The following is a 70,730-nucleotide window of genomic DNA, read 5'->3' as shown; positions in this document are numbered from 1 at the left end:
AATTGAATCTTCTTTTTTTCCTCCTGCTAACCATTTATTTGTTTAGTAAAGAGTCGAGTTTGAATTAGATTGTAACAGTAACCAGAATGAAGGGCAAATGTCTGACTGAGCTCCACATTCTGTCCTGGCAGGCCTCCATTGTGGGTTAATTTACTGTTGCTGACGTGTAGAACACATTTTTTTCTGAACGCAGCTTTTTCCCTGTTTGGACTAATTTGAGTTTGTATTTTTTTTGCATGGACAAAGACAGTGAATGAGACAATAGTCTATCGATTTTGTTTTTGCGTCTAACCAGACTAAACAAGATATAGACTTGTCTAACTGTGGACTATTGGAAATAAATGTTGTGTCTGTTGCTTTCCTACACTTTATGGATGATCTTCCCTTCTTTTATTTAAGTGAGTCATCGTTTATGAGGATGGGGGGAGGGGGGGGGGGGGTGATGGCTGACAGGAAACGGCTCTCTCCTGTCTGAGCTTGGATGTGGCTCATCTAAAATTAAGAAATTAGATCCTCCTTTGTTTTTTTTCTGGGATCAGTGGCCTCTCAGAACCTGATTTATGTCCACTGAACTGGAACCGGTGTAATTGGCTGTCGTCTGCTCCAGGTTTACAGCATTTGACATGAAGCTGATATCACTGCCTGAGCACTGGATGTCACGTTTACCTGTCATTGGATGCTTTCCAAAGAAGGACCCAAACTAACCTCCCTTTTAAAATTCATCAAAAATAAATGGAGGGTCTTGGTAAACCTGGGTTAAAACCAGATGATTTCAAATAGATTTTGAGATACAGAAACAAACTTTGACTCCATCTGATGGACTTGAAGAGGAATGCTTTGATGCATCCTTTAAATATTTTCTAGACTCTAGTTCAGGGATTTCACTTTTTTTTTCCAGCCACAGGGATACTGATGAAGAGGATGGATGTTTTTGAGGATGATCTGAACCTCTGACACCATCATGAACCCTTCCTCTGCCGACTCGTCGCGGCAGCCAGACAATAGCAGCCGGAAGCAACAGCGGTCCTCGTCTCCGGCCGGACTCAAAGACGGTGGATCTAAAACTGCACAGAAGAGCAGCAGCTCGTCAAAACCCATCACCTCAAAGCAAGCAGGAGGAGGAGGAGGAGGGAGAAGCAGCCGAGGTCATTCTCCCGTCTCCACGGGCAGGGAGCGGCAGGCCGGCGGCGCTTCTTCCGTCAAAGGCGCGGCTGCTGTCCATGCTGCTGGTGCTGAAAGCCCGACGCTTAGCAGGTCTTCAGAAAGAGGCGGCCAGACACCAGAGGACCCCTCCCGCCTCGATGCTTCCTCACCCTCAAGAGGAGATCCGAACCGCGTCGTCTCCGACCAGCCGTGCGCATCCAAATCCCCCAAACTGAGGAGCAAAACTCCGAAAGGTGGGGAGGCCGGCACGGCGACGAGCGGCAGCAAGAAGAGCTCCAAAACCACGGTGGGCTGTGGACCCGGTTTCTGGAAGGAGGGATGCTTGCAGTCCGAGTTGATACAGTTTCACTTAAATAAGAGCTTGGGAAAGAAAGGGACAAAGATGCAGACGAAATCAGCATCACCGCCGGCCTCAGAGCCGGAGCTTTCCCCCGAGCCCGAGTGTTCAAAACCAGCTCCACAGCCAGACCAGGGATTGCAAGACGAGCTAGAGAAGCTGGAGGATGAAAACGAGGACCTTAAGGTAAATGTTTAATGCATTTTAAAGCATATATTTGTTTGCACAATGTGTCACTTGCGCAATGGGAGCACCTGTTGTCTGTCTATAGGCTGCATGTTTACTGCACGCTTTAAAATGATGTTAAAAAAAGGCTCTGATCAGTTTTTCTTTGTGGGCCCCGGTTGGAGTTATGGTGAAGCTAATTTTTTCCACTGTATTTAAGATTGAGATCGAGGAGATGCGTGCAGAAATGGATGAGATGAGGGACACCTTTTATGAAGAGGACGCCTGCCAGCTTCAGGACATGCGCAGAGAGCTGGAGAGAGCCAACAAGAATTGCCGGATCCTTCAGTATAGACTGAAGAAGGCTGAGAGGAAGAGACTCCGGTTTGCAGAGAGTGGCCAGGTGGATGGGGAGCTGCTCAGAAGTTTGGAGCAAGACCTTAAGGTGAGTCAATGACCATCTAAGAAAACATATAGCATTTCATCTCTCTGTATAATAGCTTCTCTCTTTCCTCATGTATTGGTAAATTAGGTGGCAAAGGATGTGTCTGTGCGTTTGCACCATGAGCTGGAAAATGTGGAGGAGAAGAGGATGAAGACAGAGGATGAGAATGAGAGGCTGAGGCAGCAGCTTATCGAGGTGGAAGTCACCAAGCAGGCCCTGCAGAATGAACTGGAGAAAGCCAAAGAGGTGAGGGAAAAGATGGGAGAATGGTTGTTTCATCCCATGTGTGCTTTGAAATTCTAATAGTTCTTATTTAAATTATAGCTGGAACTAAAATTAAAGTTCAGGTAAAAATCTAATAAAATAACAGTTGAGTAGATTACAGCCTGAGCAAAGGGGAACAGAACATTATAGAATAAAAGGCTGTCATTATAAAGATGGAATAAATATAATCTATCAGGGCTGTCAGGGTTGTAAATTGCTGTTGAAAATTTAATTAGGCTAAAAATAATCTTCCAAAGTCGTACATAAACCCAGTTAATCCCATCAGTGACCACCACTGCCCAGATGTATAATACCCCTTTTTAAGATGTGGGAGATACCCATTCATGCCAACAATGACGATATGAGTCACAAATGGCAACTTTTTAATGTTAATGTTAAATGTTTAGTGTTATTTGTTTCTAAAAGTATCTTAAATCATACTGAGGTCATTTGATTTGAAGTTAAATTTTTGACCTGATATGTTCCTGAGGGGGACTTAAAGCGTCATGTTATTCCATGACTAAACATTCAGGGTTCTATAAATCTGGATGACGTCACTGGCTAGTGACTTCAGTAAGAGAAAAAGTGCGCTGATGATGATGATGATGATGTAACCACGGTTTCCCTGCAGCTCTCACTAAAGAGAAAAGGAAGTAAGGATGGGCCAAAAGCAGAGAGGAGGGCTCCACAGACCCCAGCCGAGGTGAGTCAGCATCATTAGATTATAAAGTTATCAACTTCAATTAAGACGTTTAATATTGATGTTGTTTCTGGTGCAATTACCAACTAGGTATCAGCAACTCATTTGTTGTATAGTAAGCTTGAGTAACCTAAAGGGAAAAAATAACTTTACAATATGCACTGACGCAATAAATGTCTTTCTGGAAGTCTTGATATTTAAGCATGCTACAAAACTGGTTTGAATTTATGGAGGAACTATATTGCTTGTGTATTTTCCTCCATGTTGACTTTGTGTAAATACACGTACAAATCAGTCGCCTGAAAGTAATCTGCAAATACACAAAATTTTGTCTCTCGCCTTAGGAAGAAAATGAGGATTTGAAATGCCAGCTGGCCTTCATCAAGGAGGAGGCCATCTTGATGAGAAAAAAAATGGCAAAGATAGATAAGGAAAAGGACCGACTGGAGCAGGAGCTGCATAAGTATCGATCCTTCTACGGAGACGTGGACAGCCCGCTGCCTAAAGGTGAGGCTGGGGGGCCTCCGACCACCCGAGAATCAGAGCTGAAGCTCCGCCTACGCCTGGTGGAGGAGGAGGCCAACATCTTGGGGAGAAAGATAGTGGAGCTGGAGGTGGAGAACAGGGGGCTGAAGGCTGAACTGGATGACATGAGGGAGGACAGGTACTTTCATACATCAGATTCCTGATGGTTAAGCAGTAGATAATGATGGGTGAAATTTCATGATAGTTTTTAAGGAATAAGAAAGTAGATTTTTTTTTTACGATTGGCTTCAACTTCAGTGTATAGTGCATTTATCAGTTCCTGAAAATGGAATGAGAAACTTTAAGCTGTAACCTAAAACTTGCAAAAATGTTCCCCCTCCTAGCATGGCTGCATCAGGAGTGGATAGCTCTGGCAGTGGAGGTCAGCAGTGCAGAGAGCAGGGCGAGGCTCTGTTAGAGCTCAGACAGCAGCTTCAGCTGGTGGAGGACGAGGCCGAACTTCTACGCAGGAATTTAGCAGATGTGGAAGATGAGAACAAAAAGGTATGCAGTTAAGACTGCCTTGTTATTGAAGGACAACGTAGCTACATAATCTAGCTATGATAAATATTGATTGTACATAAATTCTATGTGGGACTGGCATTTAATTAGTTAACCCTCTATTTGGACCCTTGTTTCAATCATTATTACAACATACCTCAAATTATACAGTATATTATTTAAGATATGGAAAGACATTTCATAGCAGCTAGCATATGTAGCTATATTCACAAATGCCTTTTCGGGGTAGCCTGCATGTATGTATGAACTATCGTCATGTTGTCGACTACTGACGTCATATCATTGCATTTGCCATCTTATGTGTTTACAAAAATGCCTCAACCAGGCTCCTCTGTCAGTCAGTGGGTCAAACTTGATTAAATCTGATTAAATCTACGTCATAGTGGCTAAATTACTGTAAATGGCTTGACCATGAACAGGTCATCTGGAAATCTGTCAGAGCAGGTAAAACATGAGCTTGCATGTTTGCCTGGTTCCTATAGGCAACTAGTTAACACAATGCTGCTCAAATTCAGTGATGTCAGCTTTCATTGTGTGTGTTCTCGGTCCTCGTGTGTCTGGTGCTATTTTTAGAACCATCAATGACTTTAAGGCCTTTGAAAGGAAAATGTCTGAACTATTCATACCTGCTGCAATACATGCACAAGGAATAATATTCAGTTTCATCTTTAGGTGACAGGTGAACTTAATAAACTGAAGTACAAGGCCGGGTCCCATGAACCTGGATCCAGACATGGAGGAGGTTTGTGGATTTTTTTTAGTTGTTGTTGGAAGAGGAAAAAACATCTGCAGTTATCTGTTATTGTGCCTAATAAATCTGTGTCTGATGAAAGATGGGTTTCATAAAGGCTCCAGGTATTGCACATTAAAGTCTCATTTGCTGTTCCACTTTTAACTGTTGCCTTGTCTCAACCCCAGGAGGAGGTGACCCCGCTAAAGTGGAGGGCCTGCAGGAGGAGCTGAAAGTGGCACGTCTGCAGATCAATGAACTGAGTGGCAAAGTAATGCAGCTCCAGTACGAGAACCGAGTGCTGCTCTCCAACATGCAGCGCTACGACCTCGCCTCTCACCTGGGCATTCGCGGCAGCCCAAGGGACAGCGATGCAGACAGTGACGGAGGACGAGACGATGACACTCCTTCAGCCTCAGCCTCCTCGCCTCGCCTCCTACCGCCTCATCGCAAGCGTGAGGGCCCCATTGGAGGGGAGAGCGACTCAGACGAAGTGAGGAACATCCGCTGCCTCACCCCGACGCGTTCCCATTACTCACCTGTGGACAGTCGTTTTTTATCCAGAAGCCTGAAGGACCGACAACAGATGATAGACATCCGCATCGAGGCGGAAAGGCTGGGTCGGACCATCGACAGGCTCATCGCTGACACCAGCACTATCATCGCCGAGGCCCGTGTGTATGTCACCAACGGGGAGCTGTATGCAAGGCTGGATGAAGATGAGGAAGGTGGCAGGTAATAAAAACATGAAAGTGATAAGGAATCTCAATATTGCTTAAATTAACCCATTTTATAATGACATTACTCTGATATTTAAAGTCCAAATACCTCATTTTCAAAGGATCAGAGAGCATGAGCTGTTGTATCGTATCAACGCTCAGATGAAGGCTTTCAGGAAGGAGCTGCAGGGCTTCATAGACCGACTGGACGTCCCCCGGCAGGAGGATAAACAGGCAGAGGAGCCACTGTCTGTAAGCAAATGCAAACCACTAAATAGGAATGAATTTAATGACTGTCATTTTCTTGTTCTCTAACATGCACCTTTCTTCTTGCTTGTCAATCTTCCCTACACTTCCCCCATTTCGTCATTCATCCATCAAGATGTTCCAGCCCATTATTTTGCTGATCCTCATTCTTGTTCTTTTTTCTTCACTTTCTTATGCCACCATTTTTAAATTGGTATTCCTTTTCACCTTGTTCTTTGTTCTGTAAAGCGCTCACTCAGTACCACATTATGTACATTTTCATTTTTTTTATTTTTGTTTCTTGTTCATTCATTTCAATTCTTTTACGTTGAACATGTCACAAAAGGTCACTGAAGGTACAGGACATTATCATTTTCCATGTATGATCCAAACCACACATCTACTCAGATGCATTCAACATTACTGGAGGCTAAACATCTTGCAGCGACGGTGGAGTCTTAGGTGAGTGTGTCATTACATTTTATTGACTTTGACGATTAGTTTGCACCATTTTCCCTCGATTGGGGACATTTGCAATTCAAGCATTGTGACTTCTAACTGAACTGTGGTCTTATGAGCAGAAATAACTAGAAACTCCTGTGTGGGTGTGCAGGGCCTTTAATTCGATTTTATGATGTTTGGAGAACTTTGTTGTTGCAACTGTAGTAGTCAAGAAAATATTTAATGCTGTTTACAGGCAAACTGTGTTCTCCAATGTGTAAAGATATCCCTGTTTTATCTTAATAGCTTACTGTCTGGTTTGTGTGCAATATTTTGTTCAGTTTATGTCGTTTTAATGGGTTTGGAAAGCCAAAAGATCAAAAGATGTTCTTTACACACAACACTGACTTAATCCGTTCGATAGCAGCTTTCAAGATGTATGGGCAGTTGGCCTACATTAAATACTTCAGTCAATGTTAGGACAATGGGGCACCCTGAGCCTATACACACCAAAAATGCAGATTTACAGTAACAACATTGGCTTAAAGTTACTCACACACCATCATCTGCGATTGAAAAAAAATACACCTCTTTTCTGCCAAGTTCCTCTTAGGCAACTCTGCTGCCTGAGTCATAACTTCTGTCAACATAATCAAATGTGCACGAGTAATCTGATAGTAGCATTGATATTTCATCCATATTCTGACTTTGCTTATGTGACATTAGAGCTGTGTAAAAGTGCCCTTGGTGGGTCTGTAAAAAACAGCCAAAAATGTGCTGATGGGGGGAGGGGGGGAAAGGGGGGGGGTCTGTTTAAAACTAGCAGACCTGACCACCAAGACGGGCACAGAACCGATCCACTTCTTTCATCCCACCGGTGGGATGTTTTACGTCACACATTAGGGCCAGCTGTGGAGAGAGAGAGAGAGAGAGAGAGAGAGAGGAAAATAGAGAGAAAGGAGGATTTTCTTCTCGGTGATGAATGCATCATTTCAGCTGGAGCCACTCTTCGGTTCTTTTTATAACGTAGACTCCTACATTCCTGTCCAGAGTTCACTTTAGTTGCTTCTTTGGCTAAAATGTAGCTCTAGTGGCTGCTGTTAAAGGATATATGATCTAATGCAGCGTCCATAGGACATCAGAGGAAGAGGTAAGGGTCTACTCTACTACCTTACTTTAATGTTACTCTGCCTACTTAGCCTACACAGAGACAATATCAAAACTAAAACATAGTGACTAATGTCTTTAATCAAGATGATTAAAATCCCACCCCTCGTTTTCCCTCTCTCCCACGCTAAGAAAGCAAATAGACATTGCAGAAGAGTTGGAGTAACGTAGCCTACTCCTGCTGCCTGATGAGAGAAGGTACGTAAACTAAATGGCATTTTAATAGACACAACAAGACACCTACCGCATATTTTAAAAGTGTAACTGGCATTAAGGGAAACATTACTACTCGCAAGTTTGAGTAAAGCATCGTTTTGCCTCTTAAATCACTGACGCGGCGTAAATGTTTGTTGCCATGGATACTGCGCAAAGTTGGTAGGTACAGCCTGAATCCTGCGACGTAATTAGAGCAGACGGGTGTTGATTAACGGATGTTTGCCTACTCCTGCCAGACGCCGTTCAAGCTCTCTGGCCTCGGGAAAACAAACTCTTGGTTACAGGGGGGGTAAAAATACTCCCCCATGCTCTTACATCAATGAGCTCCTGGATATTTTTGGTAGAGTCTCCCATTCGCGTCGGAGCGGGTTACTGGGTATCTGTTTTTGCCAGCTCTGGATTGTCGCCTACAACGAGCCAGTGCAAAGAGAGAGAGAGAAGACACACAGCGTCCTGAGATTATGATACAAACATGTGAAGGAAAAACAGTGCAGTGGAGAGGTTTTTGGAGCACAAAGGGGGTGCTGTCAGGACTGTGAATGACCTTGTCTCTGTGAGGATATGGAGGGGACAAAAGCGTCCAGTCCCGACGCCTTTGAAGCGGTGGCTGCTTTGTGGCCGACAGTGGACTTGGCCGGGTTTGGATAATTGACGCATTCAGAGCCCTACAAAGTGTGCAGAACTGTATCAAAGTTTTTTCAGCGTAGCCTATGCTTTAAATGGAGACTTTCAAAGTAGTTTGGTAACCAGCCTACTTTTCATTTTTCTGTCTCAAGTTGTGTTTTGTTTGTTTTATTTTAATGCGTTGGAGGAATGTGGAGTACGTTTATGAACGGCTCGGGGCTGCATGGCGGGGGCAGCAGCAGTAGTAGTGGTGGTGGTGGTGGTGGTGGTGGTGGTGGGGGCTACGTCCCGTCTCAGGGATGGGAGTTCGTGCCGTGCACCAGGATGGATAGGACAGATAGAGGCAGCAGGGGCAAAAGCCGCAACCCCCTGAGGAGAATCTCCTCTCCGCCCACCGTCTTCAGTCAGGTCTTGGAGCCCCAGTTCACCGCCGCTTCACCGGGCGTCGGAGGAGAAGGTGGAGCGGGGGGGTCACAGCTCGAGTTTCTAACAGGACAAATGTGGCCTGGTGCTGAACCCACGCAACAGCAACAAACACAACACACAACACGGCTTAAAAAGAAACTGGAGGATTTGAAAAAGCGGCATGTGCAAGACAAGGAAGAATGGATGCGGGAGAAGGAGTCATTGTTGAGAGAAGTAGCTGACATACAAGTAATTGTAAATACATAGAGTTAAGGTTAATTGTGTGCGTGTGTGTGTGCGTGTGCGTGTGCGTGTGTGTGTGTGTGTGTGTGTGTGTGTGTGTGTGTGTGTGTGTGTGTGTGTGTGTGTGTGTGTGTGTGTGTGTGTGTGTGTGTGTGTTGTGTGTCTGATGCCCCAAAATATGCACTTACAGGTGTTATTGTCAGTAATTTGGTTGAATTTTCTGGTGTCAACCTAGGGCTCAATACAAAAAAAGTGATATAACTATAAAGCAATTTAAACATGAGTTTGTTATCAAGTGTCAATTTCCTACTTACTTGAAAAACCTCACATAGGCTACATATTGAATGTGTTACACTGTTATCTGCCAGACTATAGGGAATACATATTTGGTTGACAAGATTCCTGCGGGCTGTGCTCCTTTGCAGGGAGGGGAGAACAGGAGAATTCTGCTGGACCTGAAGACGGTTTTGGATGAGGTGCAGGCGGAGGTGAAGAGAGAGGAGGAGAAGAGGAGCGATCTGCAGCTACAGTACACCAGAGACAGATGTGCCTGGGAGCTGGAGAAGGCTGAGCTCAAATGCAGGATTGCACAGGTAACAGAGAAATGATGATGATGATTAGATGTGGGCTTGTGTGTGCAGCCAGGTATTTGTATCTTACACAGAGAAACACAACAGTAGTAGAAAGGTTTCATGCTGTCCTTAAAGGAAACTACTTTGTCATTTCTATCTCATGTTCAATTTTTCATGTCTTTGCATGTCCGGCCTCAGGTTTGGTGTAAATTAGGCTTGTCACTTTAACCACCCACAGGGCATAGTGATAAGTCACCCTGGCATTCACCCAAGCTAAGCCTCAGCTTAGAGAAAAGATTTGCACTGAGGAGACGAATGTAGTTATCCCCGCTCAGCCAGACACAGACACCCACCTTGGCTTAAACAGCAAACTCTAAGTACATGCAATATTAACCTACTGTTTACTTGGACAGTTCAGTTTGTTGAAATTGGCAGAAGTACTAAAGAGTTAAGCTTGCACATCAGTGTCATGCTGGGTCAGGCATTGCACGGATCACTTGAAAGATCTTGCATGGATGTTCTTTAAAGCAATTTATCATTTTTTTACTGCTACATTCAGAAGATAGATTTATTTGGTTAAACAGAAAACCTAAGCAGAATTGCTTTTGGAACTGTAACTTTAGCTCAGAGTTTCATATCTCAGATTTTCTTTATTTTTCTTATGATGTTGTGACGCCACCATCTCAGCCAGTTGAGTCTCATATGATTCCTATCAAAGACTTAAAACTGATTAGTCACGCTTTAAACCATCACACAGCTTTCTTTTGTTTGGGCTCTGGAGCTACAAGACAAAAACAAATGGTATTTTTAAGTAGAGCAAAGAAGCCCAGGAATTCCATTATGTGGTGCTGCAAATTAACAAGGTGGTGCTGTGACACTGCAGAGCTGCCGGAAAAGACCGCCGATGACACCATGACATGGGAATGCAACATAGTAACACGCTTTTACCACATCACACACACGGATAGTTTAACATGTGAGTAGATGGCAAAGCTCTTCTCCAGGTCCTGCTGGCTCTGTGCCTTCTCATAGTGTGGATGACTGAGCATGATAAAAACAGACATTTACTGTCCTGTTTTGTGTTTGTGAGGCCAAGTGTGGCAGTTGAAGAGGCTTATACTACTGCTGGAGATTATACCATGATGTGCACACACACACACACACACACACACACACACACACACACACACACACACACACACACACACACACACACACACACACACACACACACACACACACACACACACACACACACACACACACACACACACACACACACACACACACACACACACTGATGTTTATGTCAAGATGCTCCTATGAGGCTTTTGTCTTAGTATCTGTTGAGTCTGAGACGGTTTCCACTCATCTGAATCAGACATATCTGATTGATTTCGGAGAGGACAAATGTCTCTATATATATATTTTTTTTATAACAGTTTCAAAGTCATGTGGAACACTATAAATGTACATCATTTTAAACAGAACATGCACACACTCACAGTCAGACATTTCTAAATCAATCACAAAGACTAACCGACCAAAGGGAATGTGAGTTGGATTTAAGCCATGCTAGGCGGGGTTAGCTACGCTCTAAGAGTTGTTTTGTCCTGATACCACATCCTGCCACATTTGATAGTTTCGGGACATGTTTACTGAGTGCTAATCTGGGCTTTATCATCAGGTTCAAAATAAGTTAAGTACATTTTCTAGAATGTTTTGCGGCTAAGTTATGAAATAACAAATTATCTCCAACATGCACAACATGTTTTGACAAGACGTTCTCAAATAGGATTTGGGTAGATGTGTTACAGGTCTATAAAGACATTTAGGTTAAACACAGATGCATTGGATATTTGGCTGATATCTTAGACAAGGTTGTTAAAATCATAACTTTTACATTCCAGTCCAGTTCTAGTTCTTTATATAATCACTGTATCTAGTTTGCTCCTTAAACTTACATTAACAAATCAGATTAAGGCAACAATTCAACCAGCTGGACCACTGAAACGATAGACAAGCATACTCATAGATCAATGCAGAAAGGCCAGTGGAGCAAAGTGGATGTAACCTAATTTCATTTCAAAGTTAAATGTGAACAATTTCAGCATGGGTGAGAAGCTCCTCTGTTATTTTCCACCTGTAGGTTACAATGTACCAATGCAGAGGAGATGCCAGTTATAGCTCAGACAGAGCACAGGGTGTAAAAGAGGTATTGTGAGGGCAGTCTGAAGTCTGACACTGAACACAGATGAAGTAGTATGTGTTGTGTGTCTAATAGCTATTTGATGTAATCACGTAAGTCAGTTATAGTCAATAGGGGGGCTCAGCTGAACTACTTCTTGCAGTTTTCTGGGACATACTTGTTAATATTCCACTGCTCGCTCTGTGTGTTCATTATTGCACTTTGTAGGAAGACTGAAAGTAGCAGCACCATTTGAAGGCCAGAAAGAATACTGTAGAGGATTACCGGAGCAGCCAAGCGTATTATACAAACCTGAAGTCTGGGAGTGGAATAAGTGGAGGGTATTTAAGGACCTGGGTCAAGTTAATTGGAATTTTGAGGTAATTTTAAGTAAAGCACAAAGTGAAATAGCATTGAAGGTGAAGATGGCATTCTATGTTCTCAACCAAGAGGATCAACATGTTCACTGACTCGATTGCTACATAATTGCTTTAAAGATTAAGTTTCATGCATATTTTACGTTTACATGTGTGTCTAATGTTTAGCTAATTAACTTCCCTTTGGTAGATATTTGACAGGGCTAAACTGTTTGTAGCTTCAAACCGCAGGTTCTCCACCAATCATTATATTGTCATACACTTTCTATACCAGAGATTATGGGTTATAATCACTAGTGAGATAAATTAGCATCATATCAGTTGTAGCCTATCAACAATTGCATGCTTGTTCTATTCCTAAGATTTTAATTACACAGCTCTCTTCACAGTGAGCTATGGCTGTGAATGTAACTACTGTATGTTGTTTCCACATCCTTTTTGGGCACTCCTACCACCAAATACCAAGCAGGCATCATGAGGTCCCAGGAAGAGGTCTAAGGCCGGATATTTCTAGGCATATTTCTCCGCATGCCACTGATTTATGAAAGCTTCTGGCAGCTAGGAGACATCTCACTCTGCCTGAGCAGCCAACTCCCCTCCCCCTTTACCTCGTATCCCCACCTCCCCAAGGAATGTGACATTGTACAAGGCTCTGTGTCCGCTATTTATAGTGGGTCACTGTGGTAACACCGTTACCTATATACAGTGACAGGCAGGGTGTCAAGGATGGCAGAATATCACTACTTGAGACTGATCTGAAATTTTGTGTGTGTATGCATACACAAGTGTTTAATCCCTGTGCTAGCTTAAACAGTGTTGACCAATGTTCCTGTTTGCATGTAAAGTTCCTCCAGAACTTTCCTTATAGAATAAACTTTTCATCTACTGTCTCACAGAAAAAGATTTCCAGTCCTTTATTTTGACACTTTTTCATGCACTCTCACTGCTTGTTTACATTTGGATGTTTAAATAGACTGTGGACAGCACCCATCATCATCTGTCTGTAATTGCGGAGAACTCTGAGAAGAGCCACAGGCAGACAAAAAGAGTCAACTTTTTTTTTTTTTCTTCTTCCAAACCATCACTTCATGACCCCAGGCCACAAGCAGAAATAGACCCGTGACCGGGGCTCGTAAGAAGGCTTTGGTTGCTGCCTGTGACTGAACACTGAAATAACACACTCAGGCATGCTCATATGCATTCTGTCCCTCTTACTAACACACATACATACACCAGACAGAAACACACACACACTCTCTCTGAAGTACAAATATATATGCTCATGCACAGGCATTGTCTTGGGCTCTTTTCAGTTCCAAAGCCAAAACATGTTCTCCTTAATAGCAAAAGAAGGAAATACATACACACATATTAGCCCCAGAATGTACAGACCTATGTTCCAAAAATAAACCCTAAATTATTCTTAAAAAAGAAAGCCTCCAAATCATAGAATAACATGTAGGATATTTCAGATTGACTTTGGGTTATCTAATCTGTGAAGTACAAATCAGACAGAGGCATTGAACCTCGGACTGGCTTTTTCAGAAGTGGGGCATCATTTTCAAATGTTATTGAATTATTCTCAATTTAAGCACATCATGTTTTGACTAGAAGTTCTTGGCCCCAACACACCAAAATTCCATGGGTATTTCCCAGGGTTTTTTTTCATGTGAAAAGGGCATTGAGTTGGGGCACTCAGTAATTCTCATTAGAACTGTCCAGAATGTCCAATAAAAGCTGATGAAGTTGGCTCTTTCCAAAGTCAGTGTTGAAAAGAATCAGAGGTTCTGTGTTATTTGTGCTGAGAGATACCCTTTGTAACTCTTACACCAGTGTATCATTTGACTACAGCTGCATGCGTCCTCTGCAGACCCATTCTTCTGTGTGTGAATCTGCCATATCCTGTTCTGTATCCTGTGTTAATGAGGTACAATAGGAAACATCATGAACCCTGATCCCATGAATCCCATGAATGATCTTAACAGGATATTTTCATCTTTCAACCTACTATGTTTTCTCCCTCTTCCGTCCATATAAACCCACTCACACTTGTCCCCACGGTGCCTTATTCTCCCACTTCCTCCTCCTTTTCTTCCTGCCACTCCTTCATTCTCTCAATTCCACGTTAAACAATTTCTCCCACTCCAGATTTGCTTGTCATGTCATCTGGCTCTCCAACTGCAATTTATCCAATTTATCACTGCTGACTGCTTTTTTCACTTTCTGTCCCACTCCTTCCCATCCAATCCTCCTCTATGCTCTCTCCACTCCCTGTCTGTTTCTCTCTCTTCAGTTGGAGGCTAGAGAGGGTGCAGGTTTGGTCATTGGAGGGGTCCGTCCAGCAGCAGGTCCTGGCTCTGTGGCGTCTCAGAGCGCTCGAGAACAGCACAGTGAGACCTCAACGTCCCGCCTGGAGAGGGAAGAGCAGAGGCGTCTCCTGGCGGACACACACTCGACCGCCATGGACCTGCGCTGTCGTCTGGAGCACAATGAAAGGGACTGGTCCAGAGAGAAAGCAGAGCTGCTGGAGAGGTTCAACGTGGAGAGGAGGGAGTGGGAGAGCCAGCTGAAGGATATGCAGGGGAAAATTGAGGAGGTGAGTGTTCTAAATGTGTGTATCTTAATGAGAAAATTACCCAATTTGAAAGGTTTAGTAACTTGTTTTTTTAAGACTGAATTTAGATAAACTAAAGAAGAAACTACACACAAACCCTCAAAAGGTATTTTTCTGACAAATCTCTATAGTTTTGTCTATGATATAAGAAGTGGTTCTGCGGTGATGAGAGATATTTAAAGAAATGTACATCCCCCAATAAATGGCCGAAAACTAATTTCACAAAATTTTAAAATGACCCTTAATTATGTTTTTTTTTGTTTTTTTAACTTGTAAAGCTCCTCTAAAGAATAGTTCAAATATAAAGAATCAGATTGACATTATTAATGATGGCTCTTTATGAGCTTTAAAAGCAAACAACAGCATCAGCATGAAGATTGACTTTCTCTATATTGTAGTTTTAAAGGAAAGAAACTGCTGCCGTGGGGTAGGTGTCAGATGATTTACAGCGTGCTGAAGAAGTAGCCTTTTGCTGACAGTCAACAAACAGAAAAATGAACCACTTTGTCCACAGGAGGCAATAAAATTGACAAAGGCAAAGTTTCTCCCAGGATCCCCCCCCCCTCCCACACACTTTATCATGAACCCAAAAATCAATCAATTAAAAGTTGTAACTTTTTCAGCTAGATGGGTTTGAGTGTTGGAGTTCCGAGAGATTGTGGATAAGAAAGTATTACAATAAGACAGAGAAGGACGTAATTCAGAGCAAAGATATAGACTCTGGGGACAGGAACACAGTAAAGAATACAATATTTTATCAATAGCATAGGACATGAGTGTTTTTAATGAAACAGTTGGACAGAGTGTTAAGGCTGGGGAACAATTTGCTAAGACAAGAACACATGGCCCCTTGAGACCAGAAAAAAAAAGAAGAAAACAGTGGAAGAATAAAGCAGGCTGAAAGTCAGCACTCCCATTTAGACATTGCGTGATGGGTGGGGAGACCAGTCAACATGTAATGATTCCTATTTTAGGAACGCGTGTTCAGAGGCCAGAGGTTCACTCATTTTATTTGAAAGAATTATTTGAGTGTTTTCAGTCTTCTGTGGTTTTAATATTGTTAAAAGATGCTGTCTTTCTGAAATCTCATTATTCCATGTAAGATAGTGCAGGAGTGTAAATGCAGTTTATTATTGTAATTATAATCATATAATTAGCCCAGACATGTTGTTGGTTAAATACGATCTCATTTGGAGAATCCAGTGAAAGATGAGTCATTCAGTCATTGAGTCACAAAAGTCTAGACTATAGGCACATGGTTTGTACCTCCTTACATCCAATACTGTGACTCAAGTGTACCATTTGGATGGCTCTAATGGAATATTAAAGGTTCAATAAGTGCCAGTATTTTAGCAGCAACTTATCTGCACATGCTTAAACCTGCTAAATGGCAGGTACTTAAACAGACAGATTCTGGTACATAGGACATCAAACTATTTAATTCACACAGAAATTTCAGGCTTGGCTTTTGCAGATTCCTTTTTTGTCAGAACATTTGATTCAGTAATTTCTGCTGGGATGCAAAAGGATGTTCATTAAATGTAAAAAATGCTTCTGTCCTACCTTTTATGTAATAGCACCTTCAATTCTTGCAGATCTAATGTTGGTATTTTGTAAGAAAACATTGAAAGACTAAAGCAGCAAAAATATTGATGAATGATGGCACATTAATAATTTTTTCCCTTTTCTAGCTGTACTGTGAAGTGAGGGCAAAGCGAGAAGGGACTGGACTAATCAGCGGGAGGCAAGATCACGATGATGTTTTACACCGACTCAGCATACGCTCAACCAGCACAGGCTCCAGTCTACTCAGTGACAACTCGCGCTCGGAGCTGCTTAGCAGCAGCAGTCAGTCAGAAAGAATGGGACATTCATCTTTAACTGGTTTAGGTAACAACAGAAACATCCATGGCAATGGTTGTGCTGGCACAGGGAGTCACGACCCAACCTGCTTCCAGGCAGACCGCCTCTGTGAATTTAACACTGGTGGTCAGTTCACTCCGAGTGGCATGTCACATCCTGAGCTGCCTGATTTGAGATCCAGAGGCACTTGGCAAAAGGACCCAGTCAGTGAAAGCAAGGACGCTGTGGATACAACTGAGCTGGAAGCTATTTTTAATGATTCACCTGGATGTGGAGTGCCAAAGAAAAATGTGTCTAAAGAAGCTGAAGACAAAGTTCATGCAAGTCCTGAAGACAGTACACTGTGGACAGAGCAGAGTTATGGCAGCGACAAGAAGAAGAATACCACAGCTCTCAATGCTGTGAGTATTTCATACTTTTTTGTATTTGATAAAATTCTTTATATACAGCCCACATATATTGTTGGTGGAAAGAATGTTGTCTTTGCTGATCGTCAGTGCTCCTGTAATATTTCCTGTGTACCCGTATTTTTCATTCTACTGTGTCTTAGAGTAGATAATCCTCTTTATTTGCCTCACTTTTATTTTGAAAGAACTTCAGCAATACACAGAGTCCAACTCGTCTTATTTTGTCTGTTTCTTCTTCTGTGCGTCTCAGGCTCTGAAGGAGATAGCCCGTGTGAGCGAGGAGCTTTGTAGCTACCAGGATGAGATCAGAAAGAAGAGCGGGGATAAGAGGTACATAAATCCCTTAGCTGTGTTCACCTTCTGGCGCCAAAATGGGACAGTGATAATCACTCCATCTGTTTCCAAGCACTTACTGTGTATGATACTCTTAGCCATGTTTGTTAATGCTGTGAGTCAATAAGAAATCCTTTTTTTTTCTGTTAAAAAACAAACTCAAATATTGAATTATTTTTACATGTTCATTATACATTGACTGATTAAAGTAAATCGAGTTAAAGTGTTTTATTTTTAAAATATTTCAGGAATCGGTCTGGGTCCCTGTGCCTACCTGAGGAGAGAGAGAAGCAGTTTGGTTGTGATAATGCCAGTCTGCAAATAGATGAAGCTCCCTGTGACTTCAGCCAGATTTATGACGACCTTCGAGCATTGGAAAGGGAAAATTGGATCGCCTTGACACCAGATAACACCTGCCAGGCCAATGGAGGGTCGAGCAAATCGTGGAGAGAGACTACCCCTGATCCAGACAGCTACAGAGAAATACAGACAAGCACCGGAGAACTCTCTGATATTGATAATGCAGCACCACCCATCCCTCCCCGCGTCTCCTCCAGGAATCTGAGTACCCCCATCCACTTTGACACAGAACTACACATCCCAGAATCCCCAGTGACAACAGTGAAAAGGTGCCACAGCCCCTGTGTTCTAGTGGACAGAAAGTGTCACAGCCCGTCTATTGTGAGGAAGTTTGAGGCAATGCTGCAGGAAAATGAAGGAAAGGTTTTAATAGACGGCATGGTGGCATCCTGCTCTGTACCTGTTAATTCTAACTGTAACATGGGCTGCTGCCACAACCGCTGGTCCTGTGATGCAAGCAAGTTCACCAGTAGCAAATTGTCTGCAAATGGGACTGTGCAGAAAAGCTTCTCTGAAGTCAGCATATTGGCTGCAGGGAAACGCTCAGATTACAGCCCTGGTGTCGGGAACTTAAAAGAGCTACAAACTCCTCTGATTGTTAAAGATTTACCTGTAGATCTGCTCTTATCCTCTCTTGAAATATCCCCTGCCTGCCTCAACCAGCATGTCTCCAAAAGAAACATAATGCTGGAACAAAAAACTGCTGAGTTTAACAGAACTTTGTTTCAGGCAGAGATGGGTCGTGCCGCAGAGGAACAAGACGGCTTCACAGTAACAGATGTCTGCTCTGCGGGATGCACACCAGTCTTTTCAGCAACTAGTGCGTCATGTGAGGCGTTACCTCCCAGGGATACAACATTTCAGCAAAAGTCTAATGATGTAGCTACAAGCGTCATCAGTTTGCATCCTGAAGCCAAATTAGACTCCAAGATCGAGACTCCAGAAGTTCAACTCAGACAAAAGAAGTGTAGTCTTGGGAGTCAAGTGGTCAAAGTGAAGCAAGATATCCCCATTGACTTTTCATCTCAACAGCTACAGCTAGGACTCAGGGAGGCTGTCACAATAACCCCTGAGAGTCCTCCTCTCCATTCTGAAGTCAAGCACAAAGTTCAAACTGCAAGCAGTCCTTCCAGGAAAATACAACAGAGAGCCACAGAGGCTCTCTTTTCAGAGCCTGTCTTGCCTGCAGACACCCAGCCAGGTCAGGATGTGGATGGTTCCAGCTCTAAGAAAGAGAATCCCTGTGGAGCAAAGCCTCGTGCAGCCAGAGTCTCGCTCCAGCAATCTGCTGAGAACAAACAAAGACAGATGACAGAGCCAGGGCACCAGGCACAGCCAAAGCATGTGTCTGCTCCTGTTTACCAGTCTGACTCCTCCAGACCCGGGGCTCGATTGATGAATGACCATCCCTGGAAGCCCCTCACTCTGGCTGCGTACCCACGGCCAGAGGGATCCAGGTCCAACTACGGAGCAGTGGAAAGGATTCTGAAGAATTATGAGAGTGCAGCCAAGGAAAAACAAAACCAGAGCCAGCAGGACCTGAAGTCTTCAAGTCCTAACGTCAGTGTCAGGCAGAAGGAGAAAGTCACAGAACTGGACATGCTGGACATGGACCCTCTGCCCTTACTGGCCACCCTGAGACATACACATACTTCACACACCTCACAGACGCACACCACACATGCACAGCTCAGCAGCCACACTACCATTGGTGTGAAAGAGATACATCTAACTGTCCAGGTGGGTAGAGTCTGATGTCACTGTATTCACATTTCCATACATCAGCACCTGCCTTATCACAGATGATAACAGTTAAAAGCAATCTGTTGGTAAGCTGTCTATATTTTGTTTTGAATAAAATGAATAAGTTAACTGTATTTTAGGGCGATTACTCCAGTGGACATACTGATTTTCTTGCTGTTAATTCCATTTTGAAACACTAAGCGATTGCCCTTGAGTGAGGACAGCTCTAGTGGGAATGTTGTTTATTTCTGGTATGTGCTAAGAGACAGTAGCGGGCCAGAGCCTCCATTATAATCTGGGCATCTGGGCCATTCCACTGCTTAAAGGCTCCTAAGAAAGCGAAGTGGTGGTGTGGCATATCAAGTTTAAACTTGGCAGTAGGTCTAACACCCTCATCATAATATCTTTCATCTTCGCGTCCTTCCATGGAGTGTATGTCTTTTTTTTTATTGCAATTACAGAAGTATCTGCAAGGATCCAGCTGACTTATTGCCCTTGGCAGACCATGGAAATTAGAAATCTGGAGTGATTACGCTGCTTTAAAGTCATGCAAATGTTAAAGAAATTGTGGAAGCAATTATCAAACCAATTTTATTTGACCTAAAAAAAAAGAGAACAATCAAAGCACCACTTTAATTTCTGCTCAACCAGAGAGAACTGTCCGAAATAAAGTCCTGGACATTCTAAAGTTTTAGCCAAAGGGTAACACAACTGCAGAATATTTAAAGTATTTAAGTCCAGATGCTTTTCCCCCCCTGATCAAATGGAATGGGATCTACTTGTGTGACCTTTCCACATGAGCATCCTGAATTTATTAGCATTCCTGTTGTCTCCCCTAGGGTCAAGAAGACTTCAGATGGAACACGTGACAAAATGTAAAGTATCTGAGTGTGTGACTTTGAATGTTGATAGAACGGTGTGATTATCCTAAACGTTAATCCATTTGTTTCTCCACAGGAGGACAAAGAACCTTCAGTATCCTCTAACTCCATTCAGAAGAACTTCTCAAGGCCGGCCCGTCCTGCCAACAGACGTCTCCCCTCCCGATGGGCCAACTGCTCGCCCACCTCCTCTGGCTCCTCTTCTCCCTCTACCATCCCTGTTGTGCCTCCATCCTTCCCCATACACAAACACACTTCTTCATTTGCCTACTCAAACTCCTTTCACATAGAGGCCGTCATTATCTGACCTCCATCTAACTGTGGGACTGTACCGACAGGAGCCTTCAGTGATAACCTCTGAACATTTTCTTATCATAATTGATGTACATATCAAGCCCAGACTGCTCCTCTGCTCCTCCTACAGACTCAGAAAAGCTTTAGTTTTGAGTAAGCACTCATCTACAGAATGTATGTGGCATTTGGTGTACCCAAAACGACCATGGAAGGCAAGAAAAGGACTTGAAGTAGCTTCACTTTGCAGCAGTGTGCTCTGATTAACCTGCCAGGCTTTATGCAGCCTCTTTTCCAAGAACGATCAGATCCAATGCTTCATCTATTCATGGCAACCATCTAAATGGAAATCCTTTGCTCAGGTCTGGGTTCTAGCTCTGGTGTAGCCTTGCAGATCCACCAACAAGCTGATCTCCTCAACAGTACTCCCTCTGTTTTCTAAATTAGCTCACATTGAAACAGTCTAAAAATCAGATGATGTATTGAATATGTACTGTATTTTGTATTCTATGTGCAACATGTTTTGTGTTTGGTTTTTTTCTTCACAAAATATGATGTAACATCCACAATATGCAGCATCATGTTGGACCCTGAGATGAAGTGACTCTCAGTGTGCTGGACAAAGCAGTGTTGGTTTTCTGCCTTCTTGAATATTACCGTCAGTACATGCCTGGACTGTACCTTAACTGTGACTAATACATTTTGATTTACATTCTTCATGATTGCATTAACAAAACAATGTGAATGTGAGTTCCTTTTTTTATAAATTTGTACCAAAGGCTGGTTTCTTTATATGCATTTTCTTGATTTGAAAATTAAATGCATTGTTTGTAATGGCAAAGTCTTTGCTGTTCATCCATTGCTGATGTTTTCCAATCAAAATGTGTGTTAACCATCTTTCATGAGACTTTGCTTTTTGCATACTATAACTAATGTTGCTTATATGACACATATGAGAAAGCCTTTTTCTACCTTTACTAATACAGAATGGTCACATATCAGGACATTACTCAGCTGAGTAGTTCAGTGTTTTGGGTCAAAGTGTTTAATCATATCATCCAGAAGATAATGCCTTTGCTGTTCTTTGTGTAATAAACATAAGAACTAGAATATCTGTATTTTCTTTTTTTTATTTTAGCACCAAAGTACAAGTTTGTGTATTGTTTTTTTCTTATTGTTCAGCTTCAACTGACCTACTGGTATATGGAATAGACACACACAAATATTGTTTCTGGACAAATTATGAAGTGTGACTAAAAGCCCTAGTGAAACATCTTCCAAAATGATCAGCTGCCCATTTGACAAACCTGTTTGTCTTACTTCTTCTGCCTATTATTGTTTCTTTTCAATACTTTACAGAATAAGCGTTAAATTGAATTTGCCTCATGCATGTGCAGCCTTCCCCAATCCTTTGAGTGTGCAGGAACAATACGTTAATGCGTTCGGATAAACGGTCAAATGTTGCACAGGAATATTTTTGTGACTGCATAGGATGAAGCACCCCGACCACATTGCTTTTTCACTGCTTCAATGTTACTGACTCTCTTCTTTGGTGACACTCGGATCTCGTCCTCTTAGGGTTGATTGCAGAGCTTAATGACAACAGGCGAAACCGCTATTACTCAGATGATGTGGGTGTGTCACTCTGCTTCTCTCTGATATGTATACAGTATAAACACACACACACAAACACACACACTGTCCATTTATAGTTGTATGTAGTGACAGTGTGTATATTTCTTTATTAATATTAATGCATTTTCATTTTTGTAAGATATGTAATCAGCAGCATCTTTGTAACCTTTACTTTTATAGTATTTTCAGCACAGCCTGGTAGATGATCAGTTTGCATCTTTCTACACACATACACACTTATGCCCATTCACTTAACATAAACATTCACACACAGGCGTACACACCCGTGCCCCTGAACCCCTCACCCTGAAACCTGGCACCTTGGGGTGACTGAAATAGTAGATGCAACAATATTATGGTGCCAGAAATCCTAGCTCAGCAGCACTGATATAAATATAGATATAAATATTGTCATCCCTTCCTGATGCTCAGCCCAGCACTCCTCTGGCAGTCTCAGTCTCTTTTACTGTTTAGAGACTGCATAGACTCCCAGTTACTGGCCTTTTCTCAAGTTTGGAGGTTTCCAGATGCTCAAACCATTATATTAGTACAAGATGTTTTGGTTCCAGTACTGCTTAACGCAACTATACAATTGAAAGAATCTACGGAACAATTTGTATTTCATCATGAAACCAGAATAACCACAGTTTATTTGGGCTGTCTTTATCAAATAAAGACAGAAGCTTCTTTAAATAGCTCAAGGTGCCATATTAAGACATTTGTTTAAGTGTTTAACCATGTAACATTTTTATGCTGGCTGCATTATGTTGATTATATAATGTCTGGATTTGATCTTTGTCAGTATCAGGAGAACAACATGAAACAACCTTGAAAGGCAGGATACAGTCCCCATCATGACATCTTCATGGATTACAAATTGGTAGTGAGGCCAACAGCAGGATAAGCAACCCCTCTAATAAAGTCTCGACACTGTTGGTGGTGGCTGTGAAGGAAGGATGCATGATGTGATGAGGGCTGGACTGGGAAGCAGAACCCAGACACTGATTAGATGGATTGGAGGTGACTGGCATCGAGGAGGGTTAGAAATGTCAAAGTGATGACAGCAGAGAGAAGAACAGATTCAAAGTTTGACAGTGCAGGATGACTGACCGAGGTAATGGTAAAATCTGGTCAGTTTAATGCTTAGAGCGAAAAATCGCCCAAAATCCATGTTTCTGCCATGTTTGTAAAAAGTGAAGAAGTGCACTCTGGGATTGCTGAAAAGTAACCAACAAAAGATACAAAGCAAAAATATATATTCCCAATTCTAGTCTGATCTTTGAAAATGTTGTGCATCAAAGGGAGACACAACTTCTGCCAAAGACAAATAACTTATCAGACTGCTGTACACAAGATGTCCTCTGGTACATCAGTACATTTTGACCCTTCACACAGTGTGATCTGTTGCGTTTCCATCTGTCTAATGGGATGACTTTGTATTCTTTCTAACTCATATATTCAATATAGTTGTTCATGCTGCTCAAACTGCAACATCAGCAGTACTCTCAGGTCCTCTGATCAGGCTTTGCTTGTAATCTCTCTTACAAGACTTAAAACTAAAAGAAGACTTTTTGAGGCTTTAGCTCCTAAACTTTGAAACTGTCTCCTGAGAGCTGCGAACTCTGCAGACATTGTTTTAGAAAAGCCGATTGAAGATCTTTTTATTTAGACTTGCCTTTGTTTAATGTACTTATCTTGTTTATTGTCTTATGCGACCTCTGTGTGTTGCCGTTTAAATCTTTAAATGTGACGTCTGTTCTTAAAAGGTCCCACATAACAAACTTTATTTTCTTACTTCAATAACAAAGTTATCTATCAGAAAAATAAGATTCATTTTGACTTTCTGTGTGTTCACAATCCTGTTTATTTCTCTTGAAGTTTTCTTTGCAGAATATCTAATATTTGGATAGATATAAGGGTCAGTTTGTTTTTACTTTTATTTTATCAGGAATGTTCCCATCTAGAAAGAAACACTTTTACAACGGCGTCTTGGCCAAGACAGCAGCATATTATGCAAACATATTATGCAAAATGCACTTTACCATGGTTTTGTAAAACTAAGATGTGTCACTAGTCTGTCTCTAAACAAAGACAAAGATGAGGGAGAAAAGCATAGAAAGCACTTTTACAAAACACAGAGCGAGTTTGAGAGATGACATGCATCATGTGTTCATATATGTATACAACGTATTCTGAAAGTTTCAGTGTGGTTTCAAATACAAAATGCAAACAGGTGTTTTTACATTTCGATGGTATTAAAATACTTTTAAATTGCAGCTTACAAAATTGAGTTGCTGCTGCTGTTCGATTGTTTGCTGGCCCTCCAGTGTCTCCTGGCTCTCTGCCCTCCAGCTCCACTGACCTCCACTCCTCACAGGAAACCTCCAGGCCCCTGAGAGCCTCTGGCACCTGCCAACCTGCCATTCTTCCTGCCCTGAAATAGACCCTAACTGGCACTTATCTGATCTGTGTGTGTGTGTGTGTGTGTGTGTGTGTGTGTGTGTGTGTGTGTGTGTGTGTGTGTGTGTGTGTGTGTGTTTTCTTATCTTGGGGAGTTGGTATAGAGCCATGCTGACTGCAGCACATTCCCTGACTTCCTGTTGAGCCCCAGACAGCTGGAGATCGATCAGCGCACTGATGCATCACTTTAGAGGCCACATGCATTATAAACTGAAACACACACACAAAAGCACACAAACAACAACATTTGTGCATGCATATAGACAAAAGTGTGAAATGTGTGATTTCAGACAGACTTCCATTACCATCTGGAGTCCGCAGCAGATTATACAACAGCAGGGCGGACTTGCGGAGGATGAATGGGAGTGGACAGGTTATTAATGGTGAAGGAATAAAAGTTTATAATAAAGAATAATGCCAGTCAATCACCTGCTTACACAGACAATCATTAACAAAAGAAATGGTGGATGACTATGTGTGCAAATGTCTTTAAGCCTGCAGGTCACCCAGGTGCTGCACTTCACAGAGTGATATTCAGAGACAGGTTGCAGGCTGGCTGACCCAGCGTACTGTGCACACCAAAGAAGAGTCAGCGTGTCTGGAATGTGTGCCTGGGAAGAGTCCACCGACCTTTCTGAATTCCTTCCCCTCTTTTAAATAGACCGGAGAGGTGTGGGCTTTTATACTTGGATGAATCTATAGCAGTCTTGGATGCACTGAGCTGTATCCTTGTTGATGACCTTTCATATTTGTGGTAAAGTCATGAAGGACTTTTGATCCACAAAATCACCCATTTAGACAAAAAAAAAGTCAAACTTGAAAGGGTATATGCAAACTATTAAACGTGAAATTAAATGAAAACATTTTTGCTAAACTAAATTATCACTGATTATTTTAAAAAACTGTGAATTCAGTTTAGTCTATGCATGTTTCTTTGACTTTGTTTAGTTTGTCTATCTATAATCCAAGTGAAACAGAAAGGTCTGTTTTTACAGATTTGTTCAGTAGAGGATGTGTTGAATCAAAGTGAAGGATATATGCTCCCTATAGACACAGATCAGACCACAGGACAGGAAGAGTCTCAGTTTGCCTCTGTTCTGGCACATTTTCCCTCCTTTCCCCCTCCAAATCTTCAACTATTATTGCCCACCATTTTTTTTTAAAATCATTCGTAAAGATATGAAATGTCTAATGTCAATTGTACAAATCTTTATAAACCACAGTATTTACACTTGATTACACTCAGATATTTAACAGATCTCAAATTATTTTGATTATGTGCCTACATGGCTGTATGTTTATGACTTTGATCCAAGAGCACCACACACTTCTTACCTCAGAAAGGAAGCAGTCTGTATGATTATACATATTTCTAGGAAGTGGAAATAACCATAAATTAGACAAGCGCTGCACCTTTTTAGGATTTTCCCTCGACTCCCAACCATTGTCTATTGAAATGATTTCTAACCCTTTTATAAAATATATTTGAAAAGATGTAGGCCTGTGTTTTGCTTGTTTGGTTTGGCAACACTTAAAACCAACTCTGCGATCAGGCTTTTTGTTTGCCAAGATGCTGACACAATGTTGAACTTGGAAGTGTCCACAGTGGTATCAACATCAATTATCAGTCACCTCAAACAGGTCAGTAAAAGGTTAAAGTTAAGGTTTTGATCAAATAGAACCTTGTTTTGCTGTCTCACCTTCACGCTAATAAAAGCTTAAGTTATAGGCCATGTAAGTGTCAGCTGCCTGTGACAACGCTGTACCATAACTTGTATGTTATTTAAAGCTCCGTCAATACTACTGAATAAGGACATGCCTGTAGAGCCAGTTACTCTGTAAGCTGTGTTAACAGAGCTGAAAAAGACAAAAGGCAGACTTCCCTGTGTAGAGTTTTTGCTTTTGATAAATGGTATTACAGTTCATGTGAAACAATTATTCCCATAAGGGAGTTGTGTTGAATAAATACATCTCATTATCACAATTGTAAAATAAAGGAATACTTTTTTTTTTGCAAGAGTTTATGGTGTATGCCGAATACTATTTTAAGTAGTGGTATTATTCCGCCCCCCTGTGGAGAAACTGCGCAACTACCATGTATGTGCTCCACGATTTAGTTCCGAGGAATTCATGTTTCAAGGGGAACACATTTCAGTGTAACACCGCTCAACTGTAAATAAGCAAGGTTGGTGACTGTATTTTTTGTTGGTAAATGGCTTTCTATCATAATTAATATTATTCATATCGGACTATCGGAAGGTAAAACATGTTTCAAATATATTAACTGTATCTGCTGCTCTGTTTGTAGGAGTTACGACAAAATGTGTCAAATTAGAGATGGACACTAAAACCTTCGATGACATTCACTTTACAAATGACAAGATACAGTGATTTACAGCAAACCAACAAATGGTAAACCAATTTAAAACACTGACGTGAGACCATCGAATAGTTTTCGTAACCAAACATGCATGCTTACAAATCACTGACTGACAAATCACTGACAAAGTAACAGTGTTCACAGTGCTGCTTGTATTCTGTTAAAAGGTGCAACCCACAAATTCCTTTCCATTTGGGTTCATCACTATAAAACAATAAAGATGACATGACACTGATTTGTATACATAACAGATGTAGACTCTTTGTCTAGAAAACAGTTGTTGACAACATATGGTTGGCTCCTTCACAAATAAAGATCTGCTACAATTTAGGTGTTTCACCCATATAAGTTTACAGCTTCAGACCCCCAAAAGTAGGAGTGCTAACAGGTGGGAGACAGACTTGAATAATACATTTCACTAAGTTACCAAGATGAATGAATTTCATGAAAATTTGTACTAACATTTGCTTTCCTGAAGAAGTGGTCTAACCTGTAAACGTTTCAAGACATGAACAGCCTAAATGAAAACTATTAATGTAGCCTAAAAGTTATTTCCGCAGTTTATATTTTATAACATTTTCGAGTTCAAATGTTTCCCTTTCTCCTTTGATTCCTGTTATGAAGCAGAGCTCCCGTTAACTCATGAAGAGCCAGACAAATCACACAGGTGTTTTCAATTAGGCCTACTCTAATCAGATTGATATCACTGATGAAAACACCTGAGTGCCTACAATATATCAACCAATCCAAAGTAGGCTAGATACTTTATGTGGTTAAAAAGGAGTATTACGATAAAAAAAAAAGTCAACTCATCTATCAAATGCTGTATTGAATGAATTAATGTATTTGGTGGCTCATGGGGGAATTGGGATAAACAGCTATTTAGCCATTGTCAGCTTAACAATTGTTGCGTAACATTTATGTCATATGATGGGGGAATTATTTAAAAGTCACTACACACAGGTATTGATACGAGATTCAATAGGAGGGTTTGTGTCAGAGTCCCAGCTCAATTCTCAGGAGATTTAATTAGATTCTATTTCTTTTAATTTTATAATATCCTTAAAACATTAGCTGCTACTGTTTTCACTCAGTCTCGATGGTAACTTGAATGTTCTTAGGTCCTGAGCTTAAATATAAGAAATGTGTGCAATCTTCTTTTTTTTAGCGTAAGTTATGTAGCTGATGTCATTTCTTCCAAAGGATGTAAAAGTGAATTATGTCTCTCTCTCTCTCAGTCTGCATGATGGTTCTGTGTGCATTGAGGCGACAACTCCTGAGCAGAAGCAACTGTGGAGCCTGGGCTAGGTAAAGAGTCATTTTGTTACCATGGTTACAGTGATCACCCACAAAGACAAAGTGCATTCCTAAGGTGCTTAAATATGTTAAGTGCTTCTCTCTCAAAGTAATCACTTCTTGAAGAGGATTAAAACATGCAATGATTCAGAGTCAGAATAGTTTTGCATGGTCTGTATCACATCTTCTTCAAGCTGAAAAGAATTAAGGGGTATTAAAGGCATTCATTGTGTTGCTGTTTGTCAATGCAAGCTTTCACTTTCAGTCTTGAGCAACACTAGTCTTATCTCCTCTCCCTCTCCAAGACACTTCATTATACCAGTTATAGTACAGTGAATTGTATGCATATCGATTTGATAATAAAAAAGAATTATTTAGGTTACAGCAAACATCTATTCTGAAGAAAAGTGTAAAGTGTTACATACTGGTAATGTGTCAGAAAATGTCATTTATTTGGGTTCCATTTAAAACAGTTCCTGCTTTTAAAAAAGGTGTAAGCTTTGATTTGAATATTGACTGACTGTAATTTGTTGCATTCGAATAAATGTTGTTCCTCCAAGGCTGTTGCAGAGACAGAGCCGGGGCTGTGTGTACTCGATTACCCACGGCTTCAACCAGGACGAGATCCGAGAGAAGCTGCAGGCCTTTCCTGGAGGATCCATTGATCTTCTCAAACAGGAGTCAGGCATCGCTGTGCTGACCATCAACAACCCCGCCCGCATGAACGCCTTCTCTGGTAAGGAGACAAAGTGGATACATAATAATGTGTTTTTGACTAGTGCAGAGTTTTTATTTCCTGAATGAAACTCATTTGCACATACTCAGAACTAGACACCTATAATTGGTACTTCATGTATGAGTGCGTCATTGTTTTGAGGTTTATTGTCTTCCTCTTAGGCAGTATGATGGTGGACCTGGAGGAGAGGGTGAGCCAGCTGGAGAGCTGGACGGACTGTAAAGGCCTCATTGTTCAGGGTTCTTCTGGAACTTTTTGCTCTGGATCGGACCTCAACGCTGTCAGGGCGATTTCAAACCCACAGGTAGCAGAGCAGAGAAAGTACCTGCCTCCCTCTTTCTTTTGTCTCAGCTTGTCTTTCTCTTGTTGTCTCCTGGATGTGTACTTGCCTAAATTATTATTGTTGCCTTGTAGGATGGGATGAAGATGTGTATGTTCATGCAGAATACACTAACAAGACTACTCAGGTAAGAGCTATCATTTCCTCTCAAGTACTTAACTATATTTCAATGCAGGCAAAAAAGTAGTCGTCAGTCGAAGTCGTCAGAAGTTTAAAATGAAGCATTATTCAAAGTGCACTCCTATGTGGTGACAGTCTACTTCTCTCAGTGCAGGCTGCCTCTGATCTCAGTTGCTCTGGTGGAGGGCAGAGCACTAGGAGGTGGTGCAGAACTCATCACTGCCTGCGATTTCAGGTAATGTATTTGACTTGAAGTGAATAAAAAAAAACACTTACATTCCTATGATCTAACTGGTGTCTTTCATCTCTCTGTCAAAGGTTAATGGCATCTGGCAGTGAGATCCAGTTTGTCCATAAACACATGGGTCTAGTCCCGGGCTGGGGCGGTGCTGCTCGACTCGTCCGCATTGTAGGAAGCCAGCATGCACTGAAGCTACTCGGTGGTGCGCTCAAGGTGGAACCAGAACTCGGCCTGCAGATTGGACTGGCAGATGGTGTCTTGGAGGCGGAAGAGGATGCCCTCCCTCTACAGCAGGCTGAAGACTGGCTCAGTCGTTACACAAAAGGAGCTGCCCCAGTGATCCGGGCTGTGAAGAAGGTGGTGCTGTCAGGACGAGAGCTCCCCCTGTCTGATGCTCTGAGAACTGAGAAGGATGTATTTGGGACAGTTTGGGGGGGTCCGGCTAACCTGCAGGCTCTGGCCAGCAAACCCAAACACAAATGAGCATCTGTGTTCAGTTCTCGAAGAGCTTCTCCTTCCAGATGTGATGTCCAACTGAGACAATTCTGAAAAGGCCGATTGGGGACAAAGAGACGTACTCTGGACTGAAATGGATAAACTTCCTTTGCTCTTTGCTGTGCTGAAGACATTTACAATTCCTTTCATATAGGTGAATGTTGTGTATACAAGGTGCACTGGATGATAAAGGGTTTCCTATTTATGGTTAAGAACTACAAACAAAACATTATCAGTGTGGTACTGTCAAATACTCACAAGAGTGCATATTGTTTTGCATACTTGAATGCTCTTTGGTAATCCTCTGACGTGTTGTGCCTGATTGTCATAAAAGCAAGTGCAGAGTTACAAATATATTAAACGTTGCTGATATAAACAGATGCCATGTGGATGTGTCTTCTTGGATGAAAACACTGTTAGCTGACCTGACATATGCTCTGTCATTATCCCTAAAAAGAAGTCTGAAACTGTACCTGAGGACTTGCATATATATTTTAAATAAACTTTTAGCCCCTCCATTAAATAATAGATATCAGGAATCAGTGGCCATCTCTATGATCATCAAGCAACGGAGCCCTGCCTTTCCTCCATGTCCCCTGAAAATAAAATTATGGTAATGATCAGATCATGCCAGGCTAAGTCTCACTGAGGCGGACGGATAGCAGCAGCAGATGTCAGAAAGATACTGATGAGGTGTAACAAGCTGGAGACATCTACATCCGTCTGCAGGATTGAGAGTAATGCTACGCTTTATCAAGTTAAGTTGTATAATATTCAGCTTAGCTCCAGTTACTCTTGTGCCTAAATTAACCACAGTCTATTTGTATCTATCCTGTTGCAAGAACATCATTTGGCTGTTTTAAATACTCTGCATGCTGAAGCACAGAGCCAGCTTCAACTGTGATAATAAACATACTGCGCTCTGTAAGGCTTGTCTCAAATTTGCAGATTCATTTCCATAGCATGTTTGAGAGGCTGTATGACAAATTACACTGCAGAGCAAAGAGTGGAACAGAGTGAAATGACAAGAGCAGGACATGTCCCTGGAGCACGCCACGCCTTTATCTCCTGTTCCCTTCTAGAGGTCATGTTTCCTGGCCAGACAGCCAGCTGGAGCGCTGACAGTCGCTGTGCTCAGAATACCAAACGCCCACAAGGTGAGTGAGGGAAAGTCAAGTGTCAAGTCAACCTCATTATGAAATACATCGCAGTACACTTGTGTGCATAGTTCAGTCACTGAAAAAGTTATTTGCATCTGCTCGCAATTTGGATTCAGTTTTTACAGTGCCTTCTTTTTAGAGCTTTTTCATCTTGTACACAAGCTACCCATGTGGTTTTCCTGATTCTGCAATAAGTCTTTCTAATAATCAATGTTGAATACTTCAGTCCTTTGTTTACAAGGAAGATTGACAAAGAAGGAGGGATTGAACTTGTAAGGGGCCCATTGAAAGTCCTTCCTTTGTTACCATCAAAACAGATATATCTATGCTTACATATATATCTAGAGCAAGACCTTTCCAATAATCATAGACAGGAAATCAATATATTCTCCTTTTAGGATGATGAAATGACACAATTTATTCTTAAATTACAAACAATGTAACAAAAGGTTGCCAAGCAAAGACTGTTACACAAACTTTATTCTTCAGAATGGAGAGTCTAAGACCGAGCTGATGATGTTAAACATGTCAGAAATATAAAAAAATAACAACTTGAAATCTCTGCAGCATGGCCAATGACGATGGCAGATTCTTGCTCTTGTTCCTCCTCAGACATCGCACATAAAGAGGATTTACAACCAGAAGAAATGCAGAAACAAAGACAAAATAAACATTTACTCAAACTCAACCCCAATAAAGATCAATTCTTAACATCCTGTTGACCAGTAGTGTTTAAGTAACTCTCTCTTCAAACATGCACAAATCACACCACTTTAGAAACACCAATTTAGAATACTTTTAATCAGGGACGATAAGAATACTTTAAGAGGCTTCAGAGGCCTCAACAGCTTTTAAAAAGGAAACACTGAACTCCACATTAAAATGCCAATTGTTCAAAGCTGGGAGGGGGTTAAAAGAAATTTTTGAAGCACGTTCTTCTGTTATGAACAGTCTTTTATAACAGGAAGCCAGATAATCCTGTGGACTGGAGAGTTACGTTACAATGTCAAAGCATAAAAGTGTGACATTTTAAGACCTACATAGCCTAAGAGCATCAGGAAGTACTTTTAGATTCCATTCGTTGTCTGGTTAAAAAAACCTTAAGATATTTACTTACCGCACAGTCAAGTCTGAAATGACACTCCACTAAAAGTTACATTTATATCTCAGAAATTTAAAGTAAAGCTTCTTAATCCGTTAATCTGAATTGAGGAAAACCACTGAGGGGGGGCTGGAGTTGGAGTTATCAAAGATTAAGTTCTTTCCAAGAGTAGTCAGATGACTTGAGCTCTAACAAGCCTGTTTCTGTGTGCTATGTTAGCTGAGAGAGTTAAAGTGTAGATGATTAGAATGCAGCTGTTCATGATAAGAGATGCAGTTCCATTTCCAGAAGAAACATCCCCATTTATGCTTTCTTTCTTACACGTCACAGATCTGGAAGAGGCCCGCAGAAAGCTTCTTTTCATAAGGATAACACATTTCAAGACAGGAATACAAAGGATTGGTAGAAGCTGTTTAGCAAGTCTCTTTTCCGTCATAGTTCCTACACTTTGAAAAGAATAGACTTAACAGTGTGCATTAAGTGACCAGACTGATGGCAGCTAAACACATCATAAGACTGTTTACACTGGCCTCACATGATGTTCTGGATTGACAATTGTGAGATTTTGTGGCTCACAACAACATGCTGTATCCATCTGGCAGTTCACCAAGCTGTCCCTCCTGCCTCAGTGTTGGAACATGAAAACCCGACATTAGTCCTTCTGGCTGGGTATATGCTGGATGAGACTGACAAACAAGTCATGAAGATATGAGCACATTTGAGAGAGCCAAAAAATAAAGGATCCAACTTTGATCACTAAAATTGAGCTCTTAACTAAAATCAGGAAGTACTTTTTGCTTAATTATTTCTGTAGCCAGCCATCCACCTACATCAGATCTGTGACAGAGTGAACGGCAGCATAAAGTAAGGAATAAATTAATTAAATGGAACAGAGCTGTTTACTGAAGATTTCAATGACGACTTCACACTTCAGTCACTGTACACTGGCCATCAGGCATTCTGGACCTTCCACTGCTACTGGATGAAGAGGGGGGAGAGTTGGATTCTGCACCAGGAGGGGCTCTGTCCTCTGGATTCAGTCTTTGCCTTCTTGGACGATCCTCCCACGGCTCCACATGCTCCCCATCTCCCCCCTCTTCTTCTTGATCCTCCTCTTCCTCATCGTCACTCCAGTCTCCGGAGCCAGACTCGTCCACAGAGGTGTGAGGGTCAGAGGACCTGGAGGGTGAGGCCTGCTCTTCCTCATCTTCTTCCTCACCTTCCCCAGCCTCAGACCGCTCATGGGGAAGAGTGGGCCTGGTGATTTGAAGCTGGGAGAGAGCATCCTCCAGAGTGGGGCTGCTGCTGCTGCTACCAGGCTGACCACCGAGGGAGGTGGGAGGTCTGGTGGTGGCTGGAACTTGCTGCTGTACACCTGCTACTGTGGTATCAGCCCCGTCAGCAGAGTTTTCTCGACCTACTGCTACTGCCCCGATGGCCACAGCAACACCCTCAGTGTCCAAACGCAGTCCTGCCACTCCCTTCTTGGGGATATCCAAAACGTCTCTCTTCATCTTGCGTCTACGCCCGTGCTCATTGCGCCTGTACTGTACCATGTTCTCCAAATCGGCTACATACAAAAAACCAGCAATGAGCATTTCAGCTGTTTTCTTCCCCTTGGAGAAAGCGTCCTCCAGCTCGCGGCTGGTTCGCTCATCATACTGCCACCATCCATTTCTACCTTCATAATACCAGGCGTGATCACTCGTTGCACCACCCCGACCTCCTGCTGATGCCTTAAGCTCCTCTGGAGAAAGAAGTGTAGGCCTCTCCAGGAAGTCATCCGGTACTTCTTGTCTGCAGAGAGCACAGCGTTTGCTTTGCCAGGATGCTCCCTTCACACACAGGAAACAGAAGACGTGATGGCACGGCAGCTGGACTGGGTGGACACAGCTCTGCAGACAGATGGCACACTCGGGTACAGATAGGGCTGGGGATGAGTTGCTGGAGCCAGAGCATGATGATTCTGCACCGTTTCCACTTCCTCCACCACTGTTGCTGCCTTTCTTACTGGATGGAAGAGAGCTAACAGAGTGGTCGACCTCTCCACAACTAGCCATCCTTAGGAAGTTCTACGGCACGGGATCAAGAGTGAATAAAGATTATACAGAGCACCTAGTGACAGATCTTTTTTCTTGGGTAATAATCATTTGGAAAATTCATATTAGTATTAAGGATTATCAACTCTGGATTTTGTGTTGCAAGATCCATATATGATTACATTTTCCTCTTATATAGCAACAAAGAATACATTTTTCTTTTACTGCTAATATCTTAAAAACAAAATAAATACTGGTCTGCAAATTTCTTGCACACAAATCAGTATCAACAGATTAATAAATATAGAACGATGCTAGATTTTACATCCCAACTTAATAAATAATAATAACTGCATAATTGTGCAATAATTACCCAACTGCTGCTAACCGTTCAATATTACTTGTGCAATAACTTTGTAATTCACTGCTTTATAATTGGCTATCTATTTACTCAATCACTGCACTTTAACTGTCTATTTATTTATTCATTGCACTAAAACTGTTTATTTACTCATCCAGTCACTGCACAATAATAACTGTATATACTCTGTCACTGCTCTATAACTTCACTTATTTGCACTATATCTCTATATTTATATTTGTTTAATTAATCAGTCACTGCAAAATAATAACTATATATTCTTTCAGTCACCACAACTGTTTGTTTTATTATTATGATTCATTCACTGAACAGCAATTGCTCTGACCACTTTCTGCATATTTCTCTCTCATGTCACCACAAATATATTGTTGTTGTTTTTGTAAACGCTGCTGTTTAGGATTGCTGCTAACAAAGTTTCGTTGTGTCCTTGTATACAATGATCATTAAGATTATATCTATCTATCTTCTAATAAAGGTTGACAGACATGCTCATGAATACTTACTGGAAGTACTCTTAATGCTGATGAATCATGAGGAGAGCTGGTGAAACTTCAAACTTGCTACTACCAAAACAAAAAAAGAAGTTAGTTAAAATGATATCAAGAACAATTATCACAAGCAAAATCAAACTTCCTTTAACCTCATTAGACAAACAAACACTGTGAAAAACAAGCTGATGTGAAAACGGATTAGCTAAACTATGACTGAAATGTGACTCAAAGGTTTAAGTATGTGGAACAAAGGCCTTTCTGTTAACTGACTACAAACAATGACCTGTGTCAGCTAACAAGTTTCCTGCTAACCAGCTGGCCTTCTGTGAAGGCTGCTGATAAACACAGCTGACGATCAACACACAAACTACTTTCGCTTTCACACATAGTTAGCAAACATCAAGTCGTTTGTTTGTAGGTTATATATAATCACAGGTCAAACAGTACATAGGGACAAAGCGAATGACAAAGCGATCATAACAATAAGAGCTGTTGTAGCTAACGCATGCTAAGCTAACAGCAGTACTCTGACTCCAGCAAATAGACGGAGTTCATGTGACGGCGCTAGCTTAAGGAGACATAAACAGCACAGATAAGGGCCTTAGAAACCACAACGTACCGTACTGTTGGAATATACTTTGTTATTTCGATGCGCAGATACAATTCGTGTAACAGCTACTTATTCCAAGTGGTAATTTTCCGATTTCCAATGTTAGCAGGCTTTTTGTTTTCCTCTGAAAAAAGCGCAGATAAAGACAACGACGTAATGGCGTTGCGTAATGACGCAATATGACGCAATATGACGCAACACTGCGCGACGCCTTCTTTCGACGCATGTCAGTTCAAGAGTCTTCCTGTTCGCTCGTGGCTAGAGGACGTTGGTGTCACAGAGAGAGAGAGGGGCTCTTCAAGTGTTTATTTCTCAACTAAAGACAGAACAGAAGCAACAGAAACAAAATGTTTTCCCGCGCAGTGAGACCTTCCGTCAGCCTCGCTCGGAGCCTGTCCACCTCCACGCAGAACAACGCCAAGGTGGCGGTGCTAGGAGCGTCCGGCGGCATAGGCCAGCCGCTCTCTCTGCTGCTCAAGAATAGCCCCCTGGTGAGTCAACTCTCCCTGTATGATATTGCCCACACCCCCGGGGTCGCTGCGGACCTCAGCCACATCGAGACCAGAGCCCAGGTGACGGGTCATATGGGACCAGACCAGCTGGAGGCTGCTCTGACGGGCTGCGAGGTTGTGGTCATCCCCGCCGGTGTGCCGAGAAAACCAGGTATGACCCGTGATGACCTCTTCAACACCAACGCCACCATTGTAGCCACCTTGGCCGATGCCTGCGCACGCTACTGCCCAGAGGCAATGATCTGCGTTATCGCCAACCCGGTCAACTCCACCATACCTATTACATCAGAGGTCATGAAGAAACATGGAGTGTACAACCCCAACAAAGTGTTTGGTGTCACAACCCTGGACATTGTCAGAGCAAACGCCTTCGTGGCAGAGCTTAAAGGCCTTGACCCAGCTCGTGTCAACGTACCAGTCATTGGAGGTCATGCTGGGAAGACCATCATCCCCCTCATCTCCCAGTGCACACCAAAGGTCGAGTTCCCTGCTGACCAGCTGGCCGCTCTGACCGGCAGGATCCAGGAGGCCGGCACAGAGGTGGTGAAGGCCAAGGCTGGGGCCGGATCTGCAACCCTGTCCATGGCTTATGCAGGTGCCCGCTTCACCTTCTCAGTCCTCGACGCCATGAATGGAAAGGAAGGTGTGGTTGAGTGTGGCTACGTCAGGTCTGAGGAGACGGAGTGCAAGTACTTCTCAACACCTCTGCTCCTGGGAAAGAACGGCATTGAGAAGAACCTGGGGCTGGGAAAGCTGACGGCCTTCGAGGAGAAACTGGTGGCTGATGCCATTGGCGAGCTGAAGGCTTCCATCAAGAAGGGCGAGGATTTTGTGGCTAATATGAAGTGAACAGGGGCATGACGTTAGTTGAAAACATCAACATCTGTGATTGATTGTTCTGTCTTAACCTAAAGGCATCTGGGTAAATCTAAAGATCCGTCACAGTGTTTCCTCTTTTGTTTTTGTCATAGCAGTAGGATTATCTTGATTCAAAATCCTGGTTTTAACCACAGTCCTTTTGCTAAGTATCATTCCACTTAGCTTTTCAAATATGGCTTTATGTTTAACCTATGATTTGTGTACATACATTGTACTGTGACTTAATTATTTTTTGCAAATGTCAACTCTAAAAAAAGATTCATATATTTTCATGTACAGTCTTTATCTGCTGATCGAATGAGGAGGAAATACTGTCATCATGCCTGTTGATGCAAATAGATGTACCTGGTGAACAAAGATTCTCACTCCACCAATAAACAGTTTAGCGGGATTCTTTTTTCTTTTTTTGTTATTCAAGAATAATTTAGCCTGCTTGCACATAAACACATGAAACTGAGAAGGTTAATCAATATCTGACTAATCTTTATTTTATGCTAAATTTGGTTCTGTAAAGGTTACTTTATAGTAAACGCTTTAGATGTAGTTTCCAATGTATGCCACTACTCAAATTAACTATATACCAACATTTAAAAAAATAAAAGTCTCTCTGAAGTTGGATCTACATACCATTCAGGTACTTTTTATGTATGTCAGAATTGTCGCAGCAAATACCTGCCATAACTATAAGGCAGTTTTCCTTCAGTGCTATCTTTGTTTCCCTGCATTTCTTATCGCAGTCTTAACTGTTGTGCAAACTGCAGCTACTCTATAACTTGTATAATGCTGAGTGGATACAATAGGGAATTGAAATGATACCATGAACTTTAATCCTCTTGACCATAAATGTATCAGTCTGCATATCTATCTGTGCCCTTTGCCTTGATGACATTAAATCTCAATCTTAATTGATAACTAATACTAGATTATTGAAACTTTTACTCCAGATTTGTTCAGCAGACCTGTTACATGAGCTTTTCATTCTTCTGTGGCTCAGTTAATATTAGGTACCTTCTGCCTCACAGAGAATGGCAGCAGTAGAAGGCCATTCTGATATTCTTGGCACACTGTATTTGACACATGCATGGGTTCAAACTAAATCATTTTCTGACAGTCAGTACTCAGGAAGTGTAAGATATTGGGCCACAGCCCATTCAGTGACTTTAATGGCACCAAGATTTTTATACGTATATCTACCAGACTGATCATGGACAGGTATTACGGTTTGTGAAGCTGTACTGCAGCCCTTCACTCACTCACTGCTCACCTTTACTTTCCATTTCCATTTCCTGTTAAATGTGCATGTTTGAAAAAAGACTGCACAAGGTGTCAGTCAAAAACAGATAACAGACACAGGTACAAACCCAATATAGTTTATTTGACATACAGGTGCTTTTGGTTCCAATTCAAGGAGCTTAACAGAGGACAGATTCCATTTACACAAAAAAAGGAATATGATGGTCAATCAGATTTATCACATTTTAGGATAAAACTCGTTTTTGTCCAAAACATACGGAACTCATGTTTATGGTTTCAGTTTTTGAGCCATTAACTCTCAGCATGCAGGTTTCCCCACATCTGTCTTTGTGAATATGTCACAAAATGGCAATATCAAACTAACTTTTATTTGTTCTTTACACATTTTTGCATCAAATAAAATAAAGTAAAGCGATCTAAAGAACAGGAACAACAATAATAAACTATAGTTCTACATTATGTTTCAAAATCTACATTCAAAACCAAGACGCACAATGTTGTACCAGGGCCCCATTAAATAATCATATCAACAAGCACATAGTGTAACGTCTTTGTCTTTGTGTCTGTCAGTCCTCCACACAGGCACACACATTTCTCATTGTGTTCTTTAGTCCCATCAGCAGTCTCAGCGGAGTCTTCTGCACTTTTCAGCAGAGACACTCTCTCAGTGGTGAGCGAGGAGGAGCAGAGGCTACAGGGAAGATAAAAAAAATGACTTTTTCAAAGTCCATAGTGGCCTGAGCCTTGTGGCTGAATGTGCCCCATCCTGCTTGTGCATAAACATTATTTTCAAATCATACAGGTAGCAGCAACACCCCTGCAGAGAGGGGTCGAAGAGGGGAGTGACCAGAGGGTAAGGATTGGGATCTAAAGAGGAGGATGATGTGCTCTACTGTACAAGGCCATCATCAGGAGAGACAGGGTCCATGTCATGGCCTCTGCGATGCCGGTGCTCTGTTTTGTTCCTGTTATCAGAGTCTTCACGTTCACCTGTGTCTCTCTCCCTCTCTCGCTCCCTCTCTTTCTTCCGCTCCCTTCGCACCTCTGGATTCTCCTTATCTTTCCTGTTGTTGCGATTCCTTCGTTCTCTTCGATCATTCTTCCTTCGTCCTCCTAGAAGAAAAAAATAATCATAATGTAAATAATTATCAAATATAAAAATACAAAATCTGTATATACTAATTCTTATTCTGGCAAAAAAAATGCAACATGGTGAAAACAAACAGAATTTCCCTTTGTAGCATACTGCAATTGGTACAGCCACAGAGAAGGCCAAAATGAAGGTCTACATGTCAGATATTAAAGCTGGTTAAGCATTTGAAATTAAAAATAGAATGTCTCAAAACATACATGATTAACTATTTCAGTTTGTAAAGACATTTCAGCTTGGGATAAATGTGATGTTTTAAAGTTTGTACACAATAATGTAATTTTTCTGCTTGTTTTACAAACAAAAATAAATCACAACCCAAACTATTCAATGCATCATTATGTATGAAAAGATGATTTACATGTAAACGTTCCTTTTTACTAAGAGTACCATAGTTTGTTTAAAGCTTCAAACACATAACAGAACGCAGACAACCACGCGATGATCTGTATTCACCACTAGATGTCAGTCTTTAACCACACACAGCAGTCGTCCCTGTGATGAGCAGACCTTAGTCCAAAATAGAAACCCTTTAAATAAGCCCCACATTTATCTGTTCTTGCAACACCATCTCATAAACAAAACGGAGAGTTTTGGAATGCTGAAGGTTTATCTCTGCTCGAGCTACAGTTATTAATGATAATAACAAGATCCACCCCCAGGGAGGTCGGAGACAGGACCTGCAACCTTTCCTGTTGTTGGACTGCTGCTGTTCATGTGTGAGTGGAACGGAGCGGCACGGCCTGCTCGGCTGGCTGGCCGGCCAGTCAGGGATTGTGAAAGTGCTGAAGTCGGCAGTAGGCACAGACACAGGGAGAGAGAGAGAGAAAACCAGATCTCTCTGTCTCCCTCCTGTCCGCATCATGTACTTTCATCCTCTCAACTCTTTGTCTGTTTATTAGTTAAGCCAGGGCTATCAGGAAACAAGAACCATGTCCCACCAACACATTATGGTACATAGCTCTACCTATCCACTAAATTCAATCCTCTTGTAAAAATAGTGGAAAAAAAACAAACAAAAGGACAGTAGATGGTTTTAAGTACATATTTGAACAAGTGCATAAATACAATTGAGGAAGGACAGTGTTCACATAGTTTATATACAAGTCTTCAAAAAGTAAGTAGCCTATAATAGAATAGAAATCAAGAATAAGTGAATGCCTCATGCATGGATGGATGGAACTGACAGATGGAGTAATCTGGTGCACTGACTCACTGGAGTCTGCCCCCTGTCCTCTATAAACACAGGAAGTCCCCTTCGCTCTCATTGTTTTCTCTGCCCTGACACCATTTACAACTATTTACAAATTCAGTGGATTAGTCATACTGTAGCCGCCGAGCTTTTGTCCAGCCAGAAGAGTAACCTAATCCACTCCAATGTTGAGATGATTAGGAGAGTGTTTATCGAACCAACCTGGGTTTGGTTAGTTGGAACAGTTCCCGATGGGCCTTTTTGTAAACTGTGTGCTGACATAAGTGTAATGGTCTGCAAATTAGACACCTTTAGAGGTTTTGGATCATTTACAACAGACACTGAGTGCATCCAAAAAGAGGCATTATTCTGGCAGTAAATAAGCTGTTGGCTTTGGGCACAAATACATGACACTTTAACAATATTTAAATTAGGTTTTATTATATTCGCCAACACATTTCTACAAAATAAGAGCTACAGCTGGTCTTATTTTTGCAAGTGATTTGGGGAATCCATGTCTTCCTCTGAAGTAAATCCAAGACTGAAAAAAGGTTTACTATAATAAAATGTGAATACTTGGCACAGTTTACTTTGAACAGGCATCCCTGAAATAATCCCTGCACTGTATGGGGGTATTTAATCTTTGATGTTACTATGAGAATTTAATAAATGCATTTATCTTATATATGGTATACCAGCAAGCTTATTGGAATTGCTTTAGTCTAGTCACCTTTTTCATTTCAGGCCCATAGCAGCTGATACAGTATGGGGTGGTTAAAAGCTGTTGGGATGTTTTTCTTGGCCTGTACTGAAGTTCATCTTAAATTGATAAATGCTAGCTACTTATGTCATGTGTATTACATGGACCAAGAAGCCATATGAATGGTTGTTTGAACTAGCTACCTATAGCTTAGAAGCATACTCCTAAAATATTAAAAAGAAAGTGTCTCTCTCTACAGTGTGTTATTCCTCTATAATTCCTGCCTGTGCAGTCTAAGAGCACACGGAGGGGCTTTAAACATTGTTTTGTGTGTGTGTGTGTGTGTGTGTGTGTGTGTGTGTGTGTGTGTGTGTGTGTGTGGCCGCGTGCGTGTGTGTTTGCGGTTGGAGGAGCATTGTGTATTTTATGATGGCACATCCTCCATGGCAGGCGTTCTGTCGTCCGGGGAGCTTTTGGCGGGAGCCAGGCTGGGATTAAAGGCTATGGGCTGTCCCATGAGTGGAATGCCTGCCGCATGTCCGCCAGGATGTCATGGGGGGGTTGGGGTTGGGGGGGGGTGCATGAGTTGTGTGCGTGTATGTGTGTATCAATCCCCCCGTACTGACTGGCTGATACTAGTTACTGTATGTTTCTATGTATGCATTATGCCTTTGCCTATGTGTGTTGGTTTTTGTGGGAGTTAAAGGGGGAGGGTCAAGGTTTGCAGAGGGCACACGATCTATCCTGTTCCAGAGATAGAGAGGTGAACCGCAGGTCCATCGAAGGACAAATTAGTCAGGATTAACTTAAAAGAGACTGCGGCGGATGAGGATGTGAGTGTAAACATTCACAATCTCTTGCTGCTGATAATGCAGGAACAGAGACAAGTTTTTCTGAATCTAAATCTGAATATGTCAGCCTGTATTCTATAGTTTTGCAACTTTTCCTGCATGTTATTTAAAACATTGTGTAAGGGTTAATCGGGACCAAAAGGAAACTGTGAGGCTGTGGGGCCTCAATAACACTTTGACATTTTATGAAATGTGCATTGTTATAGAGAGTTATACGACAAATTGATACCGTGTCATATCTATGCAGAAGATATGAAACTGGTGCCAGGAGTGGATTACTGTAGATAACTTTAAGGACTGTGAGCAATGAAGAAAAGCTAGCCTGGCTTAGTTGAGAGTTATGAAAATGTGCCTTACACGCAGGAAATAGCTGTGGTGTGTAAATCCGAGCAACAACTTTCCTTTTTTTGTTAGTTTTTGGAACTAACAAACAATATATAAGTAATAGAGCTTTTAAGGTTCATGTTTTAAATGACAATTTTACACACAAAAAATTAGCTAATTCCCCTGTTTTGAGTCTGTCAGCAATGGTTAGCTAATCAACTGCTAGCTAAAGCTACACACTATGTTAAAGTGGTATTGATCGTCCAACTATTTTAGAATTTTAGTTGGGTTTTTGATGAGGAAGTCAAAAGATTATGAAGTCGATTGAGCTCTAACAGAAGTAACTGGATGGTAAAATTGGAGAAAATAAGCAAAGAATTACACTAAGGGGGTGAAGGTTTAAATAGGATAAGGCGCAAAAAGAGGAGGATAGGAGTAGGAGGAGGAGGATGTATCAGTGTCTGAGGGCTGCTGGAGGATTACTGGGGGCTCTCTGAGGTCGGACCACTGACCCCCTAGCGTGTGCAGAGCGTAAACAGCGAGGATAGGACGCGCCGAAGCAGATAATTAGCTCTCATTCACCGCAGATGCTCTCGAAGCTGGGGCAACTGGGTAATCACAAGTGGAGGCAATACAAGCAACTTTCTTTCTTTCTTTCTTTCTTTCACTTCTCTCCTATCTTCTGGCCTTCAACAGGCTCCGGCTACATCAACAGAGCCATCAACTCTACACTAAAGTCTCGGCCCGACACAACTGACTGGGGGTGCCAACAGTGAGCTTATATGGGGTTCTATGTTTTCTTTGGTGTGGTGTGGGTCTGGATGGGATGAAGCAGTGTCTGGACTAGTAGAGAGAAACAGACAGAGAGTGAGCGAGAGAGGGATAGAGGGGTCTCACAGAGGGCACATCTCACAGTCTGCCTTTACAAATCATATCAACCCCAGTTGACTCTGTTCACAAATTACCGCCAAGAGCAATGGCTCTGTAGTTATTTCAGTGACACAGAGAAGGTATGTGTAAGTATTTATGTGCATGAGTGTGCATGTGTGTGTGTGTTTTTGGAATCTTCAGATCATGCAAGTATTGGCACATTTGTCCTATTTGAAATGGAGAGAGTGTATCTGTTGCTGGATTTGTGTTTGCATGTAGGCCTGTGTGTGTGTGTGTGTGTGTCTGTGTGCGTATGTGTGTGTGTGTCTGTGTGTGTGTTTGTGTGTGTGTGTGTGTGTGTGTGTGTGTGTGTGTGTGTGTGTGTGTGTGTGTGTGTGTGTGTGTGTGTGTGTGTGTGTGTGTGTGTGTATTGGCAGCTGTGGGGATAAACCAATACTGATCCCTTGGTCGCCGCGTGCCTCCAATGGGGAGGATGTTGATGTTGAGCTGGCTGTTTCTGCGCCAGAGTCAACTGCTTTTCTGCTGCATCACACACACATGCACATAAGTACAAACATACACACACACACACACACACACACACACACACACACACACACACATATACACACACTGTTTGTTCTGTAAGTGTGAGGCCCCAGGGGACTGGAACTCAGCCTCCTACCCTGTCTGCAATCTGTCATTTAACACTGCAGAGCCCAGGCTAAAAAACAACCACCCGTAGCTGCCAACCCGCTCAGTAACCACACACACATAACATAAAGCGATCGTAAATGCACCACAGCATCGGGTTCTTAACGGAGACGAGCCTGTCTGAAAGCAGTTTTCACTCCCTTCATTAGTAATGATCACGCTATTCCTTGTTTACTAGGAGCAGAGAAAGCGGTTTTACTCTTTAAAAGTCCAAAGAGGTCTCGTGGGAAAACACACAGCATACCCATTGCAACATCACACATGTGTGTTCCCCCCACTGTCCTCCCTCTAACCACAATGACAATCCTCTGAGTAAACAGCCGGAGTCCTGAGCGGAAGAACGACCCGCTCTGATTGTAGCTACAAGCTGTATAGCAGCAGAGTCTGGAATTCATAGAGCAGAAATTGTGCTATGTGTCACAAATACAAGTGGGTGTGATTGGGTCAACAGCAACAACAAAAGGCCATGTCTGGAATGTGCACATTTTAAAAATAGTTGTTTTTGCTCTTTCAAGCATTTGGATTTTTTCTTTTTGAAATAACAAAGATGCAGATCCTATACCAACACATTATATCTGTATAGGGTGATCCAGGTTTTCCAGATTTCATTTTTAAATGCTGGATCACAATAATGTGGAGCCAGTATTTGACCTATGCTGAAACACCAAAGTGCCAAAGTTTTGTTTTCTTTACCTGGACATTTCCTCCTCTTGACCAGGCAATCTTTGATCTCTGAGATCTCAGGGCACGGGTTCCCAAATGGAGATGGGTACTTGATGACCAACCGTGTGCGGGTCTCCTGGCCCCGCTTGAACCCACAGGTTCTACCAGACCGCGAGCAGGGGCTCCACTCGCTCCACTCACCCACCTCGCAGTGCACTGAAAAAACAATGGGGAAAATTAAGGAGAAAGGATTTGTTAAGAACTTGTTGATTGAACTCCAAGAAATCATTTATTTTTCTTCTTCAAACCTATTTGAGCGCTTTTGGACATTCACAAGTAGTACAGGCATCTTGGGTTGGTTTTTTTTCTGACACACACACACACACACACACGCACTGCACTGACCTTGCGCTATGCACTCCATGAGCTTGTCATTGGGCTCGTAGTCCTCTGGACAGACATGGTGGCACCTCCCGCTGAACTGATACAGGCCTGGCCGGCACCTCGTACATGTTTCACCGTTCACACACGACTCACACTCTGCAGGGCACTCTACAAAGACAAAAGAACATCGGTGTATCTCTTAATGTAGTGGCCAAATGTAACACATAAACACATTTCAGGCTTCATTCCAAAGTCAGGTTTATTTGGTGAACTCCACATGGCTAATGAGGTATAAATACAAGGTGAGCAGAGCTAAATAAAGGACAAACCCTGTGTATGGTCCATGTGTTTGATACATGTAAGCTGTAAACACTCACTGGAAACACACTCTCTCTGTGTGTCGCTGCGGCCCATCCCCTCAGGGCAGTACTCCTGGCACTTTCCCAGGTGAAGGTAGAAACCCGCTCTGCAGCGTGTGCAGAAGTTCTTGTTGAAGCAGGAGTCGCACTCCGACCTGCACTCTGACACAGACCCACAACCATCGTTTAATTAAACAACACAAGTTACTCAAACAAACAAGTTTGAGATATGCTTTTCTGTTTGTGTTAGTTATAAGAAAGGATTTACAACACAGAGGTCATGCTCGGCTACAGGAACCACACTTACAGGCGTATCATTCTTTAATACAGAAACAGTTTGTGCTGCTTACTTGTGCAGGTGTTTCTCTCTGGGGAGCGTGTGCCGTAAAAACCTGGAGGGCAGGAAGTCATGCACACTCCAATCTGCTTCATCCCAATCCTCTCCAAGTGCATGAAGAAGCGCGGCTTGCAGGACAGGCAGCCATTGTAGTCTGAGCAGGTCAGACAGCCACCCTGCTGGCACCCCGAGCTCACACCAGATATCTCTGTGGACAGCAGCAGGGGAATTGTTTGGGTATTAATTTCGCACGATATTGAAAAACTAAAAGACATTTCTGAACAGAAAAAATTGATATTCTGCATTGCCCAGGAGCAATTTGGGGTTGTTTGTAGAAACTAGTTATATTAGCCAACCTCGTATCTAAAGGTCAAAGCCAGGGTTCACTTTTCTGTTGGTGGTAAACCCTCAGACAACCTTCCTGTAAAATTGTGACTAATTTAGCATGTAGGGTTTATGGAATACTTCAGTGTCCCGCATTAAACATTAAAGCATTCATTAGAAAATCCAGAAATACATTAAGTGGTGAAATGCTTTTCTATACTGGTATTGTAGAGAAAAGCAAATACAGTACATGTTTATAAAAACCTTTAAAACTTCTGTATTCTTGGTTAACATCTAAGTATTCTTGGTTAAACATCTGATCCTGTTTTTTACATCATAACAAAAACGTACTGATCAATTACAATTATATTCATTGTTCCTTTGACACATAACTACTCAATGATACCCATGCTGTATTGGCGCTTCACTCCAAAAGACACAGTTTGCAGGAGTCATACACAGTGGGCAAATCAAATGCAACCCTGGGTAGCACTAAAGTAATACAATTTCCTCTACAGTGTTGGCATCTCATACCACCAGTTTACACTGGCCTTCTTCCCTCGGTTCTGGGATAAGCTGCCAGTTTAACATAGATCAAGGATACTTTGTTTGAAATATCTCGACAATCTTTAGAACTGCTGTCTGTTTGCCCACATGTGTTCCTGTCAAGCTGCCTTGATTCACAGACGTCTGAAGGCGCAGGAATTTGGCCTTGCCCTTGCACCGACAAAATTTCACTTGGACAGAGGTATCTTGCATAACATACCACTAAAGTGGCATATGAATTAACACATTCCCATGCCTGCACACACATGATTCATAGAGAAATTCTGAATGGTACAGCAACATAGGAGTTCAATGGATCATATAGCTGACATTTTGAATCATATGTTCAGCATTCAATTAAGCTGTAAATAAAGACATCTTTATTTTCCACTGAGCTGACTCATCTTGATAAACTATATAATACATTGAATCATTTCCACTGTTATCACCCAGGCACCCACATGCTTCGTTTCTGGATTCATCATCACAGACAGGAAGCACGGAGCTCGGGTTCAGTCGCTGCCTGGTAATTTTTGGCAGATTGACTCAATGGTCATTGACTCCCAGCTCACTCTTACCCCCTTTGTTCCCCCTGAAATCTGTACTCATTCACCCCTTCACCAACTAATCCCTCCATCCTCCCTCATATCTCTGCAAGTGTGAGATATCTGCATCCTCTGCGGAAGTTCGGACTCTTAGAAGCACTTGTCAATTAACAAGTCATCTGGAAAGGAAGAAATTTAACTAAACATTTCAAATTATGACTATTTTTTATTCAATACTGTCATCTCACAGTGGACTTTCTTCATGGTCGTGTTGTATGGATCTGCTGTATAATACAAGGTTTGATTTGTACCTTTACATCTTTTACTCTATAATGGCATTTTACCTCAAACAAAAACAAACGTACACTCACTTCCAAAATGAAAATGTCACAGGAGACAAACTGTTATTTCTGTTTAAAGTCTCAGTAAATGTTTTCTCTCTCTGTAGACCCTCCTGCTCCCCCTGCTCTCTCACAACTGTGTTGAGAGGCTCTTTACTTTTGTTTAGGGGAAAATAAACACTTAAAGAGAGAATATGTGTGTCCTGTTGAAGCGCAGTGTATATAACATTAAAACACCTTAACCCTATAAAGCTGAATCATATTTTATCCTCAATCATTGCAGCACTAAGACAAACTTAAGTATAATAGTCAACCTTCAACAAACAGTACAGGACAGGTACATTTTCTCACTCTACATATGTCTTAAATATCAGTTTGCAGCAGGTGAAATGTTAATAAGCCTAAATGAGTTGTGCTTAAATGCACGTTTGACTTAATATAGGCTACTGAACACTGAACAAAAATGAGCCAGAGACCTCTTCAAAACCATGTAATAAACACACCGTTAACCCCAAATGATCTTACTCTGAGCTTTGTGATTAAATGTGAAGAGAAGTTGGAACCTCAGGTGGCAGGGATAAAAAACATCACTTTTAACGTCTATTATTGTAGCTCACAGACAGTTTGTTCATCCACACTGGCGGGTGATACATGGAATATTCCAGCTATCACTGCTCAGGCTAAGTCACTGAGCACATCTGGAGACCCTCAGTGATAAAGTGTGCGTAGGAAGAATAGAAAAATATACATCATTGATAGTTGTTTCATGGTGTGATGGAAAAAGGTTGGTTGTAGCTCAAGAGATGAGACATAATGTTGGACACTTGGGGAGATACATGGGAGATGAAATATCAACAGAGTAAAGAGAGTTTGAATAATGGAACATCTCTGCTGTTTCTAAGGAACTGTATTTTAAATAGCAGTAAAAAACAAAATGGGAAATTGTTTAAAATGATGATACTAAGTTCTATTTCTTGCCTGTGTAAAGGGGAAACCCACCGTGTTCTTAGTGATATTAAACTTTCTCCAGAAATGTCCAGAATGTGTCAGTGTATAGTAAATTCAACTTGGAGGCTACTTTATCCAATTTGAGAACTAAAGCTGTGAATAATATGCCTTCTCACTCAGCCACACACACACACACACACACACACACACATGCACACACTCCATGTCTGAAGTCTGCAGCTGTGACCGCTAGAGAGCGACGGGAACCAGGAGAGAGAGCTCAGAGAGGAGCGAGTGCATGCAGGTTTCAGGTGTCAGGCACAATTAATTAATCGAATTAATGTTTAAGAAAAAAACACATTAAAAGTAGAGTTAAATGACTAAATGACTGGACGTATCATATACTGATCCATCCCGCCAATCAAATAGCTAATACACTGGAGCATGCGCTGGAATTTGCCCAAATAAACCAATTAACATTTGTTGCGCATTTTATAACAGAAGTACGAGCAACCTTTGGAGGCAGTCGGTTTAGTTTTCCCTTTAATTGATACAATTGTAGTTGTTGTTGTAACTTATTGATTAGCGGGAGGGAAGATGCAACATTAAGTTATATCAAGAAAACTCATAACAATGTAAAGTGTTCAGTGTTTCCCGTTGTGCGCACAGGTATGATTGTTCAGTGACCATAATGTGCGACTCATCCAATTTACCACACTGTCTATAAGTTATCAATCATTCATAAACTTAGATAACTAAATTAAAGCAACTATTAAGTTATTTTTTTTGGGAGAGGGTGAAGAGAGTCTGTGAAGTTTTTGATTTAACGTCAATTCGAGAAATGCTGATTTAAATACAATACACAGAAAGAAAGAACATAGGGACTGTGCTTGATGTGTACAACATACTCCGCACTTCAACCCATACTCACGTTTATGTTGCCGGTGCCTGGAGCTGCTGTGCTGCTGACCACCAGTGTAATCCATGCAGTGCAAGATGATCAAAACAAAGGAGATCAATTGTAATTGCATAGTAGCCCAGAGATGAGACTCGTAAAGCCAATGTCAATGTTCACCAAACACTTATGGGATGAGATTTCGTTTTCTTGCCCCAGTTAGAGGCAAAGTGTGGAGAGCAGAGAATAATTCCTACACACAGCAGGACCCCCAGCTATGTGGTGATATGTGGTGATGGTAGTGGACGCTGGCCCAATGATGCCTGGGCCGCTTAGATTGTAACATCCTGAATAAGGTCTTCATATGAGCCAGACCGAGTCAGGGATCCGTTATCCGTGCTGTGATGAAGAACATCCCCTCCAACAATAAAAAAACAAACACCGCAAAAAGATCGATTCTCATCCGGTGTGCGCAGAAAGAAAGCAGTATCAATCAGCATAGGTCCAAAAGGTGAATACAGCTGTGGTTTGAAAAGAAAGGGACTTTTAAAAAGTTTGACTGATAATATCCATGTGTAGCAACTCCAAACGGACCTTCCTCTCCCTCTTCCAGTCTCTCCCTGGAGATGCTCCGTGCGTCCCGGTGTGTGCAGACCCTAATGTGCTAGGCGCGCGGAGGGAGTCGGCTTTATCTCAGCATCAGCTAACGCACAAAAAGTCAAACCCACCTCAAAACTACTTCATGGAATCACTCACAGAAAACAAGTTGAAGTTGTCTTTCTGCTGTCACACCTCATCGCTGAACCAAAGTGAACCAAAGAAGACCTCCGCTTCTCATTTTTCTACTTTCCCATTCAGTCCTCTCCTGCCGGCCGGCTGATGACTTCAGCCTCACTGCCGTCTATCCCACTCTCTCTCTCTTCTCTCTCCCCCTACAAGCTTCAAAGTTTATTTAGAGGACAAGCCCCCCCGCGTCAGAGAAAGAGAGAGAGAGAGAGAGAGAGGGGCACATACTGAAGTTATTTCAACCAGGGTTTAGAACTATGTATTGTAGCTTGTCCAGGATGCCTGTCTGCAACTGCGCTTCCCTGATGCTTTACATGCACATCATTAACATGTATTAAAAATGTGAAAATGACGTCGGTGAGACTTATGCATAGACTCACTTGTCTGCTTAATTCAAATTAAATGTCAATATTCCGATTGTCTCTCAAGCCAAAAAGATACATTATAATAGAGAGAGAGAGAGAGAGAGAGAGAGAGAGAGAGAGAGAGAGAGAGCGAGAGAGAGAGAGAGAGCGAGGTGGATGATTATGGGTCCACAATGACAATGTGATATTAAGAAAGAAAATGACGAGTAAAGAGTTTAGATTTTAGATTATATGGCCCTTTAACAATTTGTTTGCCTCATATTCTTGTCTGAATGAAAATGATGAAGTGTTAGAGCACCATGGTAAAGTTGTACCAGTTTTTTTGAAAGCAATGCTTTAAATAAATGCAACAGATTGCTAATAGTTTATATGAAGGGAGCATTACAAAGAAGAATGAATCAATTAAACGTCTTATGCTGTTTTTTTTTTCATGTTTTAATCTCGGTGTCAGTGATGGTTTGGTTTAGATATAAAATCCCCCCAGTTGACACAAGCCTGAAATGCAGCGACTCGTCCCATTACCTCTAGAGGGAGTTAGTTCCATGAGGCACGTTGTCATAACAGACAGGCCCTGCATGGGTATCAGTGAGTTATGGTAAACTGTGGCACTTGACCTTTCCATGCTGAGTCCACATGTTATGTTGTTTCTGCTGCTATGATATGGAAGAAAATAGCAGGAGAAAAATAGACACTTGAATACTTTGAAATCCCTTGAAAGAAGCCTTTAGGACAAAACATGTCCATCATTAATCATTGCTTCAAATCATTCTGCACTATGGTCTAATGCAATAACAAAGTTTAAGACTTTTTGTTAAAGAATTAGTGTCACATGCAAAGACACTGCTCCAGGTTTAGTGCACTGTGGCCTCTGGAGTTTGGAGTAGAGCCGTGTTAAAGGAGGGCTGAAGCCTCATTTGTCTAACTAGTGTGTTGATGTTTAGAGGGGAACAGTATGCACGAGTCCGCAGTTCTCCTCGCTGTGGCTTCTGGTCTTTCATCAGTCACTGTGCTGAGGAAAGCAATGCAAACACACTGTGGCTTCTTTCTTTATGGGAATACTTCCCTGTTTGCCCTGCACTAACTCAGCAGCAGGACAGTGAGACATAACACAGATTGATACATTGTTTTAAACCCTTTCAACCCCATTGAGGTAGACTGCTCATTCCAAACTTTACCCAGTAAGAGATGACCCAGAGTTCTTTTGTGACCCTAATGTGCTCATTTAATATATTAGGTAAAAAAATGTATATAATTCTAAAGACAAGCTCTGTAATTAGTCTGGGTCAGACAATAAGGTTTAATATCTTTTGTTAGTTTGATATGTTTTAAATCAGCATCTGTTTGCAAAAACTGTTAAATATTATGATGAAATCTTTTGAATTATGAAATACCCTTCCTCCCTCTCTTCCCTCCCTGTAGACTGGTGTAGGTGATGTCAGAGAATAATGCCCCTCTTTGTGTCCCAGTCTGAACCACCTTCCCCTGGGGGTAGGAGCAAGAGTGTGTATTTGGGTGTATGTGTGTGTGTGCGTATGTGTGTGTGTGTATGTGGCATTGGGGTGCAGAAGGTTAAGGTCACTTGGTCAGTCCCTGTGACCGTCCAGTGAGAGAATCAGTCGACACCTGTAAATGAAGTCAGGCAGGTGCATAAACCCTCCCGACCAAGGATGGATGCACTCTACATTTTTTTAAACCTATTACCACATGTAGTCCTATTTTAGCCTCACTAATGTAAGTCGTGAGTAAAAGGGTGCATGCAAGTCTATAACAACAGCACTCCTGACATACAGCTATTTATATTACACGAGAATACAAATATTTAAACTACAAGCCACATAAATATAATATAAAAGTACATGTGATGGTGTTATGAAAACTGCAAATGGCTTGTACAGAAAGAACACACAGAAGATATATAAAAGATCATGTCAAATCCACCAAAACAACCTATCAGAGGTCACATTAAACTGCAGACATAGTTAAAGAAGAGAAAAAATAACAAGAAAAAAAGCAAGAAATGTTGCCTTCATAAGTAATGACTGACAGTTTGTGATATTGACAGTTACTGTTCCACATAATATGCCAAAAAATAATCCACAACATACAAAAAAGAGCAGCTTTAGCTATGCAATGTGGACTTTTTTTAACCTCTTATATCGCTGTGGTCCATTTTTTAACGAGTGGCCTCTGTTGAGTTGAGCGCAGAGGAAGAGCGAGTGAATAGACATGAATATGAAAATGCAAGGTTAAAAAAAAATCTGCATTTTGCAGGTGTGTTTTTGAGGTAGGATATACACCACAAGCATACAAACAATGTGTTCGAGATGCCCACGTTGTGTTAAGCAGATGTCATCTTTGTTATAATTATATGACCTGCATTATAAATAAATCCATTTACCCCAACCTAATCAAGGGAATGACTCTTTAAATCCTAAACATAATCCGAGAAAGAATAATACCAACACACCACAAATCTCACGCCTGTGATCTGCAAACTGTTCATTCCTCGGCCATGACTCATCAAATACCCAGATGACAGTGACAATGTTGATCCACTGTCCTGTCATCAGCTAATGTATTAGGCTGGGCTCATTGAGGGCAGCAATTGATAGCGCATGCCTCACTCTAGTCTGTAAAAACATAGTGGCTCAGTCTGTATCCTTACCAACAGGTTTTTCTTATGATGCATCTCTTAAAGCTGTGAATATCCTGGCAGCAATCCTCTGCATTCTCTTAGCATGAAGCAAGCAAACAGAGACAGTGTCATGGGTCACCAGAGGATGAACAGTGTTTTGAAAATAGATTTGTGTTAGCACACACACACACACACACACACACACACACACACACACACACACACACACACACACACACACATACATAAATACAGGATTCACAAGTTCAAATTAATAATTATTGATTCTTGAAATTCTACCTCACACACAGAGGGATTAGAGAAGTACAAACAAGGATGAGACAGGAGCTTTTGCAGCAGGGTAGCAGGTGGGGCTACCTTATCTTAAAAATGTGTGTATGTTTGTGTGACTGCATTTATGTGTGCACCCAGGGGTGATTGAGAGGATCATTTCATATAAGTGGGGTGGAGAAGGTGGACAAGGACGGATAATCACTGTGAGCAAGAACTGTCAGCTGTACACACAGAGCCAAAGCAGGTCAGTGTCTTATAGAGATCGTCAGAGGCCTTTCCTCTGCTGAGTGTGTGTGTATCTGTGTATGGTGATGGGGGGCAATTATCACTTATTTTACAGTCTTGACCAGTATGCACTCAAAAGACAATTTACCCTTTGGCAGTATATTTTATAATAAAAAAAGAAAAGGGTATTTTGAATTGAATGCTTGTTAACTGCCTATCTTACGCTGTAGTTATAAAAGATCAATGCTTCTTGCATATCATTTCTGTAATCATGTTCTGTGTGTCAATTCATCTGTTGGTAGGTGAATACATTTAAAGTATTGGAAGCCTTCTGGTTTGTGGTTGCTGTCTAGCGGCATTGGTTGTATGAAGGAAAACAGGTCATGCGGAGAGCTAAAGAGGCAGAATGCATTGGCTGTGATTGAACCCCAGAACTCATCGTCTATCATCTGAGGTCAAAGATGTCGTCTCTGAAGTCTAGCTAAGTTGCTAGTCGGACTATAAAAAGGGACAAATCACCCCCAAAAAAAGTCTTGGCCACTTTATCGCTAACCTCGCGCTACACCAGACATCCTGAAAGTTTGTCAATCTTCCCAGAGGCTTTTTACTTTCATTCAATAGCCGATGGGTTACAAAATCATTTATTTATTTACAATTAAATCATTAAGAAAAAAAAAATCTTTGGATGGATTCACTCTTTTTTTCCTTGTTAACAGTATTTATGCTAAGTCCCTCAAATGATTAATGTCACTAAGAGTGGTGTCAATATTTGTATCTATCTCTTGATGAGGTCATGACTCATGTGCACAACTATTGTCTTCTGCACATTTGCTGAAATGGTACACTGCCTGGATCTGAAATGCACATTGGAACTAAATTCCCTGTGTATGTGTGCTTATTCTCTATGAATGAGTATCTGCATGTCAAGTACATAAATGTCCATTTCATATTTGCAATTGTTTAGTCCAGAAATGTCCATTTCATAGGTGTGTGGTGCACTGCCAATATGTGTGTTTGCTGCTTTACTGTGGAAGTGACCCAGGGAGGAATCCCCTCAGCAGGCCTGACTAATTTTGCCATGAGCGTGGCATTAACTACAAATTCCTTCCGAAGCGTAGTCTCCACTTCCCTATCCCTCTTGACAGCAGCACTTTAAATAAACTGAGTGCAAGGCTGTTAAGAAAGGCCACTGCTTTCTGTCTGACCCTACAGACACCCTTGTGTGATGTATTTCCTCTTCTCTTTAGCCACTCTTTGAAAAACATGACTGACCAGTGAATTGTCAAAGTCACCAGTATGACAGGAGGGGGGAAAAGTAAAGAAAGTACCAAGTTCACCATGGGGAAAGGGGTGTGTGTGTGCATGGGGGTGGGGGGTGGGGGCTCTTTATGCTTCAAAAATTAGAGGAAAAGTTGGTGAGCATAGCCAGCCACCTTTTGACAAGAGTGAGAAAGTTTATATTTTCTCTTTCCTCTCTTGCTTCCCCTTGCAGCGCTGCCTTTCTTATGAAGCCGAGGAGAGACAATGACAGCACAGCGTACGGGGGCTCAAGCATCGCTACCCAGGAAATTTTAATCATCGGATCACCACCAGCTTTTTAACCATCAGGTGTTGCCAAGCAACAGGTGAGGCAGACCCCAGATATTTTGTATGTGTGTGAGTGTGTGTGTGTGTGTGTGTGTGTGTGTGTGTGTGTGAGTGTGAGATATTTCCTATAGTGAAGGGGGTGCAGATAAGGGGGAAAACAGAAGAACCTTGGGGCTATTTCATTAATCTGCACAGGGAGTCTTTTCTTTTTCTTCTTCCTGATAAAACCCTTTCTTCTTTGCCTTTATAGCAGGCTGCCTGTCTGCCCTAAACTTTTGTCTTGTGATTTCTGAGCTCTGTTGGGACCTGGGTCAGGCTCACAAACAGCCTGGGTGAGGGTAGGTGTAACACTGTTATCACAATGGTTTGCAAAGCTGGGTCTCAGATAAATCTAGTTTGTCATGCAAATACTGTAAATCACTGTTGTTAACTTTTTACAGATCATATGTTCCGGGAACAGCCCTCGAGAACCATCCAGATTTATCGCTATAGAAAGTTGAAAGAAGGCAGATGGCCTGAGCTTTATTTTTCTAGCGAACAATTTCCCCTCAATCTAAGAGGTTCTAATGGAGAGACCCTGAATTAAAACATGTGTGAAAGCAAAATACACCCTTTCTTTTCTCACCCAGGCCTCAGTGAACCATACCATGGACTTTGCCTTTTTATGACGAAAATGAATGCAGACAGCTTTCCATGCAGTGAAAAAATTGGGTCCATTTTCCCTCTTGGAGAATAGCTCGGTGTTGGCCAACTCTGTTCTGTTGGAGTTCGCAGTGGCTAATGCGAGGTTGTTGATTTCAGGAACTGTTGAGCCTGTGTGGTTTTCACAGTCAACAAATAGCGTCTCCGATGAAGCATTATGACACAGGGGATGATTCTTGACATTTGCCTCTTTCCAAATTGTGTTAAGCTGATTCAAGGATCATGTTGCAAAGGAGGTATAACTTACGGTACGACCAAGTTGTGCATATAATTTGATACATAAAAAGTAATTGTTTCATTTTGAGTCAAGAGCAGTTGCCCATAAAACTTTCACCTCGTGCAAACAAAATCCAGACTTGTTTCTCCACTGAATAAAACACAGGTTACAGGCTTTGTTCCAGCATTGCTCAATGCTTAGTCAGAATGCTAACATTCTCATAAGGACAATGCTAGCTTGGGCTACTGATGTTTAGCTTGCATAATGCTAAACATGTTCAACCTCTTAATTTAATTGTTAAAATATGTTTAGTAGCACTATGCTAACATACTAACAATGGTATGTTAACAATGGCCAAAAAGATTCTAGCATTTTTTAACATTGCTCATTGTTGAAGCTAATTTGATAAATTTATAATTTTAGCTTCAACATGCAAACATTTAGCTAATTAGCAGTAAACACAAGGGGCTTATTATAGTTCATCCTGAGGGGAAGATGACTGTCATTGCTTTCCATCCAATAGTTGTCTCTCTAAAACTAAAAATGTCAACCTGATAACGTCGCTAGAGAAGTCATGAAATCACCAAAGTCATCTTGCCGAGGCTGTCTGCACAAAAATCTAATGTAAAACAACGAAAAGATTAAGAAATTGCTGTTAGGACATTGCCATCCTTAGTGGCAGAATGAAAGCATAGTAAAAATGATATCTTATTTTCAAAGATTAACTGCCTTAAAAGTCCAGGGATTAGTAATGTGATGTGCAAACAGATGTGAGGGTGTTTTCTTGCCATCTTGCCCTAAAAGTGGGTTATAGTGAAAGATATTACATAATAGATTTGTAAAAGTCAGAAACCCAAACACAAGCATGCTGTGATCTTTATGGAGATCATAACATCCATTATCAGTAACAGCTCTGACTCTGTTTTAATTCAACCACACATTGTTAGAGTAACCAACAACAGAGAAAATGTTTCTTCCAAGAGGCTGGAGGCTCTAAAAATTAACAAGTGTTGATTATTCGTACACAAGCAATCGAATTCTTGTTTGAAAACCAGTCAAATAAAAATACCCAGAACCCATAAAACAGCAGGATTCAAGGGCTGGTGTTTTTATAATTAAAGCCAAAGCTCATTCCTTCTAATGACCAGAGTGGGAGTGTTTAGCAGAGACAGTGCTGCACACAGGGAAATCCATCCAATGAGATGGATTAAATGAGGAAAACAACAACGACAACAACAACAACTGAGAGACTTAATAAGAGCATGATGGAGGATCTGTGACTTTGTTCATGACTAATACTCATGGACCAAACTCAAAGCAGCTTTTTAATAGTGGAGTCGCAAGAAAAGCCTCAAAGCAGATCAATGAATAAAAGAGAAGTAAAATACATTTAAACAATACTAAAAATATATATTATTTTGTTCATATAAACAGATGCTCATATTTGATTGGCATGTATACTCACAGTGTACAGGGTGTTTTAACTTTATTGTAATCTGCAATTATTGCATGTTTCTGACTTTTAAGAAACCACCAATGAGAGCAGTTTAGAACATTATCCTAATCCGAAAAAGACTTTTGCCAAACCTCTGTTGTAGTATTGAAGTTTCAAAATCTTTTGAACCCGAATGCAAACATTTAACAGTTCAATGATATTGGAAGAATAAATCTCCACCACTGTTTGAAAACTGTTTTTAAACAATATGAACAATATGAACCTCAGCAGTTATGGTCAAGTGAAACTCATTGTTGTCTGCGGTGTTTCCCCGAAATATAATTATGATTAAGATCATAATCACTGCCTGTATTTGAGATATTTCTTCTTCCTTCTGTATAAATGTGAAAATTGAGTCGTTGTGAAATTCACCTTCAGTATTTATGCAAAGAGAACGTTTGTGTAGGTAGACAGCACACATGTTTGACGTCTGTGAAGCACATGAGGCCAGTAAAACATGACTGATCCTGGATCTGACCAAGAGAGAGGGGCGACCGACTACAGTGGCTGTTTATAGCCAGTGATAATGGCCTCCATATAAAAGCAAGGGTAGGCTAATTATTCTCGGGAGTTTGTGACATTTGGCGGTTATTTTGTAAAACAAGGCGCATGATGCTGACGTGAGCAAATCAGCAAAGGCCTTTCACTAAATTTTCCCTAAAATAATCCCTTGTGGCCCAGTATGTCTAGAATATGGATGTTGTTAGGGAACTACAACCACTTGTTTATTGTTAGGAAAAGATTGTGGTCTTTGTTAAATACTGGATTTTGCAAGATTTTTCTGTGCACTTTTTTACATCTCCAAAAATGGAAATGTCATAGAGTTTACCCCACAAACCCCTGAAATCTCATCTCATATGTGGCAAATTTAGCTTTATACTAAGTTTCAGATGGGAGCTTTAAAAGAACTTCAAATTTTGATTTGTGCTCATGAAGTCTATTGTTGCTAACCTATCACTGCGCATTATTGTGAGTAACCTGGCACAATTAGTCATTCCATCAAAAATCTCGTCATTCTTAGTCAGTTGAACTGTTTCCACACGCAAGACAATCTTCAACCTGCAGACAACAGACTCACTTCCTGGCTTCTATTTTGATAAAAACACACAATGATAGTTGATTACTAGCGCTCTGTTTCCTGTGCCATTGTGAGTTTGATTTGAAAGAGTACACCACTGTCCTGATGAACTTTAATGAGCCTTAGATCTAGGATGATTCTAATTTGTTGGACAATAACCTGAGTTTTAAAAAACTTTGGCAGGCTGAAAGGGGGACAAACAATAGACAAATACCTATAAGAGGATCAAGGAAGTCTGTTAAGTAATGAAGGTTATGTGCAATGTAAATTACACTGTGCTTTTCCTAATAAAAGAAAATATAAAAAAAAAAAAAAACTTTGGCATGCACCATTCTTTTAATGAGTGGAAGTCTATGTCCTCAGAAGAACTCTCATCCAGTTCAAAGGTCAAACTTCTCTGGACACAGACATACATGCGGCTGTTAGGAGAGGCTAACGCAGCATGGATTTGAGTTTGCTGAGGGACTCTGTTGGATGAGAGTGATACGGGCCAGTATGTTGAACTTGGATGATTTGTTTGGTAGTAAATATTTCTATCCTGACTCGAGACTGAAATAAGTTGGCTCTTACAGCTCGCACCAATAAAAAAACACATTACCTACTTACCTTACATCTATATATGGTGAATATCAGGAATATTTGTGGTGGATGACTCATTGTCATTTCAAGGTGGAATTTACTGAAAATGTTTTAATTATTAACGTGTGTGTGTGTGTCTGAAATATGGTAGGTTGAGGAAACACACATACACACACACACACACATGACTAGTCCTTTTAGGGCACATTAGGTTGATGTGTTTGGGTCCTGCACTAACTGTCCGGGTCAAATTCCACAATATCGTCATAATCTCACACGTAAACTTAGCTGTTTACTAAAATAATCTATAATTGTAGACAGAACTATGAAATCAGAAACATATCAAATCAAAACAGCTGTGGTCGAGAGTCAGTTCTTTTCTTGATGTTTCTTCTAAAGTTTTAAATCAAAGTAATAAGGCTGTCATTTTTTTTTTAAAGATAATACTCTTTGGTGTATTTTCAGTTCTGGGATATAAAAACATTTTCTCCATCTGTGCTCCAAGAGAGATTTATAGCCTCTATGGTGTTTTGCCTTCAATGTGTCTTCTTTAAGCGATGGTTTTAGAATTATTTACACCAGGAAGAGCAAGAATTTGACACTAGAGATGCTGAAGCACATTACCTGACTCTTCAGAGAAAAGGTGGAATTCTAAAGTGTTAGTTTAGTTGCGAAACACATCAGACTGCAGCAAACTTTAAACACTAAAAACCATTTGCAACATTCATACGTCATGAGACGCGGTTTTCCCTTCGTTAATATCCACGCTGTTTACATTGCTGGGCACATTTTGAAGCATACTGAATTCCACAACCACAACTTAACAATGTTTAATCAAAGACACAAGCAAAGAGAGAGAGAGAGAGAGAGAGAGAGAGAGAGAGAGAGAGAGACTGAAGAAAGCTGAGAAAGTTGAGAGGAATGTAAGAGACGGAGAGGGTGGAGGAAAGATGAAATGGCATGTGCCTGCAAATAAATCAGACACCCACAACATCCTTTTGTGCCAAGTGAGTGATGACAACATAGCGTCAGTCACACAACAACTGACTAAAGTTGTTGCAGAGCAGACATAACTGAGGAAGAACTGAGAAGTACACTCCACTGGATACAAATCTGAAGATGGATCCTCTCCCTCGGCCTGCAGTTTTAGGAGTCGTCTTCCTGCTATTTAATCAGAGATGTTTTAGTGCTGGTAGTTAAGTAGCCCAGAGTTATGAGTGTGTGGAGAGGTGTTGCGTGAGAACAGAAAAACACAGCCTTGTTGAACCCGGCATAAAGCAGAGCAGCCGGGGGGATGAGACTGACAGGTTTGGGTCAAGCTTCGCCTTCCTTCGGGATCTCATTCGCTCCATCAGGCTGCTCCCTCCATCCTGTATCTACATTTGTATCAATTCATCATCGCTCCCCTCATTTACAGCTGTATCATAGAGACTCTGAACAGGAATATTAGCCCATAAATCTGATCAGGAGCACCTCAGAAAGGTCTGTGTGCGTACACAAGGACACACACAGGGAATGATCTTGCTCTTGCAGAATACCCGCTGCAGTAAATATGTCTGGAGTCGTAACACAGCAACACATCCCACAAGTGTTTTCATCGGCAACTGGGTAAACAAACACACCAAACCAAGTGGAGTGAGTGGATAACAGGTGCCAGGGTGACTTGGCAAAACAACGCGAGGCATTTATTTTTTCATAAACAGAGTAGACAGACAATTTGATTTGCTTTAGGGCACATGGAAAACACACACATACAAATGCATGCACGCTTTTTAAATGGTACTTGTTAATCTGCGCTGACAACTTATATTTACGTAATTTTTACGGCCTGAGCCCTGAAGACACTCAAATATTTCAACTCAATGATCTCCATCATTTAAATAAATTATATTTTACAAATGCTTCACGGAGCATTAAAAGCTGACTCCACACAGAGATTTTTATGTGGAAAATTGCTGCACAGGGATTCCTTTGTTTGTCTCAGAATTCCTGATACTCCCTTCTAGTGAGTTAACCACATAGCTGGCGACGCACGTGCACCTTTATAGACTCTCTCACATTCACACCTGCATATGTGCTTTCAGAAAAGATCAACCTTGAGTTGACTCCACGTAAAAAAGTGCTCAACCAAAGTGAACAAAGAGTAAATCCAGATACAGCAGAGAAACCTGCATGTGTTGAGCATCAAGAAAAGATGGTTTCTTAAATTTCATTTTTTGATTTGCAAAATAATTTGATTTACAGTTTCTTAAAGTTTTAATACATACAAGCAATTTCAGTAAATTTCTATTTTTAGTCATGTCCACCATTTCCATTAAACTGGTAAAGAGGTAATATCTGAAATAGGGATTTTTTCCATTTTCCATGGCAACGATCAATAAGTGATACGTTCAGAATCAATTATTAATCCAAAAAACGTTACTTTTTTACCTTAATTACGACCTGGAGTCAAACCCACTACACTCAATTTACAGTTGAACACTAATATCCCATCTCTCAGAAAGTGAAGCACTTTTCTATAAATAGAAATATAATTTGTGAATGTGTGGTCTATGTTAAAGCTGAAAAACAAAACGAAAAAAACATAATTGTAAAAAATAAAATAAAAAAGTAAATTGAAGCACTTTTACTTAACTGAGACATTCAAAAGAATAAGCGAAACAAAACAACTTCCTCAAACTGAAAGAGAGGCAAGTGTGTGATGAGTGTGTGTGTGTGTGTGTGTGTGTGTAGGTATTGATATAATTGGTTTGGAATGAGATTGTCCTCGGGGTGCAGAGAGAATCTGTGGACTTATAAATACCTCTGCACGAGGCAACATGTGTGTTTGTTTGGGTGTGTGTCTGTTTACACACCTTCATGTACTCACTCCCTTTGCTCTGTTCTTGCCCTCAGAGAAACATGCAGAGCACAGACTCACACACAAACAAACAAACCAGACATCCAAGCAGGGGGTGTTCTACCAAGAGAGATTTGAAGGTAAGCTGGGTCTGCTGAGCCTAAAATCTGGGTTCTTCAGTGTCAGGAAGTTTGTTCTCTTTTTATCTGGCTCGATCACCATGGTACCTTACTCGTCCATAGGCATTATAGATCCTTAGCTTGAGGAATATATTCATGGAAACTTTTGGAATAGTTTGTAATGTTAGGTTTGTTATGCAACAGAAAGAATCCATGCAGTTACATTAACACATAGCTTAAAATATGCATGACATCATGGATGAACAACATTTAAAATGACACCCTTTAACCTCCCCCTGCCTGTCAGTGAAGATGCAGAGACACTCTCTGTTAATCTCTCTCGCTTCATCTCTTGTCACCCTCCTCTCCTCCTCTCATCCCACTCTCCCCTCCTCTTTCTCTCAGAGTCACGGCTCATTGGAAGACAAACATCCTGACCCTCCACTCCCCCCAGGCCCATCTATGCCTCCCTCTATTCCCCCCCTCTTATACCTTCATCCCTCCCTCCCTTTAAGCTTAGCTTGTAACCGTACCCTACCTGCAGCGTATCCTTTACATGCATTCATCAACGTCAGCTGCTTAGACAAGCTCTTAGAAGGCAAGAAGAAAAAAAAAACCACAACATTAAATTAGAAGAGGCTGAGATGTTGCGTGGTTGATGGTGTGAGAAGGAGGCGTCCTGGAGAGAAGGCATGCATGGAATCAGTAGTATGGACCTCGCTGAGCCTGAGAAGCACCGATTCAGGGGAATAATGTAGCAGAAATTCATCTAACACAAACAGTTGTCTATGGAACACTTCGCACGTGACATGTAAGGAAACAAGAAAGAATATCATTATCAAAACTCTTCAAAGAGTTTTGATAAAAAAACTCTTCAAAGAATTGACTCAAACTTTCAGTTTGAGTCAATTCTGGAAAACCTGGTGGACAAGTGGCTTGCTTATCTCTTGGCTACTCTTGTCATGACATGTGTAAGTTGTTTTGTTTAACAACAACAACAAACATTCTGCTGTCTTTCAAAAAAATATCACTCATTGTGAATCATGGCTTTGGAAAATGTAAAAAAAAAAAGCTGTTTTAGCCAAAAGATGTTGTTTGGCAGCACTGTAAGTAGCTCACTTTCCTTGTGAACTAAATGCTAAACATGTTATGGCATAAGTGGGTCTGGAAGTTTAGATTTCCTAGTTGGTCAAGAATTTTCAAAAAGATCTGTAAAGCTCTACCGTTACAGGATAATCTAAACTGAACATTTGTACCAAGAACAGTAACTAACCTTGATCCAACCAAACTAACCCTAACCCAACCACTGTGGACCCTCTTTATTCATCATTACAGAACATTAAAGACCACAGATGATGATTTCAGTGGATGAGAAACTCGTGGTTCAGGAGGATTAACATGTGCCTTCTCCTGAACTGTCTGAAAAAAAATGACGGAAATTCTGACCAATTAGAGAGCATATTCCTCACGCATCACACATTTTGGTACTTATCAGGAGGAAAATCAGTAACCAGGTTCAATAGAGTTCATTATAATGCAGGTGCAGATGTTTTTTTATAGAAAATATATTTAATAATCTGAATAAGTTTGGGTTTGATATGTTGACTTTGAGTTAGGTTACTGTTGGCAGTCATAAGACCCACAGGCTTTATCGTAAGTGTGACGCCTCCACCAGCCAACCACCATATCTCTGAGCTTCCTGAATCAGTTCCACATTTAGGAAGCTGATCACCAGGAGCGATCCTCCATGCTGGCTGACTGGCACACCCTCGCTCTGTAGAGAAATGACAATCAAACTGAGGCAGATAAGATGGAGGAAGTGCTCACCTGGGCTCTGTGTTTACAAGGGGTACCTTCTACCTTGTAGATCTCTTTTCCCTTGCTGTGGGTTTGCTAAAGCACTGAGGTGGATTATTGAAATTGAAACTGCACCGCGGAAAATCTGAGCAGAGATAAAGAGAGCAGCCAGGGGGTAGTAAGAATCAGAGGTATATTAAGAAGACTCATGGTGAGCGAGTAGACTGTCCAAATGCTCCTGTCTGGAGGGAGGTTTAAGAGAAAGGAATCCTGTCTGAATTGTTTTCTCCTCTGTGATTAAAGCAGTTATTTTATTACCAATGGGATAATTGCTTATTGCTCCATTTCATCTCTCTATTTTTACTGGATTTTGACTAAAGCATACTTAATGCTTTTTTCCCCTGCAGGAAAAAAGGTACAATTAAAGTTTGTTCCGCCATTGCTAAAAAAAATAACTTTATTTATTTTGTTTTTCTTATTTGACTTAGACCCTTCCTTTCTGAATAGCTAAACATAAATGAGAAATTAAACAAAAAACTTGACAATGTGTACCTAAAGTTGAATTTACCAAAAAAGGTGTTTGTTTTATCACAGCAAATGTTTGGGACCTATGTGTGCAGGAATAAAAAAAACAATAAAAATGTGTTGTTAAAACAAACTCTAGACTATTTCTGGGTGAGCTGGATACACTGCCAAGTTCAAAAGTCCCACAGTGCTGTCTTGTTTTCCTTTGCATCACTCTCTAGCTAGTCTTTTGACTGTTTGAAGTCAGAGTGTGTTTCAGAGCAAAGATTAGCTCTCTGGAGTGATTTGTCACACTTTCATCTTTTTTTTGCGTTTTTTCTATTCGTTCACAACTTCCTAATGACAGAAGAGTGTCTGAGTCACTGAATGGAGTCAGAGTGCAAGTGTTGGGAATGTCTTTGAGGTCGAGGGGAACAATGAGGAGGTGAATGTGAGTGAGAAAGGTGTGTTTGAACGGACTGCACTGTTAACTGTTAAAAAATCCTTTACAAAAAAAAAATTCTTTCAAACGTGTATTGATTTTGAGATTAAAGCTATCATGTGTACTTTCGAAAGATTGTGTTACACTTTTAAATATGTTTTACTTAATGAAATATAAACATCTGGTAATAAAGTCTGGTAGACTCAGTCTCAGTCTAATAAGGCTGCTAAGTTTTGGGAGAGATCAAAAAGTCAAAAAGTGCCATGTTACTTTTACATCTCCGAGATTAGAGGAATCAAGGGATGGGATTCTAATATAAACTTTAAGTCAGTGCATTTGCACAGCGGCTAGCCTGAACATAGCACTCATACAGGCCTTGAGCTCATCTGTTGAGAGGGCTGGATTTGCAGCCTTTCTGCAGTTGTTTTCTGAATGTGTGTGTTTTTGAGTTGACAGTCTTTTTCAGCATTTTGCAGCATGTTTGTGCTATTTGCCGCAAGCTTTGGGCGCTGTATTTGTTTTGGATGTTTGCATTTGTTTTGAATGTGCATCCTTTTTTGAATATGCTGTTCAGTTTTCTTAAACATGACAAGCCTTTGCACATGTCAGCCACGATAATACATTTGACAGTTATGAAGTGGATTCCAGTGGAAGATGTAAAAAGAAGATGTGGATATCATGGAAACATTGGGAATCTTTAATGAGATTATTTGATGGTAGGTTGTAAGAAAGAGATGTTTCCATGTGACACATTGTTGTCTAAATTCGTCTCAGTCCAACAGTGTGAGAACTGTTCAAGACTTTTGACCTTGTATAATCAGCAAGTTCTGAGAAAAGCTAGGGCCATACTTGTGATCCCAGATCACCCACTTCACAGTGAGTTTGACCTTTTACCCTCAGGTTGTCGTTTTAGAGCTCCTGTGAGGAAGACTAAAAGACTGGTCTCATTTTTACCAAGTGCAATTAATATGTTAAACAACAATTAGGTATTTGTTGCTCTTTTTGCACTTCAATTGCACATTTGCACACCTCCACTTTGCATAACTTGAATTTCCATTCTGGTATGGGCTCTTGACTGATTTTATATTTTGCTGTGTTGTCTGATTTTTTTTTTTAAATTTGTTTTGGTCCATGTTTTATGGTGATGTTGTCCTTGTGTTTCTTGTCTTCTGTGTGCTCCTGTTGCAACACAAATTTCCCCTTGTGGGACAATAAAAAATCTGAATCTGAAGACTACAGGAAACAGAAAAATACAATTTAAAAGAAATACCAACAGAAAAACCAGCTGGCAAAACCTGGCAAAAACAAACACAGATGCAGAATATTTGTAACCCTAGACATAAACATTTTTAAACCAAATTACCAGAAGGATGAGTAAGTGCAGTGAGTTATGAGGTGTTCTACTCCATTATCTTCTGTTTGCAGTCGACATTTTCTGGAAAACTGCGATGCTATCTGTATACATGTGCTGCATGCATGCTCCAGGAAAGTCCCAGAAATATTTAAGGACTGTCAATCCTGCTGTGTTGCCCTCATGTGATTTTAAGCTATTGCAATAAACCAACAATTATATCAATGCACAGGCTTTACCTCTTGTGTGTATGTGTTTTCATGCATGCCCCCAGCAGTTGCAGTGATGTGGGATTGTGGCTTCACTTGACTTTTAAACCAAAGTCAAAAATCCAAATGGTATTTAACAGATCTTAAAGATTTCCTCTAAAAAGGGTTTTGTATGACATATATTGTATGAACAAACAAACAAACAAAAATTGTATCTTTGTGCTAACTTATTTGGGCAATCTTGTTACCTTTAGATGATTGAAACAATGACCCAAAAGAGCCCTCAGAGTAACAGCCAACATCCCCGTCTCAGTCTGCATGCTTGACTGATGATCTGGAGGACTCCCCTATGACTGCTGGAGAGAGAAAACGTGAAGGTGAGGAGAGGAGGGGGGTTGGACGTAAGCTTGAGCTCTTCGGCCTGTTTGTTTCCGTTCAGTGTTGAGAGACTATATCCTTTCATCTGTGCTCATATACTGGTGTCTGTCCTCACAGCGCACTGCAGATTTATCTTTCAGAGATTTTCAGAGAACTACGAGGAGACCCAGTGTTCCCGTGCTCGAGTGTTTAAGTGGTCTGACTGATAACGCCTCCACATGATCTCTGTCTGCGACGAGATGTGTGGAGACCTGTGTTCAGCAACTCATGGAAGAAACAAGAGTGTTGCAAAACCTCCATGTTATGCAGCGCGTCAGATAGAAGATAAAATTCTTTACACTGATGATTTATTCAAGCTTACCTGTAGCCAGGAGTCAAGTTGATATTTTGATTAGAGATAAACTTCTCCTCTTGCTTAAAAATGTAAAATATATTATGAAATATCCCTTTTCGTCTTAGCTCAACATATTTAAACATTGAGCAGCACCTCAAACTATTATAAAAAGAATATAAAGAACTCTAAAATAGTGATTTTATTTTAAATTTGTGCATCTCAAAAATACACTTTTGAAGATTTTACATCTTTCTCGGACTTGCTACTTTTTCTCAGACCTATGTGTTGTGTATTTATTATATTATTTATTATTTTAACCACTTTTTTCTTTCACTATCAAAGCAGCCAAAACAGTCCTTCATATTTAAAATAATCTTGCAAGACAGGATAGACATTGAGATGACCACACGTAGGCTTACCATTTCCATTCCATACAATCTCCATTTGATCAACAAAGAAGATGAGTAATAACATCCAGAAAGTGTTTGGATCTTGTGTGCTTGAATGTATAAAATTCAGTAAATCTGCAGTCTACCCCTCATTGTTTTGATTAGATTTTTTAATGTGACATGTAATGACATTTTCGCTGTCCAGGTTACTGAATCATTTGCCAAAAGGGCAAACTACCTGGTTTAATGGAGAGGATTTAAAAGATTCTGCATGATTGTCCTGCAGATGTGAAATTTATTTAGAGAGACACTTATACTCTCGAAGAACTCGGTGAAAAGAAAATGTACGATAACTTCTTAAAAATGGTTTGTTTTCTTTGTCCCTTAAAGGGGCTACATGTAACTTTCAAAAATACTGTGTTTGTAGCGATACGGCAGGCCGTTAGGCGAACTGCACCGGTAACCTGTTGCCCGCTCTCCCTCGCGTGCTCGTCATACGTGCTCGTACACAAACGAGCATCATCATCGGCCGCCAAACACTGGATATTTACCGTCATAATGTTTACAGAGGAGGTAAGTGTTCATACACATGTGAAAGTCTGTGAAGGAGTCTGTGTGTCTGTATTCATTCTCCATCCTACAAACGACAGTCTCTGCAGGCACTGGCTGAGAGCAGGAGTGTGTGATGAGTTTTTCCGCCTTTGAGAGCTCTTAGGGCGCATAGAAGTGTGTGGAAGACGGCCTCTGGCTGTGGAGGTGAAGACTGGGAGTGTGTGATGAGTTTGTACTGTTGATCTCTGTAAGCGGAGCGGAGTGAGGAGGACGTTGAGAACGTGAATAAAATGTCACTTCCTGGAGCTTTCACAAATACAACCCGGGGAAACTTTTTATACAGGCAACACAGATAGACAGTGAACATCTACTTTTTCATATCAGTCAACCATTCGCTTGGGCGATAAAAAACGATTTATACATGTAAAAAGTTACATATAGCCCCTTTAAAAAGCTGGATGTGTGCATATCTGCACGACTCCTCAGTAACCCTGCAGCCTTAAGCATACAGTACAATCAGAGTCATTGTTCCGGAAGATTCTTCTTATCAGTTGCAGATAAACTGCAGATCAGCAGCAGGCAGCAGCCCCTGCAGGTCGTGGTCCAGCTCCACAGAAATGTACACTAAGTGCAGTCACCATGAAAGCTCTGCACATAGCTGAGGATGGTGGAGGATCTGCTCCAGAGTGGAGAAGATCTCTGTATGTGTTGGTTAAGGTCTGACATCTGTGTGTGTACATGCGTGCATTTATAAATTCAAATGTGCAGGACAAAAAGTAAGTCTTTTGAATCCGAGGCTTAAATCAACGGGGTAAAATACTAGAGGCTGCATCTTGTGTAATGTTGAAATCTGTCACTCATTCATGTTTCCAGTAATGTTTTGCATTGTAAGTTTTTGCAATTTTACTCTACTGTCTTAAAAAACTGGAAGTTGTAACTTATAATTGTTTTCTGAAAAATATCAGATATAACATTCATGAGAATTTGTAAAGAATTTAAGATGTAAACACCTTTTTTCAGAAAAAAAGGGTGTTTACATCTTAAATTTAAAAAAAGTTAACTATTTGACTTGCCATAACTCCTTACATGGTGTAGGAAATATGTCCCACTCTTGCTGAGAGGGAGCTACATATCTTTTTTGTATAGGCTATTTAATGAGAGAGATAAGAGATATAGGAAATGTTGGGAGGAGAGAGTGAGGGATGACATGCAGTAAAGAATCAAGGACGGATTTGAACCCAGTGTGCTGTGATGAGGACTACAGCCTCTATACAAGGGGCACGTTAGGCTATCTGGTGCCCCAAATGAGCTACATATCTTATCCTACACGTTGTCACATCAAGACAAGATCACTTCCCACTAGTCAGCTCTGAGAACCCTCGACTTGTTATCCCAATAGAATGAAGAAATAAAGAGGGAGAGACACAGACAGAGGCACAGAGAGGACAACTTAAATTAACCAGACTGAGAGAACCAGATGGTTGTCCTTTGATATCGTCTCTCTCGACAAGGCCAGATAGTCAGACTGCATGCTGAGACAGAGAGACAGTTTGAACCCAGAGGTCCACAACGCTGTGGTTTGGGTTGGTTCTAATCTTTAAATCTTCAGCAGGCTCTGAACGCTCAAATAAACAGATGCATGCACACATACAATGTAGGACATACACAGATACATGAATGCACCCACAAGAATGACAAAATCCACATCCACATGAAGACACTGGACCACATGAAGCTGCAGAAATGCTTAAACTCAGAGGATGATTAAGCAAAATAAAAACTTGTTGTCAGATTTTACCGAATGGGAAAGTTGATAATTGCATTCTGGGATGTAATTGCCGCTCAATGTGACCAATCTGTTGATGTATAAATTAGAAATCTAATTCCTCTTTTATGTGAAGAACAAAAAGTTGTTTAAGATCTGTGACATTGCAGAGTGACAACATGAGACAACAGACCTGAAATTGCTGGAATAAATATATCGATGGGACTCTTTAATGTGGAGACCTACAAAAAAAGGGATGTCACAACACTCC

General features: G+C 41.2%; 5 protein-coding genes across 15 annotated transcripts in view; 3 read left to right on the top strand and 2 right to left on the bottom strand.

Moving 5' to 3' along the window:
• Nucleotides 1-21,652, top strand: part of LOC109983887 (microtubule cross-linking factor 3) — a 21,964-nt gene extending 312 nt beyond the window's left edge. Inside the window, exons 2-14 of one of the 7 annotated variants that reach the window (XM_020633828.3) lie at nt 899-1,687; nt 1,887-2,111; nt 2,199-2,357; nt 3,007-3,078; nt 3,420-3,739; nt 3,945-4,104; nt 4,795-4,864; nt 5,041-5,587; nt 5,694-5,823; nt 5,954-6,279; nt 7,558-7,623; nt 9,339-9,506; nt 14,199-14,336. In XM_020633828.3, coding sequence (XP_020489484.1) covers nt 962-1,687; nt 1,887-2,111; nt 2,199-2,357; nt 3,007-3,078; nt 3,420-3,739; nt 3,945-4,104; nt 4,795-4,864; nt 5,041-5,587; nt 5,694-5,823; nt 5,954-6,064 — 2,520 coding nt within the window. In that variant the 5' untranslated portion in view covers nt 899-961 and the 3' untranslated portion in view covers nt 6,065-6,279; nt 7,558-7,623; nt 9,339-9,506; nt 14,199-14,336. The other 6 variants (XM_065957491.1, XM_020633819.2, XM_065957490.1 and 3 more) reach the window with 6 other exon arrangements.
• A 5,122-nt stretch (nt 21,653-26,774) lies between these two features.
• On the top strand, nt 26,775-30,625 carry echdc1 (enoyl CoA hydratase domain containing 1). Of its 3 annotated transcripts, none has more exons than XM_020634705.3 (7): nt 26,775-26,822; nt 28,256-28,325; nt 28,874-29,049; nt 29,211-29,353; nt 29,464-29,516; nt 29,664-29,744; nt 29,828-30,625. In XM_020634705.3, exons 2-7 carry the CDS (start codon nt 28,261-28,263, stop codon nt 30,231-30,233), a joined length of 924 nt encoding a protein of 307 aa, XP_020490361.1. In that variant the 5' UTR covers nt 26,775-26,822; nt 28,256-28,260; the 3' UTR covers nt 30,234-30,625. The 3 variants fall into 3 exon arrangements, with proteins under 3 accessions (XP_020490361.1, XP_029133371.1, XP_020490370.1); XM_029277538.2 differs by lacking the exon at nt 26,775-26,822 and adding an exon at nt 26,830-26,896; XM_020634714.3 differs by lacking the exon at nt 26,775-26,822 and adding an exon at nt 27,192-27,980.
• A 1,164-nt stretch (nt 30,626-31,789) lies between these two features.
• Nucleotides 31,790-36,181, bottom strand: LOC109984536 (E3 ubiquitin-protein ligase rnf146). Of its 3 annotated transcripts, none has more exons than XM_020634734.3 (3): nt 36,039-36,181; nt 35,432-35,491; nt 31,790-34,579 (listed from the first exon to the last, which is right to left on the bottom strand). In XM_020634734.3, exon 3 carries the CDS (start codon nt 34,565-34,567, stop codon nt 33,431-33,433), a length of 1,137 nt encoding a protein of 378 aa, XP_020490390.1. In that variant the 5' UTR covers nt 34,568-34,579; nt 35,432-35,491; nt 36,039-36,181; the 3' UTR covers nt 31,790-33,430. The 3 variants fall into 3 exon arrangements, with proteins under 3 accessions (XP_020490390.1, XP_020490399.1, XP_020490409.1); XM_020634743.3 differs by having other exon boundaries at nt 35,432-35,488; nt 36,039-36,178; XM_020634753.3 differs by having other exon boundaries at nt 35,432-35,477; nt 36,039-36,176.
• Nucleotides 36,182-36,246: 65 nt separating this feature from the next.
• On the top strand, nt 36,247-37,811 carry mdh2 (malate dehydrogenase 2, NAD (mitochondrial)). Its single transcript, XM_020634763.3, has one exon. It carries the CDS (start codon nt 36,377-36,379, stop codon nt 37,388-37,390), a length of 1,014 nt encoding a protein of 337 aa, XP_020490419.1. The 5' UTR covers nt 36,247-36,376; the 3' UTR covers nt 37,391-37,811.
• Nucleotides 37,812-38,774: 963 nt separating this feature from the next.
• On the bottom strand, nt 38,775-50,737 carry rspo3 (R-spondin 3). The gene is made up of 6 exons (XM_020634774.3): nt 49,854-50,737; nt 46,232-46,426; nt 45,900-46,043; nt 45,544-45,690; nt 45,169-45,354; nt 38,775-39,787 (listed from the first exon to the last, which is right to left on the bottom strand). The coding sequence occupies exons 1-6, from the start codon at nt 49,951-49,953 to the stop codon at nt 39,564-39,566; spliced, it is 996 nt and encodes a 331-aa protein (XP_020490430.2). The 5' UTR covers nt 49,954-50,737; the 3' UTR covers nt 38,775-39,563.
• Between the last annotated feature and the right edge of the window lie 19,993 nt (nt 50,738-70,730).

The sequence above is a fragment of the Labrus bergylta genome, chromosome 8 (genome assembly GCF_963930695.1).
Source record: "Labrus bergylta chromosome 8, fLabBer1.1, whole genome shotgun sequence".
In the NCBI taxonomy this organism is placed as follows: domain Eukaryota; kingdom Metazoa; phylum Chordata; class Actinopteri; order Labriformes; family Labridae; genus Labrus; species Labrus bergylta.
Note: the sequence above shows the minus strand (reverse complement) of the source record. Positions and strands in the feature narration are given on the sequence as shown.

Excerpts from the sequence above, each read along its gene's own strand:
- mdh2 (XM_020634763.3), top strand. The coding sequence starts at position 36,377 with ATGTTTTCCCGCGCAGTGAGACCTTCCGTCAGCCTCGCTCGGAGCCTG.
- echdc1 (XM_020634705.3), top strand. The coding sequence starts at position 28,261 with ATGATGGTTCTGTGTGCATTGAGGCGACAACTCCTGAGCAGAAGCAAC. Across the intron at positions 28,326-28,873 it reads AACTGTGGAGCCTGGGCTAG|GCTGTTGCAGAGACAGAGCC; the intron begins GTAAAGAGTCAT and ends TGTTCCTCCAAG. Across the intron at positions 29,354-29,463 it reads GGGCGATTTCAAACCCACAG|GATGGGATGAAGATGTGTAT; the intron begins GTAGCAGAGCAG and ends GTTGCCTTGTAG.
- rspo3 (XM_020634774.3), bottom strand. The coding sequence starts at position 49,953 with ATGCAATTACAATTGATCTCCTTTGTTTTGATCATCTTGCACTGCATG. Across the intron at positions 45,355-45,543 it reads CATGGAGTGCATAGCGCAAG|TGCACTGCGAGGTGGGTGAG; the intron begins GTCAGTGCAGTG and ends TTGTTTTTTCAG. Across the intron at positions 39,788-45,168 it reads CAAGAGGAGGAAATGTCCAG|GAGGACGAAGGAAGAATGAT; the intron begins GTAAAGAAAACA and ends TTTTTCTTCTAG.
- LOC109984536 (XM_020634734.3), bottom strand. The coding sequence starts at position 34,567 with ATGGCTAGTTGTGGAGAGGTCGACCACTCTGTTAGCTCTCTTCCATCC.